This window comes from Rattus rattus, chromosome 3 (assembly GCF_011064425.1).
Source record: "Rattus rattus isolate New Zealand chromosome 3, Rrattus_CSIRO_v1, whole genome shotgun sequence".
NCBI classification, from domain to species: Eukaryota; Metazoa; Chordata; class Mammalia; order Rodentia; family Muridae; genus Rattus; species Rattus rattus.
The window spans coordinates 167720432-167792520 of NC_046156.1; the positions used below are offsets into that span (position 1 = coordinate 167720432).

General features: G+C 39.9%; 1 pseudogene; it reads right to left on the bottom strand.

Annotated features, from left to right (window-relative positions):
- Positions 1 to 9695: 9695 nt before the first annotated feature.
- On the bottom strand, positions 9696 to 15935 carry LOC116895998 (annotated as a pseudogene).
- Between the last annotated feature and the right edge of the window lie 56154 nt (positions 15936 to 72089).

The following is a 72089-nucleotide window of genomic DNA, read 5'->3' on the forward strand; positions in this document are numbered from 1 at the left end:
TTCTGTTTGGGTTCTTGGCCTGAACTTTTTGTCCCCTGAGCTACTGATCCTCTATATGGCTCTCAGCAGTTCCAAATTCCTATCCCATCAACTCCAGATTGATCTTTCAAAATTATAAAAGTGATTGTGATACACTACTTGATAAAATCAAGTAAACTGATGAGATTGTTTACACAAGACCAACGCTGAGTTTTAGGTATGTGGCCCAAAAATGGACCCATGGAGCCTGTTACTTAATCACCCACAAATTGAAAAGAAATTGGGGCAGGACATATGGCTTAGTGGATAAGAGCAGACCTGTGTTCAAATCACAATAACCACATCTGGGACCAAGGTGACTTGTGAGCATACCTACCACCCCAGTAATCTGAAGGGTGGAGAAGAAAGCACCACTGGGACTTGATGGTTGCCAGCCTTGCTCTGGGTCCTACTTTGGATGAATCATGAGGAGAATAATAGAGAACACCAATGGTTGACTCTGCACTCCGCTCACAAGCCTGCATGGGCATGTGCTTATATCACAAATAATGCCACACTTACACACACACAACGGACAAATTGAAGAAAGCGCGACAAATGCTTCACCCATTACTGGGCAATGTGTGGAAATGTACTAAGCAGAGAGGTTCACTGCAATTTATCATTCAGAATAAAAGTGTTCATGGCCTAAGTTGCCCTTAAATAAACCTACATACTACAGCCAGGAACCACGGGAATGAAAATAGCAGAAACATCGGAATTTCTAATGGGGCATTTCATGTGTCAGCAGTTTAGCATTTTCCCTGTTTATTGTGGTCCTTATCAAGTCTGACAGGAATAAAGAAATCCTATCAGAAGAGTGGTAAAACCACTGAAGGCCAATGTTCTCATTCTTTCTGGGCAGTATATTTTAGAGTGGTTAAGGAAAAAAATACGTCAGCAGCTTTGACTTTTAAATTCATCCTTTAATGGGACAAGATGAAAAAAATTCATCTGTCATTCAGGAAAGATTTGTGGCACATCAGCTGCAGTGGTGACATCTACAGCAAGTATCACTGGAATCTCTCTCTGACACACACACACACACACACACACACACATACACACACACACACACACACCATTGCCTGCCTGACCAGTTCCTGTGATCGCCATCAAAAGAATTTAGATGAGATACAACAGTGCGTAGAGTAGAAGATAGACAGAGTATATTACAGAGCAAAGTAGATATCCTCAAAGAATGAGAGAGACAGTGGCCAGGAGACCATTGCAGAATACATCCAGAGTGTGAGAGAGACCAGATTGTGTCCATATACTTTTTAGACATACAAAGTATTTCTAAGTGTCTGGGACAGACAGCTCTTTTGAGACATGTCTTTTTATTCTGATGATTGATTGGCCTGCTAATACTAGCTTCTTTGAGGGGACAACAACTTTGTTATAAGGAAGCCCCTGCTGTATAATATTCCCACACAGAGGAGGGCTCTAAGAACTGGGCATAGATAGTTATCAGTCGGTGGCCTTCTGGACAACTCAGGAGGCCATGCTTCCTCTCAGGCCAAAGACTTGGCTCAGCTCTAGTACCTCTGTCCAGTAATTAGAGTCTTGTACTTCCAGGTCTTAGTTCTGTAACTGATAATTGAGAGAGGGGTCAGCCCTGGTGTCCTCTAATCCTGCTAACATCTAACTAGCTACCTAGCATTAAGTGCTGGAAATTTTAAAAAACATCAATGTCGCAACCCCTGCCTCCGGGAAGCCTCTGTTGCCTTAGTGACACTATGTAAAAATGTAATTAGCAAAGCACAAACTTCTATAGGACTTTATAGTAATTCAGGCACAAGCTTGGGAGCTTTATATATTAACTCCTTTTTCTTCTATAATAATACTGGGAAATAAATTGTATATTAACCCTATTTCACTGAAGTAGAAAACAAAACATGAGGACTTTGTCAACTTGCACAAATCCAACCGGCTAGTAACAAGACCCAAAGTCAACCCTAAATGTTCTGGCTCTCCTGAAAACAGCAAGTTGAAAGATAGTAATGTTTTCATGGTGTAAGAACCCTGTAAAGACATATCTAAGCCAGATTTACTGAAGAAGAATAGAGAGATGCTTTTAATAAGAATAGCGCTAATATCCATTGTGAGTACATGCAGTGTAGAACTGTATCTGAATTGTGCTACATCCATGTACTGACCCGATTCAACCTCACAGAACTTCATGAGCATGCCTTAGTAATTGCTTTGATATCTTTCTTTTTTCTTTATCATTTTAATTCTGTTTTCATGTGGGTCTCATGTAGCCCAATCTGGCCTTCAAGTCACTTTGTGGCTGAGGAGGATCTTGAAGTTCTGATCCTCCTGGCTCTGCCTCCTAAGTGCTGGAATGATATTATGTTCTACCATTCATGGCCCCTGGTTTTCAACTACAGAAGGTAAGGAGTTGTGAACCTATGCTTGTTTATATAGCTAATTTAGTAAGTGGCTAAAGCAGTGCACCAAACAGGGTTACCCAGAGCACTAAGCACAAGCCAGGGAAGATAGGCAAAGACTACACACGCAAGAATAAGTGTGAAGGATGAAAGGAGCATCAGCCTCAAAGCAATGCAGATGTTTCCACTGTGTAAGGTGCTGGGGGAAGGACACAGAACAAGGGTCTAGCAATGCAAAACACTGGAGGATCCAGTAAGTCACAGTTCGATTTTTACCTCTGAAGGACTGCTAGGTAGCAAAGGTATATGGCCAGATTCTAATTTTAAATTAAAACTAAACCTACCTTTGTCTATCATAGTGGCATTAATGGTATGAGGGAAAGAAAAGGAGAAGAGAAGAAAATGGGGGAGGGGGAAATAGAAAGTAAGTTGAGTTCATACAATACTTGGTTCTCTTTCTGGTTGCTTGCTTAATAGTTCACACCAACAGCCCATCTGTGACCAGTCTCTCCACAGCACCCATCCAGATTCCCTCATCTCTTCACCTGCATATCAGTAACACCAGAGAAGTAAGTCTACTGAGCATTGGTCACATTGCCTGTAGAGGGCTACCTTCCAAGTTCAGTATCCCAGAAACTCGCCTCCCATCATTTCTGTGACTTCTTTTTTGGTGTAAAGGGCATCAAATAAAGAGGTCCTGACTTGGACCAAGTGGTTTGAGCCTATAATAATGAGCCAATTTTGCATTTAAATAATTTTCACTAACTTTTTCTTATGTTTTTATGTTATGTTTAATGATGATTTATAGTTACAATACCGTAACTATAAAGTCTGTATTGAGGGACATTAACTGATAAAGTATTATTAGTAAACAAATTAAAAACAATCACAATAAAGTTTGGAAATGGACACGATGATGATGATCATCATGATGATCATGATCATGATGGGAAAAATATTGTGGCTGAGGCAAACAGGACTTCCTTTTTATGACATAACAAGAATCCAGAAGAAAATATCAAGAGAAAAGTAAGGAACAGAGCTCTGCCCAGCATCCTGCTTTCCCTTTACACATATTAGAGCCTTCCTTCATGATCATTGTGCACCCATCTTCAGACATTCAGTGGGCATATGTAATGAGGGCATTCCCTCCCAATAATATCCTGGTCTGGACTTGTTTATGTAGTACTTGGAATGAGTCAACTGCCTCACACAGACAGCAAATACCACATGAGCTACAGCTTCCAGACCTGATGATATTTCATCATCCAGAACTAGTTTCAAGTGGGTAAAGAAGTGGCCACATTTACCTAGACTATGTTTTGCAAATAAGTTTACTGCTAAGAGAGGGAGAGAAGGAAAGGGAAGAATAGATGTTAAGTTAGTAAAATCACCACAGGGTGTGCCAGCATGAAACACACAGCCTTTTCAGAATGAATGACAAGATAAGACCATGGGAAGATGCATTATGGAAGTGTGGAGACAAATAGAAGACAGTGTCACAGCCTCACTTCCAATAATAGATTAACAAGAACACGCCCACTGCAGTTGACAGTCAGCACATCACTCCTAAAGCTTGAATAAAGGTGGAACTGCACATTAAAGCAAGAATGAAAGCACTTTAATGTGTCCAAAAGTGTGGTACTAAAATAGATGGCATAGGCATGTATGATTCAAAATTGTATAAAGAGCTAAGGAAATACTGTACCTCGAGAAGCTTTGTGAAAATAAATCCATGATATAGGCACGGAAAACCTACAGAGATGCTTCCTGTGTTATCCATGTAAGTCTATGTAGATGGCCCCTACATCAAGGGTCTGATAGGACAAAATGAAGGCTTCCGGTCTCCTGTTCCATAAGTAGCATTAATCTCTATTGCAATGGCAGAGAACTGCGTGCTTTGTGACTATATTCTCTTCTTCTTGCCTCTGGATTAGAATAATCGTATTAACAGCTATAATTTCAAGGCAGGTGGTGATCATAACAGTTAGGTAGGTTTTATCGATTTAATATTCTGTTTTAACTAGTTCTTATCATATATATTCTTAGCAGTTACTTGGGAGATTTTATCAAATGCTAAAGGAAAGGAGATATAATCCTTAATTCCTGGGAGCGTGCAGGGGACAAAGGGAATCATTTTTTAGTTCTTTGATGTCTCTTTTAGGAGATGAGCTACATTTTCACATAGAGGAGATATACAGAAATACTATATTGATTTTCTTAAAGTCATGATGCATAAAGTGACCTAATTTTCAGCAGGGTCTCTCCTATGCTAAACAGTTATTCAAAGTCTAAATTTATCACTGCAAGTATATTCTGAGCCAGAAAAATCTTAAGAAAGTTCTGTGTTGGAGAGAACAGTAACCTTGATTTTTCCGATTTTACCTCAATGCAAGAGCCCAGACAGTTCGTCTAATCCTGAGTCTATTAAAGATCTCCTAACTGTGAAACATTGGCTTAATTAGCTTTGTGGTAACGAAAATGGAAACAGCAACTAATTATTTCCTGAGATGCCTATAATTTATACAGTCTATTGGGTTTGGGTTCCTACATAGGGTGATCTTTCCATCCAGAAAGAATGCTTTGTTGCCTTTAAAGGAAGGTATGTTGAAATCTACTGTCCCTACAGTATCATATTAATCAGAATTTAGTAATCTCTTGGGTAAAGCCAAATCCACATATGAGACGACAAAATTTCTTTTAGAAAAAAAAACTCAACTCTGTAGTACTGCATTCTCCCTATGTCCACACATTCCTTTTAGGGATAACGAACACCAGTTGCGTAAGGACTAGATGCAGAAAAAATGGACATACCCATTGATTTTCAGTTCTTGGGAGGCTCTAGGGTTTCCCCGAAAATGAACTACATGGGAGAAATGTTGGCAATAACATTGAAGGATAGATTTCAGCATACGTAGAAAAAAACTTGCCACCATTAGGAATGTCTGACTTAAACACGAATTAGTGAATTAATTTTCATTAGAAAGATACAAACACTTGAAAATGAACTTAATGTTCTCACAACCCAGGAACATCTATTTTCTTACGCAGCCCCGAATACACATTTTTTCTTATCTTCCTAAAATGATATCCCCCCCCCCCGATTTAGCTTCACAAAGTAATTCCGATACCATCATTGAGTAAGAAGATGAAGACGGTTCTGAAACAGGAATGACAGGTCCACAAAGAAAATGAATAGTAAGGATGGAGAGGCTCCTTGAGGACCAGCTAGCCTATACCCAGCAACAACAAAACAGTGAGATTGAAATCCAAGGTTTGAAAATTGCGTGACCCAAGAAAGATGGAGCTCTTCCAGATGGGGGATTTGGGACAGGGAATCACTTCATGGTACAAGTCAAGAATAAATCACTCGGCTGGATGGTGGCAGGAAGACTCAATCAAAATGTGTGTAAATTTTACTGCTGCGACAAGGTTGCAAACTGATTGAAAACCCTGGTTGTTGTCCTACCTTTCATCCTGATCTCCACTAATGTCAGCGTTTCACAGAGCAGAATTCAAACCACTACTGAGTTGAATCAATCATAGTTTATAGCATGTGTTGGTTTCTCTTGACACGCATCTAGCCAGATTCTCAGGGTGCAAAGTGTGCCACTGGCCTGAGAAAGACCTTAGAAACCTGCATTGGCTTTCACCAGTCACTAGGATACTATTCTGAAAACTGCCAGCTTCCATGGCCGAAATGAGTTAATTTCTTGCCAAATAGAAAGAAATGTGTTCTCTTCGTGCCAACAGATTAACTTAAATGCTTATGGCAGAAGCCACTGAGTCCATTCAATCAGGGTTGTATTTGACCAACATTGCAATTTCATCAGAGGATTTTGTAAACAAAAGTATAAGCAAGATTCCTATTAGATGTAACTAGAGAAATGCACAAAAAAGCGAAACTCAGATCACTGCAGAAAAAGTTTGAGAATACCGAGCTCAAGTTAGGTGTACAAAAGTGGATACTTCAGACTTTAGGCAGGAAAATGTTATCATTGGGAATGTCTGACTGATATACAAATATGATGTAAATTCAAGTCAAAATAAATTTTAATGCATGTAATAGTCATCATGTAAAGTGCTCGGAGTTTGATGTCATACATTTATCTGATCCACAAATCCAGACAACATGAAGCTCACTGTTTAGTAAAAGGGGTTTAGGAAAAAAAACTCAATAAATAGATAAATGCAAAGCAAGAGGGTGCATAGCAACGTACAGTCCTAGACTACCAAGTACATTATCATTCACACTAACACACAGCTAGGTATCAGACAAGTGAGTTTTAGACTAAAACTTGGAAAGTGTGAGGAAACGAACCTTATAAATTCTAGAGCAGGGAGCGAGTACCACTGGAGTACCACACCAGCCACAGGAACATGTGGAGAATTCAAGGTGAGAAGGAAATGGTGTGTTTGAAAAACTTTTAGAATATCAAAGTAGTTAGCTAGGAGAAGCAAGGGACAAGGCTCTAAGAGATGGGGAAGATCATGCGTGGTTTTATAGCTCACCTCAAAGATTCTGGTCATTATCTTTTTAGAACAATGGGAAATGCTTGAATGTTTTTTAAGGAATAAAGAACCATTATCAGATTTGCTTCCATAAAAGCACCACTCTAGTTGCAGAGTGGAAAATATGTGCACTGGAGGGTAACTAAATGGATGCAGTTAGAGAGCTATTGCGAGCTGGAGATGAGGGCAGCTGAGACGAAGGTAATGCTATGGGAATAGAGAGAAGTGACTGAATTCGGACACTAATAAGCAAAGCCATATTGCCAGGATGGAGGCACCATTTTCAGCAATTAAATCAACACAAATAAGATAACTTCTTCTGAGGAGTTTAGGCCGTAGTTTTCAGAGGCTACATACATAAACAGTAGCATAACAGATATTTACAAGAGCAGAAAAGAAACAATGTGGCTGAGAATTACAGATGGCTGAGCTACTCTCATCCAGAGATGTGGGCAAGTTTCTGTGAGCAAACGATACTTGAAATAAGAGATAAAGAACGACTATCTCTATATGCATTGTTGCATCAAGAATAAATCACTGTAGTGGAGGACGGCAGGAAGCCCCAAACAACAACCAGTATAAATTTTATTATTCCAACAAAACTACAAACTTACTGAAAATCCTTGTTGCCACCATACCTTTTACTCTGTCTTCCTCTGCTGCCAAGTTTTCAGAGTAGAATTCAATCCTGCACTGAGTCAATAATGTTCTAAATCCTTCAGCTGTGTATGTTGATATACTCTATCCAGGTTTCCTGCATTAAGTCAATATGTTCTATGTGGTTCAGTTGTATAAATTGATTATACTCTATTGAAAATTGGGAGGGACGCTCTTCCTCAGGAAACACAAATAATTACCTACTCACTACAGATAGGGAACCAGTGATAGACCGAAATCATCAGTCCACCCATGTTCAACCTGGTGAACCAACAAATTCATCAGACCTTCTTAAAGGAGCACGGTCACTTTTCAGGAGCTCCTGGGACCCTAAAAGAGCTGCATCAAAAATGTCTTATTCCACCATGGATGATGACTCCACAGAGCCCTGCAGATGGAGACTGCCCTCTTCAGTTAACCTTCCACACCCTAGACCCAACTGAGACCATAAGACTCAGTATAAAAGGGAAGAATCACATGGCTAGCAGGGACGGGAAGGAGGGCATGGCTGTCAGATCTCATGAGAGAGTCTGAAGACCTACGCCACTACCTTCTATGAGGAAACATCAGAATAGCCACTCTGCTTTAATTAAGATGGCCACGTGGCTGTTATGTTCCACAGCAGAAAGAAGACATTCTAAGGCATCAGGAAGAACAATTGCAGAAGTCATATAATCAGGCTGTCCTGGTTTATTCAATGACTGGCAAGCAGGAAAGTGTAACTAGAGCAGAACCCAGGATTGGGCTGAGTGTCAGTGACAGGTAGGCACAGGTACACTAATTGCAATGGGAAACTTAGATGCAAAAAGTTTGGGACAGCAGGCCATGGGTACAGTTTTAGACATGTTGAGTTTCAGGCATATTTAAAACATCTAAAATGAAACTTTTTAACTAAGCACAATATGGATGTACAAAATTGGAGCTAAGCAAAACCTAAGATAAAAATACCAGCTTCAGCGTTCCTATTATACAGCTGGTTACTTAAACTACGGATGTGGATGGAATAACCCTAGGAAGCACGTACAGAAATTCAGGGAACAAAGGATGGAGTTTCACAGACATTATCCGTCCTGGTCACATACAGGGACATGAGTCTGCAAAGGCCACTGTAGCCCAGAAGGAGAGCGGGAAAGCCATGCAGTAGTTTGAGAAGTCAGCGGCAGGAGATTTGAAAGAGAGTGCCCAGTGATGTCAGTGGACTGAGGAGAAAACCACACAGAAATGAATATATTGAAACCAGTGAAGATGCTCTTAAACACAGTTCTTCTGAAGATAAAGACAAAGCCAGATTGGAGGGAGGGAGAGACAAAGAAACAGAAACTGGTGGAATATTACTACTTGGGACCAGTTTTCTGAGGATTTCCAATCGGAGGAAAAGAGTTTTGTTTGTTTGCTTGCTTTAAAAAACATTATTGGTTATTTTATTTATTTACATTTCAGATGTTGTTCCCCTTCCCGGTTTCCCCTCCACAAACCCCCTAACCCACCCCCACTTCCATGAGGAGGGTGTTTGCTTGCTTTTTGGTTGGTTGGTTTATTTTGCTTTGCTTTTTTTATGATATTAGATGAGAAATTGACTCAGAGATGATGTCCAGGGCTGATTTAGTTGCTTTTCTGTCTTCTTTCTAAAGAAAAAACCTTTTCTCAGTGTTAAATAGTTTTTATTATTAGTTTATTCAAGCATATGCAAATATAAAAGCTCTGCAAATGTGTAGGCTTACAGATGTTATAGAATTATAAAATAAATCTACCAATGGAATGTAAAATAAGCCATAACACTTAGGCAATTGGGAAGAGTCACACTAGTTAGCCAGAAGGGGAGTCTTTCTGAAGCCCTGTTGGCTCCACAGCACGGAAGGTCTTTGTCTCTGATTATTCTACTGGTTGGGGTTCCAAAGATAATGCTAAGTGGTGGCTGGATGAATTGAAGAAGACAAAGTTTTAGTCTGTCTGAACATATGAGGCTGGGGAAATCAAAACAGAAACTCTCACTGGTATCAAATTAAACCTGTTTTCATTCTTTATTTTTTCTTTCTTTCTTTCTTTTCTTTTTTTTTTTTTTTTTTGGAACATAATTTTTTAATTACATTTTTGCACAGAAAACTTAGCAAACATTTAACACAGTTTAGTGGCGAGTTCTTTAGCCTTTGCCTTTTCCAGCTTGGCAATCTGAGCCAGGACGTTGCCTCCCCAGTGGCGGCGGATCTCGTCATATCTGTCATTATAATTGGTCCTAATAGCTTCCACCAGCTTAGCCAGAGCACCCTTGACTTCCGAGTTAACTTGTGTGAAGGCAACAGTGGTGCATGTCCTCCTGTGGACCAGGCACCCCAGCCTGTCCTTTCCCTTGGTGATGCAGTAGGGCACCCCCATCTTTCGACAAAGGGCAGGCAGGAAAACCACCAGCTCAATGGGGTCTACATCATGGGCAACCACCACCAGCTGAGTCTTCTGTTCTCCACCAAGGTGGTGACGGTATTGACCCCTGCTTGGAGGACAGGCGGTCTCTTAGTTGGGACGTCCCCTTTGCCAGCAGCTTTCTTCTCAGCCCGGGCCAGCAGCCTTTGCTTCTTCTCTTGCTTTGTCTCTGGCCTGCACTTGTGGGCAAGCTTAAGCAGCTGAGTCGCTGTTTGCCTGTCCAGGGCCTGGGGGAACTGGTTGATGGCAGGGGGTACTTTGAGCCGCTTATAGAGGACGGCTCTCTGCCGCTGCAGCCTGTTGTAGCGGGGCCATTTGACAAAGCGTGTTGGATCTCTTTTGGGCTGGATGTCCTGCCCAGTGCCGAAGTTCTTGGGTCTTTTCTCAAACAAAGGATTGACTACCCTTTTGACCTCCAGTTTCTTGACGATGGCAGGGACCGGGGCCACCTTCTTCCCCTTGGCCTTCTATTCTTTGAATATCTTGCTCGACTGAAGGAAAGAGCTAAACCCACTTTCAATCTGACTCTTGACTGATAATTTCACAATTTCTTATAGCAGTAATTTACAAAATCGAGCAGACAATATTTAACATATTCCAAACTCCTATTTGTCTTCCTTAAAAAGAATCTAAATTTAAATAAAATGTATTAAACCAATGTGTAATGTTACAATTCATTCCTGAAGAAACACAGAACAATATATTCACGTGTTCATTTTGAATTTTTACTTTATTTTTGACAAATAAATATTATAGAATAAAATAAAGGGGGAAAAAATACAAAACAGATTTCTAAACGCATTTCAGCCTGAAGTTTTGACCAAAAAATGTAGTGGGTTAAAAAAAAAGGAATCTGTTTACAGGTTAGTACATCTTTATAATGATTTTATGTTTTGTATTGTAAATGTACTATAATCTCAAAGATAAAAGAAATAATTAAAAATAAAAATAGAAGGAAAATCACACCATCACACCCAGTTGGCTCCCAACATTAAATGTTGAACTAAGAAAAGTTAATGTTCAAATACATAAAATACAGTATTCAGATATCTAAAACTGATTGTTTTAAAGATTTATCTTTCTTGCTTAATTATATGTATGCCTATATGTGGGTATGTGCACATGAGTTCAGGTGTCCCTGAATCCCAAAGTTTAAGACATTCAAGAACTAGACTTGTGGGTGTTATGCCCAGCTGAGATGAATGCGGATAGTAAGTGTGATCTCTGTAAGAGCAGTACAGTATCTGGAGCTCTGAGCCCTCTCTCCAGCCCCTCTAAATCTAGCACGAGAAAAAATTATAAAGAAGCTCCACTATGTTACTACCAGACAGCAAGGACTTAATATTAGCACACTAATTTTTTCCTTTCCTTGTTTGCAAAGAGTAAAATTATATACCACACAAATTATTTTTAATAGTAGCTGAGAAGGAACTAGTACTAGTAAACACAACAATCTTCTGTTTGAACAGCAGACAGCCTCCGTCTGATAAGATGTGAGGTTGGATGGACAATTAAAGATTAACTCAAGGTCCGGCCAGTCACGATGTGGTGTCTCCTCTATACCAGACAGGGTTTTGAAAGGCTCATCATGGGCCAAACATCTGAAATACCATTACAAGTCATGAAAAACGAGCCAGTGTTTTATATCTGATATCTCTACTCACAAAAACATGTTGCAGACCTCCCTTGAGGATTATTTTATAAAATAGTATGACACTATCAAGTTACAACGCAGAAAGAAATATGATGACTTGAAAAATAAAGGAATAAGAACGACAATGGAGAATCAAAAAGCAAATCTATGACTCATAGTGGACAAAGGGCTCTTGGCTAAGACACTCAGGGATTACATGCACACACATGGGTGTCAGTTTGCTAACAAAGGTGGGCCCTGATTAATGTAGAAAGTTCAATTATCCCCACTGATTGCGATAATGCAGACTGCTAGAAATATACTTAGATAAGTAACCAAGACAGAATAGTAGGCGAAGAACTATCCATGGGGGAAAGGAGGCAAGAACAGTGACATATTGGAAAGAGATAAACTCAAAGTTTCTGGATTTGCTAGAAAAAAAAGTGATAGAATAGTTCTTCCCACCGGGACCTTGGGAGGGTAAGACTTGGCACTGGGAGCAGAAGAACTCTGGTCTGATGCCACAAAGTAGACGGAGGATTCTCCCTTTCAGAATGAATAAGTCCTCTTTCCTAAAATGTAACAGATAAATTTAAACACAATTTTAGCTGTGTGGAAATAAACAGGGAGAAACTTATCTGTATCTTTAGAATGCTCACACATAAAATATTCCTCAGCTGATTAGATGTGGTTTCCCACATCTGAGCACAGGCATACACTTCGAGACTGATCGAGAGCTTCTACTTAACATTACATGCATAGTGAACATTCGAATGGCTTCAGAGTTCTTTAGGAATATTTCTGAAGGATTGAGGTGCCTGTCACGCCATCGACATGAAGTCATTCAAATGCTCTTCTATGGCAATGAATCCCAGTAAAAGTTAAACACAAAACAAGGAGCCGACAGCACCGATATTTCTCCACATACCTTCCGTTAATCATTATTCACCATTTATATTTTCTTTTCTTGTAACCCACAAGTCCAAAAGGTAAAAAGAAAAAAGAAAAAAAACCTGCAACCGCTCCTACTGACGCTGATGAGTAATGATACATTCAGATACGCATGAGGCGAGGAGCAAATGATTAACCACTTCGTCATTGCCCTGCTCACTTCCAGAGCCGTGTCAGTGTGAAGGATGTTCTGCAAACAAACACTCACATATCATCTATTAGTTTCAGGCAAGCAATGGTCCTTCCCAAGCTGCGGTCTTAAGTATTGATTTTTAAAAAGGTATCGGGTCTAACAAGTGACCTCTGAGGCCTCAGTTACCGTGAGCTACAGCCTAATTCCCAGGGTGACCTGAATCAGGGAAATGTCTCAGCTCTGGCTAATCTCTGAGTGACAAGTCACTTCTAAAAGGCCTGTGCAAAGTGCCTGACCTCAGACTATGCTTCTTGTTTATAATCTAAGTAATGCTGACATGACAGCCTCTGCCGTCGAAGTACAAGCAAAAAGGCAAACAGAGTGCGTATGAAGTTCTAAAGGGAAAAGAAAGGCCAGGGCTCCTGCTTCTGAACTCAGCACAGCTGCATTGTATGAGAAGCTTATAACCCTCTCATATTAGTCATTTGTCTTTGATGTAATTCTACGAATCCAAGATAATGTCACTCATGCAGCTATTCTATACTACATCTGGTATGTTTTGTTTTACATTGATTCTGAATCCTGCACAACAATGTGCACATATGTCATCCCGAGGAACTGCAAGATTAGAGGTCTTTATACTATTTGTCTCAAATACTTCTGAAATTCAGAGGATCAACAATAATTGCCTCAGACTCTAGGCAGAGTAAATAGGTAGAGGAGTAATTTTATTTCTGTGGCGGCTAGGAGTTCTAGGAGAAGAAAGTTGATATTCAGATATAATTTATTAACAATTTGTTTCAAAACTTTTACAGTGAAAAGGCGCAAGGGAAGGATCTGTGAAAAGGTTTAGAATTCCCCATGAAGGTGACTCACTCATGGTGTTAAGCACAGACAGGAATAAAAGGATAACTATTTGGACTGCTTTTATAAGTCTAGAACTGAATTCTCACAGCCAGGCTTAACACTTCCTCAGAGCAGACCAAGGAATTTTCCACAGTACAAGTTGTCTAGACAAAGTTTCTGTCATACCCCGAAACAATGGCAGATTACACACGCCGTTACCCCGGGCTTTACTCAGGCCTCTTGGTCGCCCTTACTCATAAACATCCTTTCAAATAAAAGGCAGTCGGATACATGGATGATGTGGAAATAGGTATTTGAATTCCAGCAACTTGTTTATTTAAAGAAGGCATGCAAGGACCAGGAAATACTTCTTTTTCCCCTTATCAGTAATAAGTCAGACTTTTGTTGATATAAGCTGTGTAGATAAATATGGGACATGAAGAAGCTCTCTGCAAGAAGGGCCAAAACAGGGACAGCATTTTCTGCAGGAAAAAAAAATGAAGAGAATTTTGGTTGGGTAGTTAAGAGCAGAAAATATTAAGAAGTTACCAAATGTGAAGATAGAAGTTGTTTTTGTTTCAAGAAGAGGGAAAGGGCATCATAACTTGTCTACAGCTTCACAATTTGCAGTTAATGCTAGGGATCTACCGTGGCCATTTCTCAGCTTAGCCAGGAAAGTTCAAAAGCTGCCAATACTAAACCAGATGTGGTGACAGGTCTGTCATCCCAGCCCTTAGGAGGTAGAATAGGAGTTCAGGGTACATAGCAGGGTATATCTCAGGCACATAGTAGGCTTGAGGTTAGCGTGGATTACATGAGACGTAATATCAAGAAATAGATCATTTCTAGCACTTGAAGTGTATACTAAATATTCCCACAATGAGTTGGTTCTGGTCAGAGATATCAACGAATCATGGTTTTCGGTTTATATTTAATGTTTGTGTGGGGTCTTGCTGTGTAGACCTGAACTGGGGATGTTCTATGTAGGCCAGGCCCTCCCACATCAGCCATTCAAGTGCTCCCAGCTCTCATATATGGCTTTACGAGTTCTCCAGATGCTCATAATGTGTGATCTGGGCAAACAATATGCAAAACAATGACTTAAAGTACAATGACATAGCTGAAAGTGCATGAAGTTTTCAGAGACTTGGAAAAGCATCTTAAGGCAAGTTTTTCACAGACCCTAGACACAGATCAGCTGCAAAATCACATGGACAGCTACTTGGAAGCATAAACGACAAGTACATTTTCTTCACTCTCACACAAGCTAGTGTTCCTCGTAATATTCTGATGATGGCCATCTCTCCTGATGTAACTTTAGTCAAGCTCCTTTGAGTCTTTTCCATGTGAAGTTTTTGGTCTCCACACTTGCCGAGTCTACAGAACACAATTTAACCAAAAAACCTACTAAATCAACTGAAGGGAATCCCCATCCTTTCTTATCTGATTTCTATCATTCACAAAATTCTTAAGGACATCTTATCAAGCCAGACATTAGGTCATTCTGTTTGCCTTCAACAGGAATCCTATTTGATCGAAATAGAAGACTTTCTTTCCATTCAATATACCCTTCCCAGTGATTTTTTTTCCAACCCCATGCACTCCCACCCAACCTCCATGACTATAAATTCCACTTGATATTATCTTTCCAGGTAGGTTCAGTCTGTCTCCCCCTGCTTCAATGGTCTTGTTTCCTGCTATGAACATTCTGAATAAAGTATTTCTTAGCAATATAGCAAGAGCCAGACTAGTTCTTGCTTTACCACATGACATTCTGAGACAACGATCCTCGCAGTCCTCTGCCTCTTGGTTCCCCATCAGGAACCACTTTTATTTGCCACCTGGGTGTCACCACTTTAAAATGTGCTATCACTCAAGTATTATGAACTTGGGCACCATCAAGGTCCTAAGGGAAGAGCAGAGTCGAAAGTGATATATATAAGGAACAGATATGTGATTTCTCCCCAAAAGATAAAATGAATAAATGTGTCTCAGCAGTAAATACTGAAGGAATAATATCCCTTTGGGATAACAAATACAAAACTATAAAAATGGATAAAGGGTAGATTGATGGTTTGGGTAGTAACTAGGTGTGGGGGAAGGAAGAGGCGACACGATAGAATTTGTAAAAAACACAAGCCAGCACTTTTAAGAGACTTGGTTTAGAAAGGGAAATAATGTTAAAACTCAGCTCGAATCTGAAATGGGTCTACAGAGAGGAGGCCTGGTGACAGATTCCTCAATCAAGACCTGCAGGTACTAATGGAATTAATGAGAGCACAGTACCTTACTTTAACATCTTCACAGTTGACCTTGGAACGTAAGGTGCAACCAAGTTTCTTCTACTAAATTTGTTTTTCTCTGCAGCAGGCATTACCAAGTGTGGCATTCCTGGGTGTAACATGTAGGTAATACACAGAAAGCCTTTTGTACCGACTGTAATGTAAAATTATTTTAAAACAATATCAACACAAATAGTATAAATAAATTTTGAAAACTGGGGGGTTGGAGAGATGGCTCAGTGGTTAAGCTCACCAGCTGCTCTTCCAGAGGTTGTCAGTTCAAATCCCACATGGTGGCTCACAACCACGGAAAGAGAATTCTTATCCCCTCTTCTGGCATGCAGGTGTACATACAGATAGAGCACTCATACACGTAACATAAATAAATCTTTAAAAAAATATTTGAAAACCAAAGTGACATTTTATCATGTGAAATCAGTGTGCCTAAAAGCAGAGATTTAACCAAATAATCTTAGGGGTCCCCACTGTTCCTAAGACCGTCCTTATGTAGTTCATCAGTAACATGGTGGAGAATTCTGGTTTTCGATTTATTTTATAGATGCAAAAATAAAGGAGGTCAGAGGGACTAGAGGAAGTGATGGATAATGGACTTTCCCAAGGTGTTAGAGAGGATGGCTATCTGAGTTAAAGTTATAATTTATGGCCTCTTAATTGCTCTGCTAATTACTTTGCCTGCTGTTAAAAGCACTAAGTTATACTTTCTGAATACCAAATTTGATGCCCATTTCCTCCGATATCGAGAGAATTACATCAACTAGAAAGCTCACTCCACTTTTGATGGGTGTTTAGAATTTAATTTTGCATCGATTACATGTGGTTTTCAGAGAAATGCTGCCCACAGTGTGTCGGACAACTTGCTTGCACAGATATAATGGACATGGCAGTTTATTCTTTGATTGTAGACATTGTTTTGTTGCCCCTCAAATTCACTCTAGGTTGTGTTAAAAAATTGTAAGATGAACCTGCATTGACAATGTAATCCAGGAATTTGAAAAGACAACCATAATCACTCCCTACATGATATAAAGTAAGTGGATCCAGGGCTAGGGATATTGCTCAGTGGTTAAAGCATTTACTGTACAAGCATGAAGACCAGAATTTGGATCCCCAGGGCAGGATGCATGAAAATGCTGAGGGAGCCTAACAGCTGGCCTGTAATTCCAGCAGCTGATGACCAGGAACAGTGGTTTCCCAGAACAAGCTGGGTACCCAGGCTGGCTGTATCAGTAAGCCCTGGATTCAACTGAGAGACCTTGCCTCAATGAATAAACTGGAGAATAATCAAAAAGCTACTGAAATCAGTGTCCGCCCACACACACACACACACACACACACACACACACACACACACACACACACACACACACACACACACACACACACACACACAAGCATGCATACACATACAGGGGCATACCACACAAAGGTAGAGAGAAAAATGAGAAAAAATAGCATTTCAGCCAAAGCCCATTTGTTTCCATGAGCAGAAATTGCATGTTTTCTTTATATAGAGTCCTGCTGAAGGCAGCGAAAGGAAATACTTAAGAAAGAATCAGGAGCTGAGCAATGGACCAATCACTGGCCTCAGAAAGATGTGGACAAAGAACTGTGGATGTTCTTCTTCATGTATATGCTGAATTCCTAACCCAGATTATCTCCAAATGTTGCTGAATTAGGAGCCAAAGGCCTTTAAGAGATCAATAAGGTAGAGTTAGGCTGCTAGAGTGGGCTCTATAGTTATATAAATACCATTCTTATGAGAACACATTAAAGCAGACATAGTGGAAAGAACCCAGAAAGTATGATTCCCTACAAGACAAAGAATGAGACTCGAAAAACCAGATCCTGACACTTAGACACGAATTACTCCTCAGAATTATGATAGACTACATTTCATTCGTTTAATCTGAGCAGACTGAGGGATTTCATTATAGCAGCCATAGCAAACAGCTAGAGAAGCCATTGTAAACATTCTCAACAAGAAAGCAGGAGGCTGAAATCTTCCCATCCCTTTCCCTAGGCTTTGCCAGAGCCTGACAAATACAGAGGCAGATGCTCGCGGCCCACCACTGAACTGAGAACATGGTCTCCAATGCAGGAGTTAGAGAAATGACATAAGAAGAACAACAATATCAATCAACCATACCCCCAGAACCCCTAGGGATGAAACCACTATCCCAAGAGTATACAGGGATGAGCCTATGGCTCCATCTGCATATCTACATATGTAGCAGAGGATGGCCTTGTTGGGCTCAATGGGAGGAGAGGCCTTTGGTCCTGTGAAGGCTCCATGCCCCAGTGTGGGGGAATGTCAGGGTGGGGAGGTGGGAGGGAGTGGGAGGCTGGGTGGGGAGCACCCTCATAGAAGCAGGGGGAGAGGGGATGGGATATCAGGTTTCTAGAAGGGAAACCAGGAAAGGGAATAACATTTGAAATGTAAATTTAAAAAAATATCCAATAAAAGAAGGAAAAAAACTTTTCTAAGTTGAATGAGATGGTCACATTATTACTGCCTCACACTGTGTAAAAATAGCAACCAGTTGTATTATAATCATTATTTCCTTACTTTCGATGTATCTGATGCATGAAATTAAAATTTTCAAAGGAAAGTTAGGTAAATATTTCGAGGAAAAATTTTAAAGATCAGAAAAGAAGCTGAATAGAAACGAAATGTCCTTTCAAAGAAAAGGTCTTTTTTCAGAGAAAAAGTAGAGAAACATACTCTCTGTTCAGACGCAGCTGGCAGGGTCAGCTCTTAGTTTTCCCCTTTGCTGTTTCTGAATCAACCCCAGGGACTATAGAGTTTATTCATTTAAGGGAGCCACAGAACACTCCAAAGAAGAAAAAGGATCCCAGCAGTTGCCTTGGTTTGCAATTTTCTCATTCGCCTTGATTTTGGCTTAACTTTTATCTATAATCTTCCAAATTATGAGTTTGGGATTTGAGGTTAGAAAGGTCAGATTTAAGAGAGTACCTCTTAGACTGACTCTCCTCTTTGAAGAACCATAGACCCAAAATGTGTGTCTCCTTTCTCATTATTTCCATCAATCCCAAATTAACTAACTTGGAAAAAGCAGAAGGGGATGTCTCCCACACAGCTGGTTATACATTGATAAATAAATCCAATTTTTTTCTTGCATGCCAGAACGTAACCACTGGGGATCCTCCCAGAAAAAAAAAAAAAAATTAACCAACTCTTTCCTTACCGAATCACGGCAATGAATAACAAGGGGGAACTTCAGCTCTAATCTGGAGCCATAAAACCAAGTGTATGAGGCCTGATAATTCAACAGGAAAGAGATTACTGACCCTTCGTAGACTGGCAGGTCTTAAAATTAAGACAACTCCTAAGAGGCAAGGAACGCTTCTTACAGGTCAGGCAGCCTACTGTCTCATTAAAATTGAAGTCCAGTGTTAGTCCACTGAGTTTTGAGAAAAACAAAGCAAATATAAATAAAGAATTGTGAGTGGCACAGTAGAGCATCCAACTTTCAAGAGAAGCCCAGGTGTGAAGCTGGGCCCCGTCCGTCCTAGCCTGTCAGTCACCGAATCAGAGTGTTTTTAAGCCTTGTTTGCCTTCCTATCAGTGTGGTGATAGTCCCCACCTCAGAGAGATTGTGGAGAGGAAATAGAATATGTAAAGCATTTGATAACATGCCTGACCTGGGAAGACATGTTCAACTGTGTCTTCCCATTTCTTCCTTTATGCCTTCATCCTGAGTATTATCCAAGTTCTCAACAAAAGTGTATCAAAGCACAGGGAAGCCAGACTCCCTTCTGTGTTTGCTGAAGTGTTCCTTAAAGAGTACTGGAAGTCACAGTGACCTGGCGAAAATGTCTAACTGGCTTCTTCCCACTTCACTTTCACAGCTATTCTTCTTTCTGTTTCCTATTTTAACTCTGGAGGGGAAGCACTCAGTCAAGCTGACGGCTAGGTGAGCTATGTTATCAATCATATAAATATCAACATAACAAACCGGTTGAAAATTGTTTGCAGATTGTTTTAGTGTGTACTCTCAGAACAAAATGCCTCAGAAAAGGGAGCATAAAGGACGCAATACATGGCCCATATCTCTGGAGCATGGAATGTCTAAGGCCAGGATGCCGAGATTTGGTTTTGTGGAGACCAAGATCTTCCCAGCTTACAAATGGCCATGTGGACATTGTGGGCTCACCTTGCCCATCTCTCTTCTTGTATAAGGACCATGTAACTTAATCTACAATATAGTTTATAAGCAAATATATACATTTCCTCTTTATATTTCAAATAAACAGAAGCGCCTCTCCTGAAAATTCTTCAGACGAGAGTCTCTTGTGTAAATTGCTATCCCCAGTATGGGGGTAAGTACTAAGAGTTTATTTCAAATGAAATTTTAAAAATTTCAATTGGAATGAGGGTCATTAAAATCACAGTAGAGCTCCCACATTTTACGAAATCTATATTTTTATTTAGGTAAAGTGCTTAATGTAATCTCAAGAAATAAACTGTGACATGTTTAAAATGCCATTTCCAAAATGAAAAGTAGTTTGGAAAAGGAGAAATACTAGTTAAAAAAAAAGTACAATTTCATGTAATGTTAACTGCTTGAAGAAATAAGATTAAATTTTATCCTGGGATTAGGAACAAAGAAGAATTGCAAACACATAGAGAGAAATAATGGAACTGAGAGATAAGAGGGTACAAATGCAAGCAGCCTGCACAGAAGATCTGTAGAAATACAGATGTCAAAAGAGTGGTTATTCACAGGAAGACCCACAGAGGCAACTAACCTGGATCCTGGCGGGCTCCCAGAGACTGAACCACCATCCAAAGAGAATACATGGGCTGGGCCTAGGCCTCCCACAAAATTTGTAGCAGATGTGCAGCTCAGTCTTCAAGCCAGTTTCCCAACAACTGGGGCTGGGGTCCCTGACCCTATGCCTGCCTGTGGATCCTGATCCCCTAACTGGGCTGCTTTTCTGGCCTCAGGGGAGCAGGATGTGCAGTAGTTTGATGTACCAGGGTAGTTGATCCCCCAGGGAAGGGAAGAGAGATAGGGGAAGGGATGTGTGAGAGATGCCTGGGAGGGCAGGCTGCCATCAAGATGTAAGTGAATAAATACATTAATTAATGGAGAAAAAACTTTTAAAGAAGAGTGGAGTTAGAGAGGAAAATTGGGGATTCCTTGAAATTGAGACCAGCAAAAAACAAAACAAAACAAAATAAAGAAGTGACACAAATCTCCTAGTAGCTCAGTCACTATTGTGAGAGAAGACAATGTTTTGAGAATGAGGCTGCAATAAACTCAGAATTAGGAAGAAGCTAGGAGTACTAATCCCAACATAAATAAGAATTCCTGAAATTCCACCATCTCTTGGCAGTAGGAAGTCAGAAATGCGGCCCCAATAAAAACAGTGGGAGAGCACATGAGTCTTATGGCCATTGTGTTCCATGAGGTGGCCTTCTGGGGCTAGCTACATAATTCACAGAGCCTGGTGAAAAGTAAAAACTTGTAGTCCTTTGTAAGAGCCAGGAAGTCAGTCTTTTCTTCCTTTGGCCTGTGGCTCCAACCCATAGGTGTAGCCCAATGGGCTATAGCATCAATGTTAAGACAAGTTTAATACTATGGAACACACCACAGCATTGCAAGCCCAGGGAGAAGATGATCAATGCTATTCTACTCTGAAACCCCACAAGGCACATTTCTAAACCTTACCTCCTCCATGTCAATACCTGAGTTCCTTTTGGAGACAGAAGGTATAGATTAAGAAGGATGCAACCATCTCCCACTAACACAGAGTGCAGCAGCAATTGAATTATTGAGTCTCCAAGACACAAAGTTTCGTATGAATGCTCTATTTTCCCATTGGACTTCACTCATGAAACACGAGTTCAAGGGTAAAATCATGAAGAACTAGATGACTACAACCACATAGCACTCAATCACAAACATGAGCATCTTTGAGCATATGGGTCTGAGTGTTAATTAGAAAGCTGGCCCTGCATCATCTTCAATGGTGTAAGAGCTGGATGCCCAGTGCAATCTATTTTGTCCTTAAATCGTTCTATCCTAAAGTAATTGTCTCTATCTCCAGTCCCCTTTGCCACCATCCACTCCCAAACACTAGTAAAGTCTTCTTACTGTTCACCTTGATCCCTTTCAATTGGATCAGAAAAAGACTGAAAACTATGAAAAGAGAAAAAACTGTTAGAATTGGTTCCTAGGCTCTGTTTGGCCTGATGGTAAAGATACAAGAGGAGATTTCTCTTACCTAAGTGTTTTGTCACTGTTATCATTGGAAAATGGCACACTTATAAAGTCAGATGAATTTCAAGCAAGTCATAATAGATGAATAAAAAGAAGAAAAGTTTACTTATCTGTGGAACCATTCAAGAGTTATCACAAGTAAGATTTGGTTTTAGTTTGTTTGCTTGTCTTTTAGGTCTACTGGTAATTATTATATGGAGTCATATAAAATACATATATCCTTAAGTTTGCTTTATCAACAATAACAATGGAAAGTAGCCATTCCACAGTCTTTTACCAACTTCCTACATCTTGCTTGGCATGCTTCCCCATCGGTTAACCATCTCTCTGTCCGAGGTGCTGCTCCATCTTTCCTTTCCCTTTCATTCTGAGCACCAGCAGGTAACTTTTTCATTCAGGTACTAATGTTCTGGGCCAATACTCATCCAAAACGTAAATTTGAGAATAATACGTGAGAGATAGCTTGAAGTGCTGTCAGAAATTACAAATTAGCTATTTGTGCCTCCATCTTTTAGTCATTATTTAATTACTATCCTCATCTAGGGTTGTTAATAGTGTTCTCTTTCTTATTATACACAATTAGCTCCATGTCTCGAGAAGCCTCTAAGAGATTTTTCTTTTCTTTTGGAATGTTTTCTTTCCATGACTTCTCAGTGTTCGTTTCACCTTCACCATGTCCAATGACCTGAGTCTGTTGCTATGTTCTTTTCTTCCTCCTCCCCTTTTCCACCTTTCTTTTTTTTGGGGGGGAGGTGATTGGAGGGCAGGTGTCTTAGTTAGGGTTTTACTGCTGTGAACAGACACCATGACCAAAGCAACTCTTATAAAGAATAACATTTAATTAGGGCTGACTGGCTGAACCTCTGAACCAGTAACCTCTGGTTCAGAGGTTCAGTCCATTATCATCAAGGCAGAAACATAGTAATGCCCAGGCAGGCAAGATGGGGGAGGAGCTGAAACTTCTAAATATCATTCTAAAGGCAAACAGGAGAAGACTAGCTTTCAGGGAGCTAGGATGAGGATCTTAAAGCCTGTGCCCACAATTGCACATTTCCTCCAACAAGGCCACACCTCCTAATAGTACCACTCCCTGGGACAAGCATACCATGGCAGGAAGCTTATCCTTTTAAGACAACATCTCACTGTGTATTTCAGACAGATCTTGACCTCACTTTGCTTCCAATGCCTCAGATTCCCAAGTGTAGGTTAGATTCATGTGCCGCCATGCCCAACTAGTCCTTTCTTCTACTAGAATGCCATTAGCCTTCGTTAAACCTGCTTCTGTATTTTTCATCTTTCAGGTTTTTTTATTCATTCCAGGAGATTTTGCCAGCTTCATTTTCCATATAAGCGTTTTTTATTTTCTGCCATGTGAATTCTATTATTCATCCTGTCCACTAAATTTTGTACTTTGGCACTTACATTATTTATGTAATGCTTTGCTTTATAGTGAATCATATATTTCCTCCATGTTTCCCATCTTGTGTTTGCTCAACCTTCTCCCTTTCCCCCCACCTTGGAAGCTGTGTCTTTGAAAGTCTTTGAATGCTCAGAGCTATCTCTGTTTCCTGTGTGCTCATCTGTTACAGATTATTATCTTTGTTCAGGTTTTTAGGCTCTTTGTTCTCCCTTTAAAAGCCCGATGGTCCTGATGTCAGTGCACCTATGACTAAAGTTCTAGTTGATTAACTTAAGCAACTGAGCTGGATTTTCTCTGCATTTATGTAAATACCTCCCGATGCCTCCCTAAATCAACAGTGCTTCTTTCAAATAAAGATAGCCTGCCTGTTCTGTAGAAAGAATAATAATAATAATGTGTGTCTGCAAACAGAGAAATGAGGGAAACGGAGCTAGCAGGTGCTAAAGTTCAATACCTTTGTGAGCAAAAATTTGAAACTCAGCAACAGTTCAATTTCACTGTGTTAGACTAGTGTGTGTGTGTGTGTGTGTGTGTGTGTGTGTGTGTTTTGTGTATGTTTTATTTTGATGATGCTCCAAGTATTTCCTAGTTACCTACTATCTGCCAGTGCCTTTGAAGCTCCTAGCCCTAAACTTCATTGTAGGCAGACTAGGAAGAGCCGCTCTTTACAGAAAGCAGCCCCTAGGGTTTAGTGAGGTCTTGAGTAGAAGGCGCTGAACTCACAGGTGCGAGAAGTTGCTTAGAAACGCTTGCTAATTGATTTATCTTGCCACCTTGGCCAGGCCTCTTCTCTCGAGGGCTCTGGATGGTTGGTCTGCAGGAAGGCTACTTGGCTTTAGCCATTCTCACTCTGATTTTCTCCTTTCTGAACTCCCCACAACAGTCCCGCTTCATTTGCTTTCTTTTTGTTTGTTTTATGTAATTCTTCAAAATGAATTTTTGTCTTCTAAGGTAGATAGGGTTTCACTACTTTCAATGTGCAATTCCTGTCACTGTGATGAGATCTTTGGCAGGTGTGAGGGTAGCTCACTGTGCCAAGCTGAGACATTAAACTTCCAAGTTCTTCATTAAAGAAGGTCAGCCTAACACCTGGGCTTAAAATGGTCATCATTTAACTTGTGTATATGGAAATTTTTATAATGTCCTTATGAAACTCTTCAATAAGTCAGAGAGTGCTACCCTTCTAAAATTGTGATCAAAATATTTAACTTAAACTATCATATTAAAAAATTAAATAAATATAAAAATGATCTTTATCTTTCTCCCTCCCTTTCTACACTTTGCAAATAAACAAACATTAAATATAGCCAATAAAAGACAGTGACAATTCAACTAACTTGGAGAAAAAAAGCATTGTCTTCCCTAAGGGTTTAAAAAGCATTAAAATGAAAAAATTATTTTAAAAAATATGATTGAGTTGACATATATACAGAGAAAGCTGAACAGAGTGGGTAGACTGTAGTGGGTTAAGGAGAGATTCTGGTTAAAACCCGGCATGTATGAGAGACATTAATATTTCATTCCTGAGCAAAGTGCCAGACTCTGGCCTAACACAGCTACCATTAGTCAGAGGCTTCCTAATTAACAACTCACATTTTCAAGGCTCCTTCTTCCTATAGTTATTTACAACAAGAAAAGCAAACAAACTTCTCACACCTTACTGCGAATCAGCACTAGAAACAAACACTTGGACTTTCATCTCTGTATTTGCTAACTTGAGGCTTTGCAGTATCTCATCACCTCTGTATATTTCCTGAAGAGAAAAAACACATGCTTGAGACAGGAGATTCTATTAATTTTAAACATAGGTCACATAATTCAAATCAGCACAATCTTTTCTAATGAACATACTAATCAAATTTAATACATGAAATAACATAAATCATAACATAAAGGTTTAAAATCTACAAAACGCATCAGAAGCTTATCTGCAAATGTGTAACTGCTCCCTTAGGCATTGTATATCAATCAAAGGACAACTATCAGACTATTAAGAAAATTAAAGGCTTTTGTTATAGCGTCATAGAACTTGTGTCCGTCAAAATCATTTTGTGGACGAAGAAGATTCATTTCGTGGTGATGTTCTGTTTGAAGTCGGGACCTTTCCTAGTGCAGCATCCTGGTTTAGAAAGAATATTCTGATAACAAGTATTCCTTAACGATGAGAGTGGAACCTCATCAGCTTGTGACTTCCCACAGGAAATACCACAGCTGGCGAAGAAGGAACGAGACAGTTCTTTCTGCCCAAGAGCCTGATCTTATTTTCTTTGAATCGCTAAAGCTGTACTTTCATCTCCCTTTAGTCATGTTCCCAGAAACTTCTAAAGTATTTAAAACAAATAAATAATCTGCTCTCTAGATCACCATGTGTTCTACGAACACGGGATAAATAGCAAATGACCCAGACAAAATAGGATTCTGGCCAATGAAAAAAGAAAAAAACCTAGGTCTACCCTTTGAAATATATGAGCTCTCATTAAAGAAAGAATAATAATAATCTAGAAAGAAGCTATTCCTCTTCTATCTGTGGTGTTTTTGGCGAGGAAAATATTACTTTCACACTAAAACATGATGTTTCACCCCCACATCCAAAACAGGGATGTCTCTAAAAGACTCAAGGCATTCAGAATATAATTCTGTTTTACTTTACTGTTTTGTTTTTTTTTTTTAATTTTGTGAGACAGTGTCTTGTTCTATTCCATGCTGGGCTTAAACTTTCTATGTAGCCCAGGCTGGCCTAAAACTCATGATCCTCTTGCTTCCACCTTTCTGGTAAGGAGCTACAGGTGTATGCTCCCGTTGTTGTCATCAGAATACTAGTCCAAACTTATCCTGGAAGTATGACCTTGGCCTCATCCATAGGCATCTGTTTCTAACAGGGCTGACATCCCGGAAATAACCAAATTTTAAAAAATTGCTACTTCTTAATAGATTGCTGTAATATTATTAGCAACAAGCCAGGTAAAAGTTCTTCTGGTCTGAATGTCACTGTGATAGCATAATTAAAATTTCCTTTGCCTTTCTTCAGCTTGGTTCATAGTATGTGTGTGATCAAAATCGGTACACGTTTTCTGAAAGCTGCTTATTCTTCTATTCTAATAAATTAGAAACCGTATGTTCGAAGACACGGGTCAAATATTTTAAAGAGTTATTGTTTCGTAACCCAACTTTCTTTGCCTCTAAGAATTGCTAGACTTTTAGGTGTGTGTTTGTGTACTAAGAAAAAGGGGGACATCCTATCTCAGGAATTGAAGTGGTGTATTAATTAGTAATCTTTATTAAGAACGAGTCTGGATAATTCTCTAAACTGCAATTTCTTTGCTTTACATGCGAAGAACAGAAAACCAGAATGATGGTGCCACTGAACACGGGCCTTTACTGTATCACACTGCTGCTATGTTCTCAATTCACAAAGATGAAAGAAAACTAGTAAAACAGGCTGCAACACAAATCCCATCATGAGAAATTCCAAGGAAGCACCAGTTTTAGATTAAGGGTTGTTCCCCCCCCATTACATTTCTTATAATGTTATATAATAGAATCTAGGCCGGAAAATTGTGTGTCTACCTATAAAGGATTATGGTCAGATTTACTAGGTATGCAATAGAGAATTATTAAGTTTAAAAAAAAAAACAAATCTCTTTGTTTCTTTTCACTGAATGGCCACTTCTATTTTTTTTTTTTTTTGCTGTGTAACCTACTTTCCAATCCAACACACTTCCATAAATAGATCAATGAACATATCGTAATAAATCATTACGCACTTTTCAGAAAGTAAAACCCCCAAAGGCTCTAAATAGAATGCAGTCCTTTAGAAACTCAACCTAAGACCACTTGGTTAAAAACAAGCCTTCCCTTGGGAATGTTAGCATCTCGTCAATGCTAGCAGAACAGTTAGTTGGCAAGTGACCAGATATCTTTAAGATTAAGGTAAAATTCAGAGAGAAAGTTAACACCAGGGTTCAGGTAAGTCATTCATTTACAGCCAGAGACAGCGAACATATTGGGTGAGGGAGGTTCCCTAGATAAGCAGTGGAGACTGAAGGGCATGAAGCAAGGGAGGGTGAGGGTGAACATACAGAGAGAGCCTCATGGTCCACCTGCTCACCTCTCTCTAACCCATTTTCAATTTCACATACGAGCATTCTTGTTTCGGTTATTTACTCGCTGCCATGAGGGTTTTGGAGAACAGGGCTCAAATAGGCAAATAAATAATGCAGTGACTTCTACAGAAACAAAGATCAGTGTGTTGAATAGGAAGCCACAGATTCATTGGAGGAAACTCTAAGAGGGTCAGAGACCCTTTCCAGCTCAGAAAGTCTATTAGTTTAACTTCTAAAGCCAAGGGGAGATTTTATGAAACCCGGTAGAATTTAAGCCATGAAGAAAAAGAGAATAATGGCAATAAAAGTATTTTATCTAGTTTGCCCTTATTGAAAAATCCACAGGTAAGGATACAATAGACATATAATGGTGGATTTAACTCAGTAAGGCTCTAGGAAAAAGAATATGGCCAAGATGGAATATTATAGAGGATACCGTTTTAAAATAAGAATTTTCTCTTGTGTACCCAGGATCTGAAGAAGGAAGTATAATTTTTAGCCTTCTACCCAGTCTTTGGAGTTCTGCTTAGCTGTTGATTTATGATAGAAATAAGCGTTGACAAGGAATTCAAAAAATATATTTATTCTTCAGGCACCAGAGCAGATAGCTCAGTTTGGGATTCCCATGTGCCTTTAACATATAGGTCAGAAGAATTTAAATCAAAACTGCTTTTAAGGGCTACAGTATCTCAAGCATGACTCACATACAAGGTGTTTAGCAAAAAAAGAACCTGTAAGGTAAGCTCATGCAATATAGTAATATAGTCAGAGTGACCAGATAGAAAAGCCTCTACACAATGGGAAAACCTTTTAAGGATGAAAATAAAGGGATGTAAAAGTTTTTGTCTTCCCCCAAAACACTTACTGCCCAATACTTAAAAAGGCAACCAATAACAAATAACAAATAACTTATATTAAACAAAAAATGTGTCTTCTATTCCAGGACTTTGATGATGGGGAAGGAGGATCTCCGTGGGGTCAAGGACAACTCCCTGGTCTACATAGTGAGTTCAAAAGAATTGTGAAAAGATAAGCCAATATGATTAAAAACCACCAATATTTTAGGAAAAAAAATAGAAGAGAGTAGAAGGAGAGATAAGGAGCATGGAGAGGAGATGAATAGGTTAAGTCAAGGAAACAAGCTGAAATGGGGTATTCCTTGGGATAATTTAAATACTAAATAGTTCGGAACTGACAGACAAAGCTATAAATAGAAACAGTCCTGACCACTGCCACCCCCAAAATTAGAAACCTGAAGTTTTGTATAGGACGATTTAGCATTTAGCTTTAGCCATAGAATCAAAAATAATTATTCTACAAAAAAACCTTAAATTTCAAAACTAAAGCAATAATCCAAGAAGCACCCTAGAAGGAAAATAATGAAGACATTAGCCTAAGCCTTCTCTTTTGCGAATACAAATGTCAGAGAGTAATTACGCATATAATACCTTCCATTTCAAAACCAGTATTTCCCTAATTACTTTTATGCTTGTAAACTGCCCTTCATGTCAAAAGAGTAACTGGAATTTTTTTTTTTTTTAAAAAAGGCAATTGGGAGATATTTTGAAATCCGAAAATTCGGAACACATATCACCTTGTTATTTCTGAAGAAGTCCTAATTTCAATTTAAATACATTCTGTATAATATTTCAGTCATACTAAATTAGAATTCATTGTTTATCTGACATTCAAATGTGAATGGAACCATGTATTTAATCTGACAACCGTATATATTAGTGAATTATATTGGAGGAAAGAAGATCAAATTAGTTATAACAAAAGAATTTTTAAATAGGTGTGGACTAGGCTGCTATGTAGAAATTTCCATGTAGAAGCCAGTATGGGGCTATCAAATAGTGACCTCCCAGATAACTCCAGAATAGCAAGACCCCATCAAAGATCCTATTCTGACTTCCCAGTACATCCAGGGAGGGGGCTCACAGAAGTCCATGTATGTGAAACATCCTGTGGTGGTTTGAATATGCTTGGCCCAAGGAGTGGGCACTTTTTGGAAGTGTAGCTTTGTTGGATTAGGTGTGACCTTGTTAGAGAAAGTGTGTCACTGTGGGGTGGGCTTTAAGAGCCTCCTAGCTTCCAGAAAAAAGTCCTCTTCTAGCGGCATTCAGATGAAGATATAGAATTCTCAGTAACTCCTGCACCATGCCTGCCTGCATACTGCCATGTTCCTACTTTGATGATGATGGACTGAACCTCTAAACCTGTAAGCCAGCCCCAATTAAATGTTGTCCTTATAAGAGTTGCGGTGGTCATGGTGTCTCTTCACAGCAATGAAACACTAAGACACAGCCAAAGACTTAAAATACAAATGAGTACACCACACACATACACACACACACACACACACACACACACACACACACGAATGAAGGGGGAGGGGAGAAGGGAGAGGGAGGAAGGAAGGAAGGAAGGAAGGAAGAGAAAGAAAAAAAGAAAGAGGGCCCGCAGCAGCTCTCTGCTCCCAGAACCTGTGGGAGAGATACCTTACCGCCTGGTCAGGTGGGCACTCCTGAGGCTGCAGAGCAGAAGAGACCACCAACACTGCCCACCCCTGCCCACATCCCTGGCCCAAGAGGAAACTGTATAAGGCCTCTGGGCTCCCGTGGGAGAGGGCCCAGGTGAGGCAGGAGCCCTGCCTGAGACACCGCCGGAACCTGAAGGAAACAGACCGGATAAACAGTTCTCTGCACCCAAATCCCGTGGGAGGGAGAGCTAAACCTTCAGAGAGGCAGACACGCCTGCGAAACCAGAAGAGACTGCTCTCTACACACATTGCTGATTCCAGAGGAAAACACCGGAGGCCATCTGGAACCCTGGTGCACAGAGGCTCCCGGAAGGGGCGGCGAGATCTTCCTGGGTGCTGCCACTGGAGAGCCTGGGGCAGCACCCAGCAGAGCGAACTTGAGCCTGGGACCACAGGTAAGACCAACTTTTCTGCTGCAAGTGACCTGCCTGGTGAACTCAAGACACAGGCCCACAGGAACAGCTGAAGACCTGTAGAGGGAAAAACTACACTTACGAAAGCAGAACACTCTGTCCCCCAATACTGGCAGAAAAGAAAACAGTAAAACAGGTCTACAGCACTCCTGACACACAGGCTTATAGGACAGTCTAGCCACTGTCAGAAATAGCAGAACAAAGTAACACTAGAGATAATCTGATGGCGAGAGGCAAGCGCAGGAACCCAAGCAACAGAAACCAAGACTACATGACATCATCGGAACCCAATTCTCCCACCAAAACAAACATGGAATATCCAAACACACCAGAAAAGCAAGATCTAGTTTCAAAATCATATTTGATCATGATGCTGGAGGACTTCAAGAAAGACGTGAAGAACTCCCTTAGAGAAACACAGGAAAACATTAATAAACAAGTAGAAGCCTACAGAGAGGAATCGCAAAAAGCCCTGAAAGAATTCCAGGAAAACACAATCAAACAGTTGAAGGAATTAAAAATGGAAATAGAAGCAATCAAGAAAGAACACATGGAAATAACCCTGGATATAGAAAACCAAAAGAAGAGACAAGGAGCTGTAGATACAAGCTTCACCAACAGAATACAAGAGATGGAAGAGAGAATCTCAGGAGCAGAAGATTCCATAGAAAACATTGACTCAACTGTCAAAGATAATGTAAAGCGGAAAAAGCTACTGGTCCAAAACATACAGGAAATCCAGGACTCAATGAGAAGATCAAACCTAAGGATAATAGGTATAGAAGAGAGTGAAGACTCCCAGCTCAAAGGACCAGTAAATATCTTCAACAAAATCATAGAAGAAAACTTCCCAACCTAAAAAGAGATACCCATAGGCATACAAGAAGCCTACAGAACTCCAAATAGATTGGACCAGAAAAAGAAACACCCTCCGTCCACATAATAGTCAAAACACTAAACGCTCAAAATAAAGAAAGAATATTAAAAGCAGTAAGGGAAAAAGGTCAAGTAACATATAAAGGCAGACCTATCAGAATCACACCAGACTTTTCGCCAGAAACTATGAAGGCCAGAAGATCCTGGACTGATGTCATACAGACCCTAAGAGAACAAAAAATGCCAGCCCAGGCTACTGTATCCTGCAAAACTCTCAATTAACATAGATGGAGAAACCAAGATATTCCATGACAAAACCAAATTTACAAATATCTTTCTACAAATCCAGACTACAAAGGATAATAAATGGTAAAGCCCAACATAAGGAGGCAAGCTATACCCAAGAAGAGGCAAGAAACTAATCGTCTTGGCAACAAAACAAAGAGAAGAAAAGCACACAAACACAACCTCACATCCAAATATGAATATAACAGGAAGCAATAATCACTATTCCTTAATATCTCTCAACATCAATGGCCTCAACTCCCCAATAAAAAGACATAGATTAACAAACTGGATACGCAACGAGGACCCTGCATTCTGCTGCCTACAGGAAACACACCTCAGAGACAAAGACAGACACTACCTCAGAGTGAAAGGCTGGGAAACAACTTTCCAAGCAAATGGTCAGAAGAAGCAAGCTGGAGTAGCCATTCTAATATCAAATAAAATCAATTTCCAACTAAAAGTCATCAAAAAAGATAAGGAAGGACACTTTATATTCATCAAAGGAAAAATCCACCAAGATGAACTCTCAATCCTAAATATCTATGCCCCAAATACAAGGGCACCTACATACGTAAAAGAAACCTTACTAAAGCTCAAAACACACATTGCACCTCACACAATAATAGTGGGAGATTTCAACACCCCACTCTCATCAATGGACAGATCATGGAAACAGAAATTAAACAGAGACGTAGACAGACTAAGAGAAGTCATGAGCCAAATGGACTTAACGGATATTTATAGAACGTTCTACCCTAAAGCAAAAGGATATACCTTCTTCTCAGCTCCTCATGGTACTTTCTCCAAAATTGACCATATAATTGGTCAAAAACCGGGCCTCAACAGGTACAGAAAGATAGAAATAATCCCGTAAAATGCTATCGGACCACCACGGCCCAAAGCTGGTCTTCAATAACAATAAAGGAAGAATGCCCCACATATACGTGGAAATTGAACAATGCTCTACTCAATGATAACCTGGTCAAGGAAGAAATAAAGAAAGAAATTAAAAACTTTTTAGAATTTAATGAAAATGAAGGTACAACATACCCAAACTTATGGGACACAATGAAAGCTGTGCTAAGAGGAGAACTCATAGCGCTGAGTGCCTGCAGAAAGAAACAGGAAAGAGCATATGTCAGCAGCTTGACAGCACACCTAAAAGCTCTAGAACAAAAAGAAGCAAATACACCCAGGAGGAGTAGAAGGCAGGAAATAATCAAACTCAGAGCTGAAATCAACCAAGTAGAAACAAAAAGGACCATAGAAAGAATCAACAGAACCAAAAGTTGGTTCTTTGAGAAAATCAACAAGATAGATAAACCCTAGCCAGACTAACGAGAGGACACAGAGAGTGTGTCCAAATTAACAAAATCAGAAATGAAAAGGGAGACATAACCACAGATTCAGAAGAAATTCAAAAAATCATCAGATCTTACTATAAAAGCCTATATTCAACAAAACTTGAAAATCTACAGGAAATGGACAATTTCCTAGACAGATACCAGGTACCGAAGTTAAATCAGGAACAGATAAACCAGTTAAACAACCCCATAACTCCTAAGGAAATAGAAGCAGTCATTAAAGGTCTCCCAACCAAAAAGAGCCCAGGTCCAGACGGGTTTAGTGCAGAATTCTATCAGACCTTCATAGGAGACCTCATACCAATATTATCCAAACTATTCCACAAAATTGAAACAGATGGAGCACTACCGAATTCCTTCTATGAAGCCACAATTACTCTTATACCTAAACCACACAAAGACCCAACAAAGAAAGAGAACTTCAGACCAATTTCCCTTATGAACATTGACGCAAAAATACTCAACAAAATTCTGGCAAACCGAATCCAAGAGCACATCAAAACAATCATCCACCATGATCAAGTAGGCTTCATCCCAGGCATGCAGGGATGGTTTAATATACGAAAAACCATCAACGTGATCCATTATATAAACAAACTGAAAGAACAAAACCACATGATCATTTCATTAGATGCTGAGAAAGCATTTGACAAAATTCAACACCCCTTCATGATAAAAGTCCTGGAAAGAATAGGAATACAAGGCCCATACCTAAACATAGTAAAAGCCATATACAGCAAACCAGTTGCTAACATTAAACTAAATGGAGAGAAACTTGAAGCAATCCCACTAAAATCAGGGACTAGACAAGGCTGCCCACTCTCTCCCTACTTATTCAATATAGTTCTTGAAGTTCTAGCCAGAGCAATCAGACAACAAAAGGAGATCAAGGGGATACAGATCGGAAAAGAAGAAGTCAAAATATCACTATTTGCAGATGATATGATAGTATATTTAAGTGATGCCAAAAGTTCCACCAGAGAACTACTAAAGCTGATAAACAACTTCAGCAAAGTGGCTGGGTATAAAATTAACTCAAATAAATCAGTAGCCTTCCTCTACACAAAAGAGAAACAAGCCGAGAAAGAAATTAGGGAAACGACACCCTTCATAATAGACCCAAATAATATAAAATACCTTGGTGTGACTTTAACCAAGCAAGTAAAAGATCTGTACAATAAGAACTTCAAGACACTGAAGAAAGAAATTGAAGAAGACCTCAGAAGGTGGAAAGATCTCCCATGCTCATGGATTGGCAGGATTAATATAGTAAAATGGCCATTTTACCAAAAAGCGATCTACAGATTCAATGCAATCCCCATCAAAATACCAATCCAATTCTTCAAAAGAATTAGACAGAACAATTTGCAAATTCATCTGGAATAACAAAAAACCCAGGATAGCTAAAACTATCCTCAACAATAAAAGGACTTCAGGGGGAATCACTATCCCTGAACTCAAGCAGTATTACAGAGCAATAGTGATAAAAACTGCATGGTATTGGTACAGAGACAGACAGATAGACCAATGGAACAGAATTGAAGACCCAGAAATGAATCCACACACCTATGGTCATTGATTTTTTTGACAAAGAGCCAAATCCATCAATGGAAAAAAGATAGCATTTTCAGCAAATGGTGCTGGTTCAACTGGAGGTCAACATGTAGAAGAATGCAGATCGATCCATGCTTATCACCCTGTACAAAGCTTAAGTCCAAGTGGATCAAGGACCTCCACATCAAACCAGACACACTCAAACTAATAGAAGAAAACTAGGAAGCATCTGGAACACATGGGCACTGGAAAAAATTTCCTGAACAAAACACCAATGGCTTATGCTCTAAGATCAAGAATCGACAAATGGGATCTCATAAAACTGCAAAGCTTCTGTAAGGCAAAGGACACTGTGGTTAGGACAAAACGCAACCAACAGATTGGGAAAAGATCTTTTACCAATCCTACAACAGATAGAGGCCTTATATCCAAAATATACAAAGAACTCAAAAAGTTAGACCCACTTAGAGACAAATAACCCTATTAAAAAATGGGGTTCAGAGCTAAACAAAAGAATTCATAGCTGAGGAATGCCGAATGGCTGAGAAACACCTAAAAAATGTTCAACATCTTTAGTCATCAGGAAATGCAAATCAAAACAACCCTGAGATTTCACCTCACACCAGTGAGAATGGCTAAGATCAAAAACTCAGGTGACAGCAAAATGCTGGGGAGGATGTGGAGAAAGAGGAACACTCCTCCATTGTTGGTGGGATTGCAGACTGGTACAACCATTCTGGAAATCAGTCTGGAGGTTCCTCAGAAAATTGGACATTGAACTGCCTGAGGATCCAGCTATCCTCTCTTGGGCATATACCCAAAAGATGCCCCAACATATAAAAAAGACACGTGCTCCACTATGTTCATCAGCCTTATTTATAATAGCCAGAAGCTGGAAAGAACCCAGATGCCCTTCAACAGAGGAATGGATACAGAAAATGTGGTATATCTACACAATGGAATATTACTCAGCTATCAAAACCAACGAGTTTATGAAATTTGTAGGCAAATGGTTGGAACTGGAAAATATCATCCTGAGTGAGCTAACCCAATCACAGAAAGACATACATGGTATGCACTCATTGATAAGTGGCTACTAGTCCAAATGCTTGAATTACCCTAGATGCCTAGAACAAATGAAACTCAAGACGGATGATCAAAATGTGAATGCTTCACTCCTTCTTTAAAAGGGGAACAAGAATACCCTTGGCAGGGAAGAGAGAGGCAAAGATTAAAACAGAGACTGAAGGAACATCCATTCAGAGCCTGCCCACATGTGCCCATATATACAGCCACCCAATTAGACAAGATGGATGAAGCAAAGAAGTGCAGAAGTGTAGATCGCTCTGAGAGACACAGCCAGAATACTGCAAATACAGAGGCGAATGCCAGCAGCAAACCACTGAACTGAGAACGGGACCCCCGTTGAAGGAATCAGAGAATGAACTGGAAGAGCTTGAAGGGGCTGGAGACCCCATATGTACAACAATGCCAAGCCACCAGAGCTTCCAGGGACTAAGCCACTACCTAAAGACTATACATGGACTGACCCTGGACTCTGACCTCATAGGTAGCAATGAATATCCTAGTAAGAGCACCAGTGGAAGGGGAAGCCCTGGGTCCTGCTAAGAATGAACCCCAGTGAACTAGACTGTCGGGGGAGGGCAGCAATGGGGGAGGGTGGGGGGGAACACCCATAAGGAAGGGGGAGGAAGGGGATGTTTGCCAGAAACAGGAAAGGGAATAACACTAAAATGTATATAAGAAATATTCAAGTTAATAAAAAAAAAAAAAAAATAAATAAAAAAAAAAAAAAAAAAAAAAAAAAAAAAGAAAGAAAGGGAGAAAGAAAGGGAAAGAAAGAGAAAACCTGTGGAAATCAGAGTCCATTATATGTTGTTCGTCAACTACTCCTGAACATCAGACCTGTCCTGGAGTGGTTTATATATCCATTTTCACTGTATCTGACGAAACTGATTTTCCCTTTTTTCAGCAAGTACAGGTAACACTTCAGTTGTTAGCTTTTACCCTAGTGGTTAAGTTTTTATTTACATTCATTCATTCACTCATTTTTTTAAAAAAAATATAACAAAAAAAAATGCGGTCCAAAGGAGAAAAAAAGCAAGCCATGATTCAGCTATACTCATAGATCAATGTCAAGTTCAGACATCATCATAGCAGCTTCCTCCTGCAGCAGCGGGAACAAAGACAGAGACACACACAGCTAGACATTATGTAGAGAGTGAGAGACCCGGGAACACTCATCCCTAAATGGGGTGGATTTTTCCATCGAGTCCCTCCCCTCAGAGCCCCTGAGATCATAATAGCTACATTGCCCTGGGTCTACAGCCCTGACTATTTAGTTCCTCTTTCTGTCTCCAGTACGGATTAAGTTTGGCTCTATATCCACTTCCTGATATTTCCTTTTCTCTGACTTTGTGCTTCTTTCTTCCCAGCATACACTGAAGCACTATCCTCAGAGGGTGTAATAAGAAACAGAGGATAGAGACAAGCACCATCTCCAACCAACCACTGCAGTAAAACTTGTATCATAGCGAAACAGCGTCAGCCATGCTGGTACCTACTGGAATGTACTAAACTAAGATGGTGAACTGAATTGAACGCCAAGTGCACCACTATAATAAATATAAAGGATTTTTAGCATTTGTGTTTTATTGTGTGATAAATTTAAGCTGTGAAATTACTTCATTTAAGTAAAAAAGACTTACTTCTCTTTTCAAGTGTCGTGGGGTAGGGTACACGTGCGTTTTGCCCACAGGGTGCAGAAGAAGGTGGTGGATTCTCTGAAGCTGGCCTTAGTAGCTTCCTGATTTGGTACTAAGAATCAAGCACAGGTCCTCTACAAGAACAATATATACTTTTGTTTCAACCTCCTCGATGGTATTTTTGCAAAAGTTATATTAAAATCATCACTTTCAAAATTTAAGGATTTTATTAAACCAAAAGAGAAGCCAGTAAAAGCCAAGAAAATCAAATGCTTTCTATAACATATTGCACCCTGCTAATTGATTACAAAATGATGATCCAGAACCACTCTAAAGTTCTGAAATGCTTTTTTAATATTAATGTGCTCCACATACACTGATCGCCGGCTTTTTAATTTTTTTTGAGTATGCTGAGACCCTTCAAGATATTAAATATATTATTCTTTGAATTGCCAGCTTGCTATCAAAACCAAAAAAATAAAATGCATCCTGATATGCAGACTGTTTATGTGTATAGCGCCTTCAATGTTAATAAAGGGGTTCCCAATTTTCCAGCCTACTCCAGCTCTTAGCACATGGTCTAATAGAAAAAGTTTACAAAACATGAGTTAAGGATGGAATTAAGAACTCAGCAATTAAGAATTCAGAAATAAGAACTACAGTCAGCCATGCTTCTGAAACTGCTCTTTTTAACCGTGATGAGCTCTTTCTGCTCCTTCTGAGTAACCCAGTTTGCTGAGACCATAATTATCACAGAATTTAAGACATCACTGCTGTGTGTGGGGCGGGGGCGGGGGGTTTCCACATTTCTCACCTTTCTATGGCTGATGCATCTGCCTTCAAATGTCTACATTCTCCATTCTGTTCTGTCAGGTTCTATTAACTACCAGTGGCAACACTATTGGAACTCAATGACCTACTTGGTTTTCCCTCTGCTTTGTGACTGCCTAATGGAAAAAGAAAGAAAAGCAAAACAACAAAACACAGAATCAGGGAAGAGCAACTTCAGAAACCATTTGAGATGGGCATAAATTGGGAGATGATCTACTATAAAACTGAGAAATAAATACTAGCATATAGAGATGCAAGTCATCCCTATGAGAACTTCCCTTACCTTTCAGGAGCTGTTATGCCATGCTGGTGCCCACAAGGCCCTTCAACGTTGGCTAGCTTACAAAGTCACGTCATAATCCTAGTTTTGGATTGTTAGCACTCCATCATACAGCCGGATGCCTGCAGAAAGTTTTACACTGAACAACCTTTACTGAAATGGAGTGAATGTTAACTACATCATCTAATGCTCTGAATTTTAGAAGTTTTCATTCTATGGACAACTGGAAATGTGCATTTCGTGTCTCAATTTCAATGTGTGTATCTACCTTTGACCTTCAAAAATATAAATGTCAGCATTCCTTAGTTACCTGTAGGCCTTTGCCTATGGTTGAGACCACATGAACTTTCCCCCTTTAACATGTCTACTGGTATGGTCCATGGTCAGACCATGATTAGGCACCCATGTTGGTATGACTTCATGAGTGTAGTTTCTGACATTTCTAGGAGACCCGATGTACAGCGAACTCTCTATTCCTCTGACTCTTACAATATTTCTGCTCCCTCTACCTCAATGATCCATGAGCCTTAGGTACAGGATCTGTGTTGTAGATGTATGGATTAGGACTGGAACTTTATATAAAAAGGTCAAAAAATAAAGTTATTTAAAAATACACATGCCTCACAATACCAAATAAGAAAGATTAACAAAAAAGCAAGCTGCTTTTATTGCACTATCTCACTCTGCTCAAATTATCTATTGGTTGGCCATAGTATCAGTAATTACAAAAAGAACTCTACCTGCCCAGAATAATATCACAAGATAAAGTATGAGAAAATTTCAGAGTAAACCGTGGTGTGGAACAAGAAAACTATAGCTTGACACAAAGACTCTGAAAGACCTCAGAAATTTTAGAATTTTGAAATGCAGCTGTAGTTGGTCTGCTAATGTAAATTATCAAATATAACTCAAACCAAATCTCCCTCTCAATAGTGAAGTAGCCTTTAATAGCATAATTTTAAGAAAGAAAAAAATGAGAGAGGTTCTGACCATGTAGCCATGTAATACCTAAAACTCACTCTGTAGGCCAGGCTGGCCTTGAACTCAGAGAATGGTCTTCCTCTATCTCCTGAGCGCTGGGATCAAAGACATACGTCACTGATCACCATGCCCTGGTATAATTTTAATCTACATTGATAGTTCCTCATTCCAGAACACTGTCCTAGACATAGACTTAATCAATTTTCCACACAGAAAATACATTCATTCTTTTACCATATTTCAAAGAAGCAAAACAAAATAACAGTTTTGCAATATTAAGATAGAAAGAATCATTTGAGTTTTAGAAAACACTGATGAGATAAAGTGTGAAGAAATTCCAGTTTCGTTTTAGAATATGAACAGGAAAAAGGAAGATACTTTGCACATTCTTTAAAAATCTTTTTATGAGAGCATTTGGGTTCACAAGTAGAGATTAGACCCCTGGCTTAGGTAAAAATATCACTTGATAAGGATCTTTATGAAGTATCAATAAATGTGAATTCTTGCCAGGGCCCTACTCTAATAAGTTTCATTGTTACTGTGACTAAACCTGAGTGAAGCAGCTTGTAGAGAAAAGGATTTACTTCAACTTACTGCTGAAGAGAAGGGCAGAAACTCAAGGCAGGCACCTGGAGGCAGGAATTGATGCAGGCATTATGGAGGAAAGAGGTTTATTGGATTGCTCCTGATAGCTTGTTTAGCTTGCTTCTTATATCACCCAGAACCATCTGCCCAATGGTAGCACTGCCCAAGTAGGGCTAGAGCCTCCATATCAATCATTAATCAAAAGTCACCCCCAGACTTATCCTCAGGCCAATCTGATGAAGACATTTTCTGAATTGAGGGTCTCTTTTCCCAGCTGCCTCCAACTTATGTCAAGTTGGCAAAAAGTAACCAGCCAGGGCCCCATATTTGATATTGCAAACTCCAAGTGGTTCTAGAGAAAATAAACTTGAAAACTTTGACAAGCCACTGGAAGACATCAGACTTCTGTATGTCCCAACATTTATGTCCCGCCTTTCAAAACAGATGTTTGGGCTCAGGTTTTCTCACAGCTACAACATACACAGAGATTCCTTCATACTGGTTTTCAGGAAGAATGTGAAGATTAGATGAATAATAGAACAGCAGGTCCATTTTATTTGCACTGACTACCACACGCGGAAATGAAATAAGTAAGAGCAAAATCAAACCCAGCCATGGGATTTCCTGTAACATTGATTTAGTCCTCCATTGATTCTCCTCTACAGGAAAATCGTGGCCTGAAAGAGACAATAAGCCAAAAATGAAACTCTGTTTAGCCACGCTAAATTGTCCCAATAAGTAAATGGTTACTTAGCCTAATAAGGCCCTCTGAATGTATAAGCCAAATGAGAGAAATAAATTATGATTTGCTGAATCAAGAAATAAAGTTTTTGTGGAGAAAACTGGATGTCATATGTTTATGAAGGGCATGACAGAGGAACACGGCGATTGCCAGCAAATATCAGGAAAGAGAGGTTTGATTTTTTTCAAAAGCAACAAACATATGTTTAATTCTCCACTTGGTTTAAGTAATCGGTGTAGGGTAAAGAAAATTGGTAGCCCTAATGCAGACAGTTGAAAGTCTGACAATACAGGAGCATGTAGGTTCTATGATCTATGTCATAGCTGCCATGCCTTAAACACAGACTCTGAAAAGAAGTTAGAAAAAAAATAAGCATGTGTGCCTGACCTTAAAAAGAACCATTTCTAGGACACTCACTGTTTCAGCCCTCTGCATGTATGGTTTACTTAACATTTGCCTGCTCTCTCGAGCTTAAAAAAAAAATGGGACTTTTTTCTTCAAAGACAGAGAAAAGTTGAACTATTGAGATGTAATCTGCCACAGATAATATATAAAAAGAAGTGCTAAATATGCCATAGGCTCCCCCACAATTCTTCAAGAGTGCTCTGTGATTTATAATGACTTCAGAGGTAGGCTTAGAAGATGAAGGACTACACCACAGGTGGAGGGGGTACTGTCAGGTACAGAGAGAGGGCCAAAGGCAGCATCGCTCGTATGTACATTTTCTATTCCACTCTTCTTGCAGGAACGATGCTAGGCAACAAAGACATGCAGAGTGTCTTTAGAATGGAAAGTTTGAGAATTGAATTAGCTGGAATCGCCTAATCTAATCTCTCCCCACAGACAGAAAGTGGTTCAAAAGCGGGCAGAACTTCCCAGCACTCCAAGCCTCAGGTGGTGAAGCATTCCCTGGCACTGACGACCCAAAGTTTGGGATAGACGCGATGATGAGAGAGAGCTACCTTCTAGTCAATCAGTATCTGCTTCTTTAGAGCTTCGTTCCTTTGGCTTATTCCCTAGGACTTCCTCCAAATTGCTGGTGAAAGCATCGAACTGGACAGGGTCAGAAGCTTCCCTCTGCAATGATCACCTGGGCGGGACTTGTTGCTGAGTCGCGGAGGGATCACCTAATTACATTGCTCTCTGGGAAGTGGCTGCCCCAACTCTAAGGACAGTATCTGTATTGCTGCATTGCTGGAACCCATCAGACTTCAAAGAGGGATTTGGCAAGACCATTCTGGGAAACACTATTTTGACTCTGAATTATCAGCACTTTCTCTTCTAAGTCTCAGCGGAGCGTCTTTTCCAGCATTTGTCTGAAAACTAAAGTAGGGTGCCAAATTTTCACCCCGTGCTTACTGAAATGGATAAAGGTCAAGTCGCAGTGTATTTATAAAGCTCTACCTAATTATGGCATGTCTCTAACAAAGGAAAGAAACAACACAACTGATTTGATTCATAATACATCTACATGGGACAAAAAGCTTTCACAAACCATTTACATTTTTAGAAATGATTTAGGGCATCTTTAAAAAAAAAAAAAAAAACAATTGGGCCAGTAAGACAGCTTGGTGAGTAAAGAAACAAGTCTTATGAATTCAGTGAATTCTCTTCCTGCAACCAACAGGGATGGAGGGAATGACTCCATAAAGTTATCCTCTAGCATTCACAGGAGACCCACACTCAAACACACCACACACACACACATACACACACACACACACACACACACACACACACACACACAAATAATCGTAACTAATAATAGTCACAACAAAACTTCAGTAATCTGGAAGTCCAATGTTTTCAGAACCTGTACTTAGATGAATTCCCATTTCTTTCAAGTTCTTCCTTTGACTACAGTGTCTGTTACCTCTCTTTCAACTTCTCACTTTAGACTATAGAATTTCTTTCCCAGAGTTAGAAATACTTGAAAATCTGTTTGGCTTGCCAGTCTCTGGTAGTGTGATCCAATACTGACATTAAAATACTGAGACGCCCTAACTATCTGATCATTTTCTGCCCTACAAGGAAAGATTGGATTAGGTGACCACTACTTCTTAAACTGTTTGGTATCACTGGGATTCCCCTCATTTTTACTATGTATTTTTCTTTCAATAAAATGTCCCTGTGGCTTAAAACACCCAAAAGCAGCTTCCGCAAATCTCTATTTCCAACTCTGGCTGCTTCTATAAGTCCTGGATTAATGAGTCTAAACTCTCATGCTCAGCGCTCCCCCAACCCCCTGCCTTCAGACCATGCATGCCTTGTCATGGAGAGCTCCATCCTCACACGTTTGCTACAAATAGACTGTAATCTGTTCCTCGGAACACCGTGCGAACATTCATTCAGTTTTAATTGACTGACACTTAACACGCTGCACTATATCTGCTCTATGGATGCATATGGCTAAGCCACAAAGACAAGAACTGTGACATATTCATCTTCATATTACTAGAACTCAGAGCATTGCATGAATTATTCTAGTGGCTAAGTAAAATATTAGTTGAAATGGCACAGAATATGAAATCAGCTTCTCATGAGATGGTTGAGGTACTGGTGCTTAAAACTCAGTCTCTGAATAGACATAAAGCAAGTGCTTTTTCATAAAAATATTTGGTGTGCATGCTTACAAAGCATGCATGACTTATCCCATCAATGGCCTGTGCTTAATGCTCCCTAGGTACCCTAAGGCTTGGTAATCTTTGAAAGCATTGCACCAAAGCTACAAATCCTAGCAAGCATGCACAGCTAATGATAAGGCTAGACCCCAATCACCCTCTCAGAATAGCCAACTACCATGCTATTCTAGTTAAACAAAATGATGTCAGTCTTCCTATGATTACTGAGCGGTGCATTCTGCAAGCTGTGAAAGGTAGTTACCTCAATAAACGGTTGCATATATCTCAAGACCAGGTACCATTTCAGCATAAATTAATATGGGGAAATGTATGTTCAGCAACATTCTGGTGCTGTTTAAACTATTACAGTCAAATTCTTTGTGCATTTGCTTTGAATGGTCTAAGTATCAATCGTGATATTGCAGTGAGAATTATGATAATTCATAGGGAACTGTAGGTCCTTGGGGAATTCCTTATGGATGGGTGCAGGCTGGAGAGGCAGGATTAAACAGCAAATGCTGAAATTCTAAAGGCAAAACGAGGACATATTTTCCAAGAGAAAGAACAAAAATAAAGACTTATGATGAGAAGAATGAGAGAACAAGAAAACACAGGGAGCACAGGCAGGGAGACAGTGGTGAATGTGTTTAAGCAAAAAAGTCTGTGTGAGCAAAAGATCATCTGAGAGGTTGGTGGCTGTGGGAGAAATAGCAGGAAGGGAAAGGAGGGAAGAAATGATGCTATTATATTTTAATTAAATGAAAACATGAAAAGATACAACCAACAGAGTCCAACAACGGCTGCTTATGAGTGGGGACTGCACACATAGGCCTACACCGGATATCAAAGGAATGTTGATCTAACACAGAATCCTCCTTTTAAGAAGTAAAGTCTCACTAGCACCCAACCAATGGACAAAAGCTCGGGACTTCTATGGTTGAATTAGGGAAAAGCTGGAAGAAGCTGAGGAGGAGGGTGCCCCATGGGACCAGCAGTCTCAGTTAACCTGAACCCCTAAGATCTCTCAGACACTGAACCACCAACCAGGCAGCATACGTCAGCTGAGATGAGGCCCCTGACACATATACAGCAGAGGACTGCCTGGTCTGTCCTCAGTGAGAGAAGATGCACCTAACCCTCAAGAGATTTGAGGCCCCAGGAACTGGGGAGGCCTGGTGAATGGGGGTAGGGGGTGGGGAGCTATCAGGGGTCAGACTGGTAGGGGGACGAAGTCTGGACTGTACAAAAGGATTAAGGAATAAAAATAAATAAAACTTTTAAAAAAAGAAGCAAAACCACTATGGTGTGTTCATCAGCACTTTTTCTAATGAACCCTCTGTAGCCTACAGGATGGACAGTTTGCTGCTACAAAGGAGAGAAGCCAATTTATTCTTCCTGGACTGCTTCCAGTTCCACTTCAGAGATTCGCAATGATGGTACCTAAATCATACTGTTACAAATATTTTCTTGAATGAATAGATACTTCAATAATATGAAAAGTGAACATGTTTATCAAGGCGGAGGGTGAGCACGATTATATGAGCATAAAGTACATTTTTAAAGAAAAATCTTTATCATGTAAGATCAGGAAATATCGGATAGGACAGTCAAAAGTATGCATACCTATGTATGTAATTAGAGGAAGTATTTCTTTCATCTTTCTTCATCCCTGCAGTAGTTAAGTGCACACGAAAGATTCTTTGAACTCAGTGAGCACTGTCTACTGGCTTCAGAGGACATAATGTTATGGGCAATTCAAAAAGAGTTTTATGCTCTAAAATGTAGGTGAATGTCTTAACCATTAACCAAGAACAAGACCATAGGTAAAAGTAACAGTGTGGTTAAAAAAAATGAGCTTCAGTACACATTTACAAGGACTTGGATTTTAAATGCTATGGCATTTCTGAGGAGCTCCTCAGGCATAGGTATAATTAAATAATTAAAATGGTAATTACTGACAACAGCAATATTTTCCATTGTAGACAAATGAAATAGCCAGCAGCATAAATGGAAATAGATGTGGAGATTGTATTTTAAAGGCTTGCATCATGCTTTAAGAGAGGGGAGCTTTGACAAACTACATCTCAGTGTATGCACAACAAGCAACTACATGAACACAGAACTTTCTACTTAAGAGTGCCTCCGGATGAGGGTGGGTGCAGCTAGCCTATGACATTAGGTCATTGGTGTTGTTATACAGACAGGGTCTCTTTATGTAGTTTGGGTACTTGCTTATGTAGACCAGGCTAGCATCAAACTCATAGGGATTCTCCTGCCTCTGCCTCCAAAGTGCTAGCACTAAAGGTGCCCTTCACCACACCTGGTAGTTTACAGGGGAAACAATGGAAGGACACTCTTATCAAGCACTAGTAGTTAGGCTACGTCTCCCTAGGTTCCATGATGAGCCCCCGACCCAGAGTGAAAAGTCTGATTCTATTCCACTCTAGTCTGCTCCATCCTAAATGTTTCTGACTCTGAAGAGCTTGGACTCTCTAAGTCCATTCTAATCAGTCCTTTCTCATGCACTCTTCACGCTTTGTCCCCTTCTGTGGTTTTACTATGAGTATGTCTTCCAAAGGTGTACATATTAGAGGCTTCATCTAAAAAAATAACTCTGAGGAATATGGGCAATGCTTAACTCCTTCTTGGATGGGATTACAGGACCCTGGTGTTTCTGTATCTGCCTCCTGACTCACAATGTAAGGACTCATGCTCAGCCTTGTGCTTCTAACCCTATGTGTTAGCCTCACCAGGTGCCCACGGGGTGTGAGTCTGGAGCCTCCAAAACTATGAACTAAGCAAATGTTTCCTCTTGATACATCAAACCCCAGGCATCGCAGTCTATTAGCATGAAACTGACCAGTACACCCTCCAAAGGGACAGACGCCTTTTTCCAATATCTTTGTCACCACCACCGTTTGGTGTTCACTGCATCTGTCCGGATAGGCTAGGTGCACAAGTTGAAACCATTTCAGAAATAGTATAGCAAACGTCTCTTAGGATTTGCAGTGAACATTAAAGAGTAATATTACCATGGATATATACGTAGAAGAAGCACTGATGTTAAATCCCGAGCCGTTGCCATTCCCTTTTACAACAACCTGGCAGTTGAACAAATTGCTCTAACTACTGTATGCCTTGAACACAGCAGATACGAGCTTAGTGGGAGTTGTGCCTCATTGACTTTACTGAGAGAGTATGACTCCGGCACTTTGAGTTTTATAGGGTGATGAGTTAGGTTGGGTTAAAGCAAACCTTAGAGTATAATTTGATTGGTTTTTCCTCCATCAGTGATGGATGCTTGATAATCACTTTCTGCCTATTATATCAATAAATCAGCTGCAATTCAATTTTAATCTGTAAATAAAGTTAAATCAAAGCTATGAGGATATTACTTGTGTGCATTAGCTACTTAGAGGTGTCATTACTGTCTGTGGCTATTGAGCCAAATGCAGGCGTTTGAGTTTTTAAGTTCTGCGTTTAAAGAAGCTGAGACACATTTGCTGAATGTTCTTACAAGAAACGCGATGCACCAAGAAATCCGTACCAGTCCCAAAGTGTTAGCATAATTCATGTGACTTCAAAGCCAATTAATATCTCTACTTCCTAGCACAAAATATTATCTTTGGGGTGTCGGTTGGCTTGCAGGCGACACAATATAGGCTAGAGTCAAATGTTCCTCACAGAGAAAAAGAAAAATGGGCCAATATCCTCATCCTAGCTCTGGAATTAAAGCCAAAAAAATAAAACTATATTCCAATCTGTCAACCTGCCACGCTCCCAGCTGGATCCCATCACACAGATCATATGACAACACCTAGTGTTATGGGTGCTCAGTGGATATCAAGGAATTATGTGATCCAGGCCACACATGTGACAAGGCGCTCCGGGCTCTGACACTGATATAGTGGGCCACGTCTACATGAGTGTGAATCACAGCAGGACGGATGAAGCTGAGTGTCAGCCCAGAAGACAGGAGAGGGTAGCCGTACCTCTGCAAGAGCAGCCCACGTTAGAGCAGGCCAGAAGCAGAGGCAGGAGGACACTTCATTTAGCTCTGTTTGTGTGGGCATATCGATTCTTCTGCCTCCTGTGACTGAAAACAGCTAAGGAAATATCAGAGCATCATTATACAGCAGTCATGTTTGACTCACCACAGGTCTGAGTCGAACTGCTGAGAGGTAAGCAATCTAGAATGGTAAATATTTTCTATAAGCTGGGCTATAGAAACACACTCATATGCATATGCGCGTGCGCACACGCATGCGCGCACACACGCACACACACATTCTGAATAGGGATATTCTGTCCCAAGAATTTAAAAGGCTAACAGGAGTCACTCATAACCTTTGTAAAAGCCAAAACCCAACACATTTCAGCTCCACAGTCAACTTGGTCATGGCTTCACATGAATCTGAGAATATTGATGAGACAAGAAACTTTCTAAAAGTGAAGTATGGGCAGACATTGGATTTTTTAAAAGAACTATACTTTTTGTGTATTGTTTAAATAATGTGCTGTCACAGCCATCTACTTTGAGGTAATTATTTAAATTGCCAATCTTACCTTTTTATATATATTTGGTTCTATTCTGAAGAAAAATTGACAGAAATAGAGCTCACCACCACTATGCTGGGTCCCACATGTTGATATTACAGCAATGTCACTGTTAACACCAATGTCATCATCAATATTACTGTTACCCATGTCAAATTCCATCACTGAGACATCACAGTGAATGAGTATAGATTCGTGTACAATATCCACACATGGAAAGACAGGGGACCTCAGGGAATGAAGGTTTAAACCTAAAATGTGTATGTGTGTCTATGTGTCGGTGTCTGTGTCTATGTGTGTCTGTGTCTGTGTGTCTGCGTATGTGTCTCTGCATATGTGTGTCTCTGTGCATATGTATATTGTGTATCTGTACATGTATCTGTGTATCTGTGTATGAGCATGTGTATGCTTGCATGTGTGTTTGTCTATGTGTATGCAATTCTATATGTATCTCTGCGTGTATGTATTTATGTGTACCAGTGAGTGTGTCTGGGTGTCTGTGTGTTTATGTGTGTGTATCTGTGGGTAGGTATCTCTACATGTAAGTATTTATGTGTTTCTGTATATATCTGTGACTCTCTGTGTGTGCCTGTGTGTGTTTGTGTGTCTGTGTATATGTATTTCTATATGCATCTGTGTGTCTGTGTATCTGTGTGTAGTAGTGTGTGTGTGTATTCACATGTATGTATCTGTATATGTGTCTGTGTGCTTGTATCTCTGTGTGTGTGTTTCTCTGTGTAAGTATCTGTGTGCCTTTGTGTGTGTTTATCTGAGGGTATGCATCTCTGTGTGTATATATTTCTGTATATGTATCTGTGTGTTTGTGTGTGTGTGTATCTGTGTGTGCCTGTGTTTGTATCTGTGTATATGTGTGTAAACAAAGGAAAGAGCATTGCTGATTAATGACTAAACCAATTATATGATTCAAATGGCTCACTCCGTGGTGCTCACGACAGGGTACCAGAAATAGTTGCACTCAGCTTTCTCCCACAGAGATTCCAGGAGCAGCTGCTACTCAGCTCAAGTGCATACTCGCTTATAAGCATAATCTTGTAAGTTTTAAGCAAAATAGCCAGTGCACCAAAGCAGTGTTTTCAAGATCAAATTAAAAATAGTCTCATGAGAAAAGCCTTGTGCATAAGCCTCTAGGATTCTAAAGGCCACATTGAGGCATGATTTGGTCCTAAGATCTAATGGTCTGTTAAGGAACCAGCAGTGTATTTCCAACTCCATGCTTTTCATTTACTAGGGGGAAGAAAGGGAGCCCAAGAATGGTAGGACTGGTCTCTGCCCCAGCCCCTCAGCAACACATATTCAACAAATGTGTATTGGGTGTTTGCCAAGTGTCAGACTCTGTGTCAAACACAATCAGCACTTTCCCTTCACCCAGCTACAGTCTCAGCCAAGCCCATCCCCATATCCTCACTGCTCCACGGTTCCACATTGTGGGGAAATATCCCATTTGTGAAGAGAAAGCGGGCCTTCTTTTCACATATGATAATGTTCAGTTAGCTTGCATGTTAATTTTGCCAGAAAACTCCATAGCTTGAACTAATTTTAGAAGAGTGGTATTTAACAAAACCCTTTCTATTTTGCTTATCTGGCGTCCCTATCCCTCAAGAGCAGCCTCAGCTTATACTCAAAATCTTCCACTCTCCTTCCTGGGAAAAGTGCCACATAAAAAAGAATCAATATACAATCTCCTTTCAGGGCAAAGAATATGATAATGCTCTCTGATTCATGACACTAGCCACCAATCTTTGTCAAACCTGGAGCGTTAACAAAAGTGGAAATGTCATATTCCATCTGCAGGACTGGGCAAACTGGGGGAGCGCTCTCCTTTCTCTCTGCATTAGCTAAGTGGATTCTATCCCATATAAGAATGCCGATGAATAAAAGATGCTGAGCCCTTCAGTGTGGACCTCTGGGGCCCAGATGTTTGGGTTCCATGACTACAACAGTTGCCTGCTTATGGTTATAGTTCAAGCGAGCAATAGCATTGAATTATTGGCTGAATTAAGGGTCTACAGCTTAATTATTTCCAGAGTATCCGAATTTGAATATTGAAAGGGGCTGTAACGAACTCTTTGTCTCCTTTTGGTCTATCAGTATCAGAAGCACTTTCCTGAAACCGTAGCATCGTTAAGTATTGGTGTTTATTTTTCCCTTTTTTTTCTTCTTATTTTATTTTAATTTAGTGTATGCACACATATACATATGTCTACATCTAAGTAGAAGCCAGAGGACTACTTAGTACTCAGTTCTCTCCTTCCACTATATGGATCTCAGGGATCAAACTCAGGTTATCAGGCTTGGTGGCTGACGTCTTTGCCCACTAAGCTGTCTCACTGATCTGGCCCTTTACTTTATATGAACTTTCATGTAGGTCTGACTGGCCTGGAACTCACCATATTGACCTTGAATTTCTGAGACTTCTAACTCTGCCTCTCGATTATTATGATTCAGACATGTGCCACCAAGGCTGGTTGACACACTGCTAGTGATCAAACTGAGGACCCCGGATGCAAATAAACAAGCAGTCTACCAACTGAACTAACTGTTTATCTCCACAGCAGAAATTCTTTCATGTAACTAAGTGCTTATAGCAGTCAGTCCTAGGTAGGTGGTATGGCCTGAGGGATTTGAAAATGACTGTCATATCCCTACCATTAAATATTTCATCATGATGATAAAGTACTTCATAACTAAAAATGTAGAAGTAATTCAAACCTGATTTTATTTACTTTCTACTCATTCGTCCTTATTTTACTAATAAGAACCCTCATGAAACATAGATAAAATTCATCTTTGACGGTATCAAGTTACTCTCACTCTTAACTTCTTTGTAGGAGACTGTCCATTTTCTGCCCAAGACACTATTAGGTGGAGGGGGTTGTCAGTTCTCCATGGATCTCTTAGGTTTGTGTAAGTTTTGTAGACAGGAGTACTAATTGCCTTTGTACCAGATAACTTCTTATAACATGGTTGTATAAAAATAAGTCTTCGGAGAAAAAAATAATTTCTCCCAGTGGAACAAAGGGTTGGTGACAGCCTTGATACCCATTATGGATACTTCAGATTCCCTGTCTCAGGTTTCCTCTCACGTAAAGCACCCCACCAGACATGCAGCTGTGAACTGGGCCACTTGCCATTGCCCTGTGGCAACTGGGAGCTGAGGAACAGGTGTTGGGTGATCTATAGAGCTGGGTACAACCATTGCTATGAGGAACAAAGTTCTGTGTCTCTGACCCAGGAGTTTCTTGCCTTCTGCCAGCACCCATGAATCTGTCAGCCTAGCTAATTAGCTTGTAAGGGAAGAAACCTTTCAGAATTCTTGTAGGGTTTTTTTTCAGGTACTTTACACTGTTCAATGGAAAAATATGTTCTTTTTCTCGGGGAACTTATAATCTAAAACATGACATATAGTATACTTTTGAGATAGATAGACCTGAAGAAGCTTAAAACTGCACTGAGTACTTTAAAAACAAATTATTAAAAAAAGAATCAGAATTATCATAGTGAGTCATAGAGTAAAACACAACAATCTCTGGCCGTGTTGAGGGAGCAAGGAGCCACCTCAGACTGCCAAAGATGAATTTGCCTTTAATTACATAAGACAAACTAGAAGGGCTTCAGAGATGGCAATGGTATTTAAGTCCCACTACCTGTAACTCAAAAGCTCCTGAACATCTTTCCTTTTATATCTGCCTGTGGGGTGCTGATGAACTGCATCCTTCGAAGCTGCTTCTCACCTCCATCCTATCTACCCAAGTCTGCTCCTAGGGTGTCCTTCGGAAGCCACCCCAGGCTCAGCTGAGGAGGTGGGGCCATTTCAGCAAGCTTCTTCCAATGGCTTGGAAGACTCAAAGTTTCAATTAAACTTTGCCCCTGCTGAGTCACTGCCTTCCTCAGCCAGCATTTGGAGCACTCAGATTCCTTAATCTAATTGAACACTTAATATACAGCCATAAATTAATCACATTGAAATGGTGCTAATTATTTCATTAGCTCCAAACCAATCCAATCTAAATCACAACTTATTAAAGCTCAATGCTGTTTCGTCTTAACTTGAACTATTGATTAAAATATGCTATAAATTACATATGCAGATAAATAAAGATTACATTTCTGTCTACTTTTCTGAAGCTCCAAGGACATGAGGAAGGAAGGAGCTGCCTGTGTTTCGGGTCCCTTTTAATTTTCTGCAGCTGTACAGAATACAGCAGTAACCGTAGCTCATAGCACATGAATAAAGTAAGGTCAGAACAAATTTTCATCCCACTGGCCTCACAGCAGACTGACAAGTAGAAAGGCTCTTTGCTCTTTCTTTTTTTTCCCCCCTTTCCCTTGAACATCTTGACAGGCAGGCTGGTAGATAATCCTGTCCAGAGTTAATGTGTAGTAACAGGATTGAGGGAAACTGGCTTAAGAGGCTTGCATCTAGGTCGGGACATATCGATGCCATACTTAAAGATGTGCTCTCCGTTCACCACTGTGAAGATAAATGTCTGAACAATAAGCTTAAAAGCAAAAGGGAGCGAGATGATCAGAGATGGGTGACGAATTGTCAAACTGTGGAAAAGAGCTTTCACCAAAGAGGCAAGTTTGCCTTGTGAAGAGGTTCAGAGTAAAGGAGAAATGGAGAAAATAATTAGAACGTGCTCCTTCCCTGGGCTGTGTGAGCTGAGACTAAGTTCTTAAGGGGAAGCTTGCCTATCTTAACTCATGAAGAGAAGCACTCTTGAAAAACAAGGGTGATAGAATTCATCCTCTGTGGCCAATAAAATGGGCCAGGAGCCTCCCTCTGCAATTCATTTGGCGATTCATCAGAAACTGTGCTATACAAAAAGAATCTATAATCACAAAACACTAGTGCAATCTTTTAACGGCATTTAACCTGATATTTACTCTCGTCCAGAAAACAGGACAGAAAGAACCTTACGAGAACCTCCTGCGTCATTGTTTTCCTTGTCTGAAGGCCTCTCCCACCATTTCTCGTTAGGACTATCACAGTTGGCTGCATGGGTTTGAGGTGTGCTGGCATTTGCTAGTTTGCAGAGGTTACCCAATGATGGAATTTACCTTTTGATATAAGAATTTAAAGCGAGGCTATACACCTTCTCTAAAAACTTAAAGGCTACCATTTATCTATTTGGTCTGCCCAATTGCAATTCTGGAACCTAGAAGCACCACCATCTATACCCTAAACAAAAAGTAGATCCTATATTATCCTGACAATATGCAATGCCACTCTACAGAGCTGCAAAAAAATCATTTTTTCTCTTAATCAGTCAATAATCACATATACAATGATCTTGAGACCCCCCCCTTCCATAATGAGTTGGCCAAGGCCATCGTCGGGGTTTGATGAACGTCGTAACTCTCTTTGGATAGGTCTGCATGACTTGTTGAACAGCTGCTCTCAATGTCAGTGTTTACTTTCGATGTTGGTGATGTTCTTTCAAGCAGATGCATCTCTCTCCCAAACATATGCATTTTGGAAGATATATTTAACACTACCACTCTGACCAAAGTGCAGCATGTGAAGATACTGGAGTGCTATCTGCAAAGCTGTCTTTATCCACAGGATGGAGGTTGATTGTAAGCTCTGCAAATGCAAGCCGGTATGTCCGTGTTCCACTTTGAAATCTAAACACCAAAGAACTGCATCTGACTCATATGAGACACTATAAATATATTCACCAATGAAGAAATGAATGAGCCAGTCAGTTAAAGTACCTGTTCATGGCTTTAAGAGCCGCCCACCCCCTCTCCATTAGCCTATTTTACTGGTTAGGCTTTTGTTATGCCTAAATCATCTTGGGAGCATTTCAGAGCTGGGCACTTCCTTCCTGGAATTCCTCCAAACACCAGGCCTCTGGTTCTGACAACTTCAAATATCTTTAATGATTTCTTTAAAGAGTAATAAAACGGCAGGCTACTAAAAAGGAGATAACTGTACCATCCCTGCTCGTGAATGGACTTAGCAAACGTTTAAGGAGCCTTAACATCAATCTTGCACAGCTAGATTTATATTGCATCCATTTTATGAATCTCTTTGACTTGGATCCTCGAGCCCTTGGGCAGTTTTTCAGGGAGCCCCTATGACGCACACACCCTGAACTGAGTAGCAGAAAATGCGATTCTCCTAGAGGGGGATGCTCACCTGCTTTGCCTAGTGAGTACGATTACATTGGCAGGTCAGCAGGCGCTCTATCATGCCCACGATGGGGGAAAAATATCAAGGTGCAGAGGGAGGATGGTAGTGGTTTACCTTCAGTATACTGAAATACATCCAAGCACAGAACACATTATATTAAACCAATAGTTACTGCCTTCCGCGTTTTTTACTTCTTTTATAGTTTAAAAATTGAATATTCATTTGTGCCTTTTAAAGACATTTAATGGATCTATATTTTATGAGAGATAACATAACCAAATGAGACATTAGACTTTTCATTTTTGCCTTTGTAATTGACGGGCTGATTTTTGTAAGGTCCTAAGGTCTTCTTGAATAGGTAACGACTTTTAAAGAGACTCGAGTACGTTAGCCAAACATGACCTTGAATGACTTACTTGTCATAGTTCATCTCTTTAGTACATGAATAAGGCATCTTTAGCACGTGTACACAGTTTTTCAAACATCGTGTTGATATATGCTCCTTGATGTGCATATTTGGCAAGGCCATCAGCACTCCCTCCAAAAAAATACTTTACAATTAAATGTAATTGTAAATGAAATCAAAGGGTCATAGAGGTTCATAGTTGGCAGACACCATGTAATCATCTTGCCAATCCTCCCTTCCACTATATTTTTCATCGCAGAGTATCCCTGACACATTCTGCTTCAATTTCTCCACATATGGGGAGTCTAGAAGCTAGTGCGATAGCCTTCATCACTAAATAGCAGCAGATAGAAAATGATAATTTCTTATAAAAAATAAGCTCTATTTCTATTGCATGCTATGATGTTCACCATAACATATATATGCATGTATGTATGTATGTATGTATGTATGTATGTATGTATGTATGTATGTATATTATGACCTATCCCACAAGAAAAAAATTATTTATTCCAATCTCCAGTTAGGAAAATTGAAGCTCAGAAGTGTAAAAACACAAAGTTATAGTAAAATGCCCTAACTTTCAAATTTGAAGTGACAGAACACAACAGATTACAGATCTGTAAATATATACCTTCGGGATCCCTTCGCTCGTTCCAAAATTCGTTCCTGGCTTGAGGCAAAGGTTGCTCATTTAGAGGCTGATGAGACTCTAGAATTAGCACCTCCTTCCGCCTGGAGAGGTCAGGGGTATAATTGCCTCCAATGGAAGAAGCCCGGTGCCAGTACAGCTGTTCCTGCAGAGATTGGTATGGGTTTGGCATGTGCATTTAGGATCCATAAAAAGAATATTAATAGGTTACCATGTCTTCAGAACTAAGGACACTATATGCAAAGCAGTGAGCTGAGTAATCAGAAAATGTTCCTTTGAAGAGCACGTCCAGATAATTCACAAAGCAAAAGGCATTCAGTTGCATTACCAGCATACTATTATTTCAAAGCAAACTGCAAAGAGAAGATTCTACGTTTTATAGCATCTTCCATCTTCATAGCCACTCTTAAACATGTGTGTACTAGTTCACCACTCAGCCAGAAGTGCCGTCAAAGAGCCCAGCCACCAGCTCAGTGACTTTCCATCTCCAGATACAAAAGAAGTCACTTCTTCAATTAGAGCGCAATGACACTAATGAATGCACCCTGGTTGTTCCCTTTCTTACAAGACTTTCTTATCTGGCAGCTCCACTGATGCGATGAGAAGGTGATTTGCAAGTCTGATGTGCAAGTTTTTGATCACAAGAGACAAGAGAGTATGAAGTTTCTGCTTACAGTCTTGGGGACATTGCAGAAATTAGCGGTGGCGACGGAGTGAAATTATTCAAATAAAAATAGTCTCCTAAGTTTGTGAGCCTCCCTGCTTAACTTGCAAAGGACTGTGCTATAAATGAGAAATCTCATGTTAGCCTCCAGAGGCCTGGTTAGTAGCTGGATCTCCTCAGTTTCTGCATTATTCAGCTCTCTGGTCAAGAGAAAAATAATAGAAAGAGATATGTTAAAGCACAGGATAGTCTACTTATCTTGATGGATATGAATCAACAACTCTAGATAATTTTCAATAATCAATCAGCAAGACTTTTATGAAGAGAAATAAACTGGCAGATTTGATTCATTCTTCTGAACACGTGTAACATCACCCATCATGTCGCTCTCTTGTAATGTCTTGGTTTTCAATCACTAAACATCTTGGAAGTAAGAGAAGCGCGTGTGTCATTAAGGCACATTATTTTGTTCCACATGTGTCACCAGATAGAAAGCCTGTAAGAGTACTGTATGAAGCCACACTACAGTACCAGAGTAGTGTTCACGAAACCAGTCAGTCACAATGATAAAAAGCAATCCGTGGATGACATTATGGGTAAGTACATGTGGTGGCAGTTGGGAAAATATTTCTCTGCTTTATGATGCAAAAATAAAAAGAATATATGCAGACCACTGGGCCCTGAAAGACAGTTGCTTACAATGTAGACTGTTCCACTATAAAGCACCCTCTATTAGGCCAGTGGTGAGGGTCTCCTCTATCACTTTTTGGAGGGGCCACCTGAACTCCCTTTCCATCTGGGTGATTGAGAGCATTGCCAGGTGAAGACTGGCCAGGTCCACTGAAGGCGAATAAGATGTCAGGAAAGGAAAAGGTAATTTGTTTTCTCCTCTAGGGGAACCTCGCTATGTTCTTTTCCTTCAAAACAGTAGTTTTAAAGAAATATACCCTCACCAAGTTTTAAATGATTAATAAGCTTAACGCCCATGAGCCATCTAACATGCACGGAGTTGGAGGTGGGCGGAGATCAATTTTCTGTCCCTAATCTTTAATTGAGTCTAATGACCAGAAATGACCTGCAAGCCTTCAGTCTGGGGAGGAAGTACATCAGGCAGAGCTGGGGGATGAATGACTACTCCTACTTGCATGATTTTGTTTTCTCATTTCAGACTCTGTCCGTGAATCTGCCAACATGACAATGCTCTTCAATAATAAAAAAAGACATTTCCAGGCTTTTGCAGAGATGACATCTGCTTGAGTGACAGTCTATTTTTGCATGCCAGTTCCTCAGCTCTAGTTACGTAGCAATCTGTCAGACACTTAGATGGCATGCACTCTTCAAACCATTAAAGAGTTAACATGTATTATTTTTAATCTTGTAAAATAAATGTCTGTCTATGATTCGTGAGGTGATAAAATTGCCTTCCAAAATAAAATCATACTATCACACCATTTCCAGGTTAATTACTTGATTCGTGTGTATCTCCCTGCTATACACACTTGGTATTTTCTCACACAGACAAGAGTCCCCCCCTCCAAATTTTTGTGTTAAAAATCTGTATTTGCAGGCTTTGTTTAGCCCAGGAGATAATTTTTCTGGGTTCTCAGTGCAGAAATCAATGTGTTATCCTAATTGTTGCTGTGTGGAGAGTTGCCTTCATGATTGACAAATGCAGAATTTGATGACTGAACGTAAGTGAGCTATTTTCACTCCCCTCCAGATGGGTAGAGCTGGGAATTATTTCTCATCATTAAGTAAAAATCGTTTAACTTCTGGTTGGCATGACAATGACATAAGAGTATTGCTTGGCTTTCAGAAGCATCTGGAAAGTGAAGAATTTTTTAGTACAAGACACAGAGTGACTTTCTCACACTCACGTTGGCAACGAAGGTAGCCATGTTGACAACATCTTTTCACAGGCAAACATGTTTCTTACAGAATCCAATTAAAACCAATTAGGTTGGCTTTTTCCAGAACAACATTCAAAGTATGACATCCAGAGCTCAGGTGTTTTGTTTGGTAAGCACTGTGGTCCCCATTGGCATTCTACCTGAAGAAGGCTCACTCTATGGAAAGACCCCACATTGATCACTCAGTACATCAACAGAATCTAGAAACTAGTCTTTTTGCTTTCTCCATTTCCAAAAGTTCTAAGACATCCTGAAGAGCTACACAGCACATATGCAAATCAGACACTCAAGCAGAATTGTTATTTTGTAGATTGTATTCCCACAGGAAAATGACCCATATATTATTACCATGCACTGGATACCTCTGCTAACCAACTCTGTGTAATAAAATAGAATATAGAAAACCAAGGAAACTGTTGTTTATGACAGTGATAACTTCTCATTTCTAAAATATCTGCAATGTTTTCTCTCATAATCTAAGAAGTTCAGTAAGAACATGTATTTTCATTTTTCCTATAAATTTCCTGGATTCTTTTGGAGACGTGTTCTTTCTGTGTAGCTCTGTCTATCCTACAATTCACTATGTAGACCAGGTTGGCCTTGAACTCAGAGACCCATATGCTCTGCCACATCCAGCTTCTGGATTTTTTAATTCCTTAAAAGTAATACAGAAAAAGAAGTCTAAACTAATAGTAATGAATGTCGAGGGATACCTACCAGGAAACTGAGAAGAAGAAGATACAAACAAACATATTTATGGGTAGTGCAGAGGCTGTTGGGATGGAACAACAAGGGTATTTTTGATGAAACTTGTAAAACCACACATATATCTTTCTGCCACTCAGCTGTCGTTACTTTGTAGAAAGAGAAAGTCAGAAATAACACTGAAAGAGGGGAGCCAGGATCCATTTGTTTTCTATTGCTGTGCAGCAAATTACCACAGACCTAGTGGCTTTAAATAACACATATTTATTATCTCATCATTTCTTTGGTTCAAGTGTCTGGGCGCAGCTTCCCTAGTTCCCCTGCTCAGGGTCTCACAAGGCTGCAATCAAGGTGTCAGTTAGCCTGAGTTTCTCTTCCAACTTTGTATGTTTGTTGACAGAATTCAGTTCCTTGCAGCTATTTTGCTGAGGCCCTCAGATTTCAAAGGCCATCCATATTTTCCTGTCACGTGATGCTGTCCATCAGCAATTTGTATCATACAACCTCCTTTCAAGGTTATCAGAAAAATCTCCCTGTGATTCAAACAAAGCAAGGTTTTCTATGTATGGGGAAAGATATTAGATGAGAGAGATAAGTGGATAGATGGATAGATAATAGGTAGGTGGATGCATAGATAATAGGTAGATGGATGACAGAAAAATAGATGATAGATATGTGATAGATGATAGATATATGACAGAAAGACAGATCTAAATGTGGAAACAGTGATCTATAGCTCTTGCTGTACTCTGTTGATCAGAAGCCAGTTACAAGCCCTTATATTCACAAAAGAGGTTCTGAACAGTACATATTCGTGGATATTCCCTGGAATATCCTATCAAACCTATGGAGGAAAATCCACACAAGTTCATAATCCTTATAGAACCTAGGAGAGGTTTTTTCTTCCCTCAGAAGCAACCATCTGCATAAATGCCCAATCAGTTCCACAGATATATTTCTTATTCTGACTACATCTCAAAACCAAAAGATAGCCTGGGAATAGCATACACAGTGAAAATTTCAGCAACACTGAGAGGGACCAGAAGTTATTCAGGCCCAGACTCAGTACATTGAAAGTTCAAGGTCAACATATTTCACATGAAACACTGTATCATGACTTTAAAAATAAGCCAGAATGTGAGATCCTCTGTTATTGAATAGGTTATAGTTGTTCATCAGTACATAACAAGGCTGAACAGTGGTGAGCATAGTTGGTTACTATGTTCCCCGGTCACTGTCATGTGATGATGTTCTATGTCTCCAAAAATGCCTCCCCACCATTTCCTTTATCCGATCACAATGGTGTGTTATGGCACAGGGGCTACAGTATGCAATGGAGTGTCCCTAAGAGAAAGGAAATGTCTCTCTCCAGGATGGCAAAGGCTATAACCTAATGATGGGATAAAAGAGGTTGTCAAGAGATAGGAATGTCCACAGCAATACTGAAGCAACGCAAATGATGTTAATGCATATTGCTCAAGAAAAACAGCGCAATGACTTCTCATCCAACCCACTGATATTGGGTTAATTTTTTAAGTGCTGTATATTTTCCATAAATACATTCTTTAGCATAGAACCATATAATTGTGTACTATTTTGGTGTACATTCAAAGCAATTTTGATGGTACATACACCAACTGACTTAATTTGCTAATGTATTTTCATATTTAATTTATCTGTTGGAAATTGTCTAAAATCACTAGGTGAGATTACATTAAGAAGAAGAAAGAACATAAACATTTTCAAGGTACATATATTAATATTCAATATTTGAAATTTTTATTTAATTTTTGCACTTATTTGGACAACAGTTTGTAACAATTCGTGTCTAAAAATTTATTTTTATGCACATCAGTGTTATTCTTACATGTATGTCTGTGTAAGGGTGTCAGATCTTGGAGTTACAAACAGTTGTGAGCTATCATGTGAGTGCTGGGAATTGAACCCAGGTCCTCTGGAAGAGTAGTCAGTGCTGTTAACCAATGAGCCATCTCTCCAGCCCATGTCAACTGGATTTGTCAAAAGCATCCAGCATTATTTTCTGAAAGATAGGCTCTCTTCACATGTATGAATTTTGTTACTAAAATGTAATACATTTTACAAAACTACCATAATCAGTACAAATAAAATGAGATGGTTCAAGACAAAGCCCAACTAACTTACATTTGGGGATCTGGGATGGGCAGGTAGAGTACAGTGAAGTAGACTTTTAACCACAGCACTCCAAGTATGTTGTGCTACCATGGTGCAAAAAGAAACACTCATAGAATGAGTATGGAAAAGTCATTTCAAATCACTTTTTTTTTAAATTTTACTTTATTAATATGAGTATAGATGGTTGTGAGCCACCATGTGGTTGCTGGGATTTGAACTCAGGGCCTCTGGAAGAGCAGTCAGTGCTCTTAACCACTGAGCCATCTCTCCAGCCCTCAAATCACTTCTAGTTATCGAAAACATGATCAACATGAGATATTAGTGGTATGTGTTTCATCTGCTAAGTCAAAGGGGCAAGCATTTGCTACCTTACCTGGAAAGAGTTGTGGGTCTTGAATATGTCTATACGATTAGTTTGTCAGATACATGGCAGCTGTGAAGTATTCATCACACAGCACTGCAGGTGGCTGCTACCTTCTCAAACCCTAGAAAGCTTTTGACATTAGCCTGGATTTTGACAGGCGCTAAAGAATGGTGAGAAATTTCCCAGAGGTCCTGAGGTTACTGCTTGAAGATCTGTGAATCATCAGTGCTTAGATGAAAGGGTCTTGTCAAATTCATTTTTTTAACACCAACAAATATGAGGTTGAATGGTAAAATAGATTCCATTTAATCCAATTTATTTTATGTAGCCGTGCTCAAGGATGCATGAAGGGGTCTCTCCTGTAAGAAATTTTTCCAATGGATAGGAGGAATGGAAACTCACCCCACCCACAGAGGTATATTCAGTTCTCTGACCCTGCACACTGAATAAAATCAGTCACCCAGTCATGTCATTCAAAACAACCCTTTTACCACTGGAAGCTTAGCATATCAGTGCACTGGTCTATTGCCTCTTAATCTCCCGAAAATTTCTCCACCCTCTCTGAACCTCAAATACAAGAATAGTTTCAAGTTTTGTTAAAAATCTTTCTGATGCACCTTCTTTAGAATCCTTGGAAATAAGTGAAGGACACCTCCTAAGCTGAACAGCCTTTTGGCCACTTTCAGGTTTTTATTATAACGAAGTGTTCTATTATGAGAATTAAAATCACTTGCTTTCATTAGTTTAAAAATCTAAATATGTGACTGTGTCCTCACGCTGCTCTCAATGCTGAAGGGTAGACACTTTAAGAACCAGTCTGACATTCAATATCTATATCCATACAGAAATAATTCCATGAAAGTAGATTTTCAATGAATTGCTCTCTCCTTAAGGGTGCGGTCGTTGAATGGTTACTCTTTGTGAATCTTCCTCTTTGTGAATCTTCTTCTTTGTGAACCTTCCAGGTTCATAGAACATAGCTTAGATTCACGTTGATACAAATGTAAACCCTCTGTGTTCTTCATGGTAGATGAGCGAGTATAGTCCTCACTCCTCTCACACTATACCACTCTCCTCGAGGGTACGTACTATGGTGAAAATATATTGACAAGTGGTTAGAACTCTTTTCTTCACCCTCCTTTCTCATCACCCAAGGTTTTGATCAAAGCTTTTTAGCTGAGGCCCATAACTATCTGAACTACCTGTTCCATTTCTTCACAACCCCATCTACCTTTGATTGATTCATGGCAAAACTTCAACAATTCATGGCAATTTAGTTATATGTTCGTATTAATAACGTACCAGTCATATAACTATTAGTATTAAGACAGGTATTTATCTTTTCAAATGTAAATATGAAATGGGTAAAATAGCTAATATTCCTGTAAATCCATTTTTTAAAGTAAATTTAATTTTCTTTTTTTCCAGATACTTTAGTAAAAAAAAATTAATGAAAACCTATTTATAAGCATTTCATATTTTACTGACATGATATCTTAGTTTGCTTTCGGTTCCCGTGATAAGAACCATACCAAAAGCAACTTGAGGAGGAAAGGGATTATTTGACTTACATATCACAGTCCATTGAGGGAAGCCAAGGCAAGAGCTCAGAGCAAGATCCTGGAGGCAGGATCCAGGGAGGAACATGGCTTACTGGTTTGCTGGCTTGCTTCCAATGGCTTGTTCAGCCTGCTTTTTTATAGCACCCAGGACCACCAGCTCATGAGAGGTACTGCCACTAGTGAACTGGGCTATCTCACAGTAGTCATCAATCAGCAAGATACCTGACAGACTTCCCTATAGACCATCTGACGGAGGCATTTCCTCCCCGGAGAGTCTTCTTTCCAGATAACTCTAATTTGTGTCAAGTTGACAAAAAACAAACCAGTACACAAAATTCCAGACCAACTGTGCCCCAAATACTCAGCTCTTCTGGGTGCATTAATTAAATAACTATAAGTTGTGTGTTTATTTTATTTAATAAATCCCTGGAGATGTTAGAACATTGTGATCATAAGAATCACTATAGTTAATAATTTTCCAGCACCATCTCAAATATCAGGGATGCACGGACACTTCAAAAAGCAGAACAAAGGATAAATGGGGAAGGGGTAAGATCTATTCTGATGTGTGGATTGCAGACAGAAGAGAATGCAGAGAGTATTTGGGAAGAAGGAGACCAACACTGTGAGGGAAAAGATCAGTGGGCTTGGTGAATACAAACAAGGTGTAAAAATGCACCTGTATGAAATGCCAGAATAAGCCTGGTTATTTTGTATATTGTTAAAAAAACAATGAAGTGTCTTAGTTACTTTTCTACTCCTTGTAAAACACCATGACCAAGGAAACTTATAAAAGAAAGCATTTAATTGGGGCATGGTTCCCAGGGGTTAGAGTTCATGAAGGATGAGCAAAGGAATGGGGGCAAGAACAGCTGATAGCTCACATCTGACTCACAAGGAGGAGGAGAGGATTAACTCAAAATGGTGTGTGGCTTTTGAAACCTCAAAGTCCACCCCCAGTGACATACTCAACTCCAGTAAAAGCCACAATTCCTAATCCTTCCGAAATAGTCACTAACTGGAGACCAAGTGTTCAGATATACTACTCTATGGTGGTCATCCTTACTCAAACCACCACAGGAATAAAGAATTAGAAGCAAAATCATAGAATGTGGAATTTTGCTGGGGACAATGTGTATAATTTGGGAGCCCAAATACTTTGACCAAATAGTTATGGGACAGCAGGGTTCTTTCTAAATGAGAGCAAGTACCTGTCACGAATAGTATATTAATGTGAGTTTTCTAGGTGTTTAGACATTAGTGTTAAAAAGTGATGATTGTCGAAATCCAGTACCGAGAGGTGGATGATCCCCATTAGAGGGAGTGGTTAGGAAGTGAGGCCTGGATTCTTAGAATATGCACACAATGTGAGCAGGACCGCACACAAACAATTGAGAGATCGTGTTTCCCACTCTCCTCTGTTTACTTACATCTTCCCCAACCTGCATCTTGGTAGTCATGCAAATATTGATAGTTTATTCTTTTAGATGATTAAGTAAAAGATAACACCAATTTAAAAAACATTGTGATTTTTTCCCCCAGAATATTGTATTCTTAAAATCAATGTTTTCAAGTATTTGGCCTCTGTAGCTTAAAAATATTGTTTTAAGCCTGGATATTTTTATACCTCCAACCAGTGGCATGTTTTCTGAGATGTGTTGTTGATGGACCACATCTGAACTGTCTCTTCACAATCCTCACAGTTAGATCATCCATGAAGATCTCTGTTCCCAATTCTGGAACTGGACCCACCTCATTATGCTTATTAGGCAAATCCTCTGCTGTTTAGCAAACTCTAAGTTCAATTCATGTCATTCAATACCTATCCCCACTTTCAGGGGACCAAGGAGAAGAGATGGGGTGGCATAAAACACAGAGTCCAAGATATTTCTGTACAGAATGAAGCCATTGAGAAGAGGAAGATGCACAATAAGGCTGATTGCTACTTATCAATACAGTTCATTGGCAGCCTTAGGATGTAAAGTTGAATAAGGAAGCTAAGATTATGTTGTGTTCACATTATCTTAGTAACTTAAATCTAAACTATCATATAGTTGCTCTTCTTGTCTCTGTGATCAAAAACCTGATAGGAAACTTAAAGGGGGAGGAATTTGTTTTGGCTCTCGGTATGAAAGGGTACAGTATAAAGCAGCGAAGGCATGGTGGGGTTCACAGGAGTGGGACCTCATGGCTGGAACTCCTCACAGCTGATAAGGAAGCAGAGAGCTCAGGCTAGATCCAGGACATAGGCACAAAGGTTAAGCAGGACTCTTACCTCCACCAAGAGCAACACTTCCACACTTCTACCAGCTAAGTGCTATTTTTAAAATGTTCTACAACCTCCCAAAGCAGCACTGCCAGTTAACAATCAAACACGTGAACAGCCTTCCATGTTCAAACCAGAACAGTCAGTAACATGTTGAAAATTGGAGATGATGCACAAATAATACTGTTTAAGAGATGGCAATGATTGTTTCAATTCCATAATGTATAGAATATATTGAAACCACATTCCCCTTACCTCTCTCAACCTTTTCCTATTCTTCAGACTCACTGTGCCTAGCTAGTACCCCTTCTACCCCAACTGCATGTGCGTGTGCGTGTGTGCGTGCGTGTGTGTGTGTGTGTGTGTGTTTGTGTGTGCGTGTGTGTGTGTGATAACGATGGTCCTACCATACTCAGAAGGCAGCATTTCATAGTGCTCCTCTCCATCCTCCTGCTCTTAGATCTCTCTGCCCCTCTTCTGTGATGCTCCGCAGGCTTTGGAGAAAGTGATAGCCACACCTCATTCAGGGATGATGATTCAACTGTCACATATTCTCAGCACTTTCAACAGTTGTCAATACTTTAAAAAAAATCGCAACCTCCTAAGAACACTGGCCTCCAATGAATCTTTGTGGACAAATGCATGTTTTCAAGATGCTTGCAAATGTGTTCCTTTTGTTTTTGTTTTCACTGTCCTGAACATCAGGAAAGTCAGTCAGGGCTGTTTCTATTGGAAAGCCAATTTAGATTAACTAAAGTTAAAATAAATTAATGGCTGGATATGGGGGTTGATCTTTACTTCAAAGGAAAAGGCCAATAGAAAGGCAGCCCTCAGTTCGTGGGAGCCAATGACACCCCATCCCTCTCCCTGTGACCTAGTGGAGGTCATCAAACTGGCTAAGTGGAAAGATGCTGCCACTGCCCCACCCACCCCTTGGCATCTTAGCAGTACTGTTTGCTGACAACATTCTCCTTTATTACCTCAAACTTTGGAGCAGACAGAAACTAAAACTGTGAGTCAGTTTAGGAGCAGAGAAATAACCATACATAGTTCCCGTCTCCTTTCCCTACCACAGCACAGGAGGTATAATGGAGCATCTTGGCAGAAACTGAATATGGAAAAACACAAAATCTGAAAAGATGAAAATGGACTAAAGACGATAATTGAATTCTCTATTTACACTCCACACGCTTACCTTTCCTTTCAGGTTTTCAGTCCTAACAAATATTCCCTCTGCCATGAATTTCAGTTAATTGATGTCCTCAAATAGAACATTCACTTTTAAGTATATAACAACATGCAATCTACATCTATCTATATGCAGTGCCTTTCATTTTTGCCTAGTAGAGGTAAAATAATGTCAAGGAAGCTATGCGGCAACCTTGAATTATACTCAAATGTTCATAGAAAACGCAGCCTCTTTCTTCCTCATGACACAATTAAGCTCTCGCCCACCACAGTGGAGTCTGAACCACACTTTAAACATGCCAGTTTATAGCATCCAAAGCAATCCTTTCGGAATACATGTTTAGGCTTTTAGGGTTTTGTCCTTGTTTCTCTCTTTGTTACTGCTTTCCAAGTTCTAACCAAGGCATTGTGGGAGGCAAGAAAGACGCTTCTTTACTAGTTCCTACTGGAGAAGGACCGAGTTATGTCACAGGTATCAAGTAAACGGTCACACAAAACAATGCCTGTAAGCATGGTCTGTAAACCTCATCTCCTTACATTGGTTTCCTTTCCTCCCTTGACTGTGCACTTCTCAAAGGTGGCTTGAACACACTTCTCATCCACTTTGATATCACTAATTCTTTCTACACTACAGAAGAAACTCTGCAATGTTAGCATACCACTATACTACTGAAGACATTTTCAGATTAAGTTCTTCAAAAATTAGCCTCATATCAATCACATAAACTATCATCTTCCAATCCACACAGCATGCCTACCTCAAACTTTGGTTTTGTATGGATCATTTCCCCACCCAGAACACACAAGTTCTATTCCTCTTGAGTAGTTCTTTGTTCTCTGATATATCCTTGAGGTGGACCTCTCCCTGACACCTTCCTGCTTCATCCAGATTCACCTGCCATTCAACAACTCTTTCCAAAGATTCATGAGTTATGTTGTCTTATTGATGGGTTCCCATTGATATCTACGCTAAGCCCCAGAAATTTTATATATATATATATATATATATATATATATATATATATATTATATAATTTTGCATTTTTTAGAGGCCACATTTTCTTAAATTAAAAAGAAATGGAAAAAATCAACATCATATTTTACATAATCCTATACATTAAAAATATTATTTAACCATGTAGTCGCTGTTTTAAGAAATTCTTAATGAGGAATCAGATTCTAAATCTTTGAAACCCACTGAGTCTTTACACTCACAGGCCAGGTACCAAGCAGTCATCTGTCTGTGATAGACAGATGGCCTCAGGTAATGTTTATGTAAGATGAAATACTAAAGCTGTGTTTATAAAACAACTGTCCAGAAAGTTCCTTTTTCCCAGAGTTGCAATTGCAAATAACTCTTGTTATATTTAAGTGTTTCTAGAAGGAAAAAGACCAGCCTCCAGTGTGTCTGCTTCCTGTCTATGTGACGTGATATTTGAGTGTGTTGCCTCACTCTTTCAGATACTTCCATTCATGATTACTTGGGTCTGTGGAAGGATATTCATCACATGCCAGATGTTATAATAAAGCAAAGCACTTATTTGATAAAAGGTAGCCAGAAGGAAGAGATGAAGAGGTGAAACGGTGTCCTACCCTCAAGAGCATGCACCCATGCCTCACTCCTTTAGCTCCTAAATGTTGCACCATTACTCGATGGTCCGACACGCTGGTGAGCAAGCCTTTGGCATAGGGCTTTTGGGAGATATTTCAAGTCCAAATAATAATATAGCGTAAATCAAGCTACTCGTTGGCTTAAACAAACCCAAAAGAAAGCAATTGTGGTATCTCTGTCACTCAAGAAATTGTAACTAAAACTTATTCAAAGCACTAGAGAGTGGTGGTGTACCCAAGGGAATTGGGGCTATATTGCTTTTCCTTTCTTCAGATTTCCATCCTAGACTGGAAAAGAAAACAGTTGTTGATGTGGTTGGCAAAAGAAAAAAAGGATGCAGCAAATGAGACATCTTGCTCGAACTATAGGAAGAGACATTTGGGGAATGACATTAGCTTCAGGGGTCTAGGGGAGTTACCTAATTACAGATCCACTGCCTGAAGGAGGAGACAGAAATGAGCTAGAAGTTTTCAGACTTGGGATTTTGCGAGAGAGGCATCAAGGCTTCTAAATTTTAAAGTTCTGTGGGGCTACCTTCTGGCCACATTGCATGAAGGAAAGTCTTTGAACCTCTACCCTTGAGAGTAAAAGCAATTCTGTCTCTAAAGGAGCTACATTTTGCTAGAGTTTAGTTGAAGATGAATGGCAGAGCCAGGACATGTGACATCACCTCCTCTGTCTTTTGGTTTTAATGCTATGGACTCATTTTAAATTGCTAATTTCATAGCTCATACCCAAAAGTGCTTGTTCTAACCAATTGCACTGGCTTAAACAGAGTCTGCCCCAACCCAAACTCACACCAGAGTTCAGGTCCAGGAACGTGTTATTAGCAGTAAGAGTTTGAAATTTCAATCTGCTTGTATGTTCAAAATGAGTCCATTAGAAAGTGATTAACATTAGATAATATTATTAAAGTCAACCTCCCATAATTATCTCAGTGACTTCATGACAGCAGTACATAGAAATGTGAGTGGTCACAAGCACAGACACATATACGCATGCACACACACACACACACAAATGTTGTGATTTGCCCTGAAGTTATCTGCATTTTGATGCTAATTCCACTGCCCCAAGGACAGCTGCCTAGTCACATACTCAGGAATCAGGTGACTTCACCAGAACCTTCTCCCCATTGAATTTGTAAAGTACAGGTGAGGGGCAGGTACAGGATAGAAGGAGGCCTGTCATTGGAGGAGAAGGAAGGATGGGCGGGAGAGAAGTTTGAAGGAAGAAGAGGAGACTGAATCAGAAAGAAGAGACAGGAGATGGAGAGAGGGGAGAAGCCATGGCAGGTGATGTTAAGATTCTGCTCTGTGTATTTACAGGTTGTTATCAATGTTCCTAAGGGATGGGTGGTAACGGGCTTTATATGTTTAAGTGGGCAATTATATCTTACCAATTGGGTCAAAGATTATTGTGTTGTGTTTTCTTTTATGTGAGGGTTTGAGTGTAGGAAATCCGGCTGGGATGTGTTTCCGCCAAGATATCTAGCAGATATCTTGGGGCACCGCGGTGCGGACCTGGCAGGGTAAAAGACAACCTTTACTTTTTATTTTTATATTTTTACAACAACAACAACAACAACAACAACACACACACACACACACACACACACACCTCTACTGTAAAGTGATATTATCCAATTTCTTCCTCATCAGAGTCTGCTCCATGTTACTTAGACTCCTCTTGACTATCCTCTACAAGTAAGTATGCAATGAGCTATGTAGAGCTGTTTCCTTTGTTGAGTACCCTACCTTAAGAATTTCATTATGATGAAAAAGTCAACTGATTTTAAAGTCATGTTTCTATATAAAAAGTATGAAAATACAGCATAGAGGGGCTTTATCTGGATTTTGAAATATTACTGGAAACTCTTAACACAACTGGGAAACTGGTATCTATTAATAAATACCTACTACTTTGAGCTATTGCTGACTAGATTCTGGTTTTTCCCAAGTGTCTGAGAGACAATGACAAATTCAGTCCATTTCAGTTTGGACAACATCACAGATTTTTTTCCTGAATAACTACCCTAGTAATTTTAGTGAAAGTGTTTGATTTGCTTTATACACAAAGCATCAACATTTATCCAACCCAATGGAAGAAAAAATTGGGCCATTGTTTGAGCATTATATATTCATAGGCAGTGTGATTAAAGCGCCTTTATCTTCTAAGAATAACAGCTCTTTATCTGTTTATTTTAAACAGTCAACTTTCCGTCATTGAGGGGAAATAGGAATGGGAATATCTTTATGATTGAAATCTACAAACAATCTAAAATTTCACTCTAACAAAAAATGTTTGCCCTCAATGCCAGGAATCAAAAAGGACAGATTTGAACTTCCCCATGGACTCCTTCAGTCAGTCCATGACCCTTGTTATTATGGTTCCCATTAGCACAGGTAATTGAGGAATATGTGTACCTTGCCATTAAGTGATGAAATCTCATTCTTTACTCCCCTCCCCCAGGACAAACTGCTGAATATTCTTCCATATATAGCTGAGTATCCACCTATTTACAGAAATGACTACATATAATGGTAGCATCCAATTTTAAGATCAGTATTATGAAACTGCTCCCCATAAAAGCCGTCTTGAGTAGGGAGGCTAATATTTTAAGGGAGATGTTCTCCACAAAACATGTCAGTGAATTTTGTTCCATAGGGCACAGTTACACGTAATGAGTGAGATAATAAGGACCAAGAAGCAAAAAAGCACTTATGTTTAAGCAGGTCAAAGGCAGAAAAGGACAAAAGAAGGAAACAGCTAATTAGGAAGTGCTCACTTACCTGTTTTATAACCCTGTCCGGTTTGTCCTAAAAACGAGCCATGCTACCTAGGCTTAGCACTCTGCAGCAGCCAGGAACTAAGAAAGAGATTTGGTGGGAAGGCGGAGAACATCTGAAAAAGCCTGCCTGAAAACAGCCATGTCCAAAGAAAACTGTGACAGGGGAAAAGAGAGTCACAGCTCTTGCTGGCTTCTAGGAGACTTAGCTCCAAGCAGAAGCAGATGGAGACATCATTTCGGTTTTAGCCTTGGGAATAATTAAGGATCCCGGTGTGTTGATACAAAACATAAGGCGGAGGCAGGGAGATGGCAGAAGGAGTGTTTCCAAGAAATCCACAAAACAGTAGAAATAGTGGAGTGAGTCCTTTGCCAGGATTAAGTGAAAGAATCTATCTTAAAAATCCCTCATATTTCAGGATCTCATCCATGCACATTCTTATTCCTGACTCACTCTTCTTTGAGCCATGTCACGGTCACGTTTACCTTTTCCTGACACATTGAGTTGGCAATGGCTCAACAGTCCAGTGGCCTGGAACCTTTCTCTCTCAGATCAGGCATGTTACCTCCCCTGTCCTTACAGAGAGCCTCACTGCCATCCTGTATCAAGGGGTATGTTGCATCCACCTCACAGGGTTATCAGTAGAATCTGATGACACTTATAAGTTCCCCATCAATAGCAGAGGATATAAGAACTTTTCCTTCTTTCCTCTGTAGATTATCTTTTCTGAGGTCTTCCGTCCATGGTGGTATGAATGAGAAGAACCTCATGGACTCATACATTTGAATGTAGTTTCCCACACAGTGGACTGTTTAGTGAGTATTAAAAGGTATGGCATTGTGGACGGAGGTGTGTCATCAGTGTTCTGAAACTTCAAGGCCCAGTCTCACCTACCCCCCCCCTGCTGCCCCACTTTGCCTGCCACATCTGGATTGAACGTGAGCTCTCAGCAGCCCCTTCAGCACCATGCCTATCTTCCTGCCATCATGGTTTCTACCTGGATGATCATAGACAAACCTTCTGATACTGTGAATAAGCCCCAACCAAATGCTTTCCTTTATAAATTGCCTTGGTCATAGTGTCTCTTCACAGCAACTGAATAATAATGAAGACCCCATTGTTATAGTCACCAGACCTTTCTAATATCTCCCTCTAAAGCCCTCCAGGACTCGCCTTCCCATCTTTAAAACAATGCACCAAAAGCACTCAGTAAGTTCCACAAACCTTTATGTGATTACTAGATCAGAACCCAGAGGCACAAATGCCTACTCCTTTATAAAACTGAATCCCCAGCCTAGAATGGGGATGGGTGGACCGACTTTCCTTTGGATGCCTGGACTTGGGCCCTGCAAACAAGAGCATCTGAGAAGGCGTTAAATGTAGCAGACAAAGTCTAGCCAAGATGGTTTCTTATCTCTCCTCCATCTGCTTCCAGTTGATGCCAGGAGATGTTGAAGATTTTACAGGTTAAAATCAGGAAGACATGGCTTTCCTCTTATTGAGTTAAATTTGTGTTTTTGTTTTTTTCAGATCATTTAGCATTTTAACCCTTCTAGGAAGAACTCTGTGTTGTTAAAGGTTTCTGTCCAGAATGGCAGTTTTCTTAAATGAAATTTCTTGTGAATTGGGTTTTGAGAAAGTGCTTGTATAGATTTAAGACTT